We start from the raw sequence: 72,089 nt of genomic DNA on the forward strand, positions 1-72,089 counted from the left end.
AGCAGTTAGGGTGCTCGGCTGCTGACTCGAAAGACACGGGTTCGATCCCAGCCGCTGTGGTCACATTTTGATGGATGCAAAATGCTAGGATGCCATGTAATATGTAATGTAATGTGCAGTTTCAACCCTAGGTGGTTGAAATTACCTGGATCTCTTCCCTATGGCATCCCTTATAGCCTGAGTTGCTGTGCGATGTTAAACACTATAAGCAAACCAACTGTCTTTCCAAAGTGAACAATGGATATTGTGAAACATTTTTCAGATGGAATTGTGCATGATTGCTGAGGAAACCTTGTGATCCAGTAGACTGCAGCACAAGTTGCAGATGCAAGCTAGAGGGTGCAGAGCAAAAAAAAAACTGCAGTATTAAACGTGCATGTGTTTGTGTGGCTGTGCCTTTTCTGCATCATACTCTGTCTTGCTTTTTGTGCTGTAGCCTCACCAGTTTAGCTCTTCAGTTTCCATTGTAGTTCTGTCACCCGTTTGAGCTTCTGTGTCTCATTATTTAATGACTTATTGTTTTCTGTATGCTTCTGCGTACAACTTCTTTATAATGTGAGGTGTGCACAGCAGTAGTAATACCTTTTGGTATGCCTTCAGATGATGTGCGGCAATTTTTATCTCTACTGTTTCATCTGATGTCTATAGAAACTTCTGATGCTTGTGCTTCTGATCCTATTTGCTTTGGGGAATTCTTATCTAGTTTGGTCTATTGTGATTTCCTATTAATGATTCATGTTTATCTTTAGTGCTAAGTTTTATTTTGGTGACACTGCTGACAGAATTGGTTTTGTCCTTGAGGTTTTCAATGTGAGTGCTTCCGTTCTGCATTTATTTCATCGAACTACCAGCCATCACTATGCTAGATTTATTAGAGGAATTTCACCTGCATAATTTTTTTACTTTACTTTAATAGAGAGAAGGAATACGCTCATTGCCAGTGTACTGTGTTTCTAGTGAAAGCTCATGGATATTATTTGTCAAAAACTCTTGGGCAGGCTTGGCAGATCTCCATTAAGGCAGGTATTACACGAGCACTTTGTCTAAGTTGCTACGACTTAAGTTGGCTACAGAGTATGCTTGTTGCTCTGAGTAGTTTGAAAGTTAAAATATTCTCCCTCCAGCTTCATGGAAATTTATAAATACTAGCAAATTTTATTTAAAAACTCTTCTTTTTGTTTTGATGGTCAACCCATCCACCTTGAAAAAAAAACTTAAGTTAAATGTGTAATATTGCCAAATTTGTTATAACACGCATGGTCTCGTATTTCTCTGAAAACACCCTGCCTTTCTAGGTGCAGTCCTGGTCACAGCTGATCCCAAGCTCGGAGTGCTGTCTGGGGAGAACATGAGTCAGCAGCTGCACCAGTCCCCCCACTGCAATCGGAGCTTCACGAAGAAAAACCGCCAAGAGCAGCATCTTCCCAACCATTTGGATGACCGTCCCTCCAAGTGTAACCAATACGGAAGTAGCTTTGCTCAAAAGGTCACCCTGAAAAACCACCCACGTACGAAGACTGGTGGGCATCCATACAAGTGTGGCCACTGTGACAGCAGCTTTGCTCTCAAGAGCACCCTGAGGATCCACCTTCCTACCCACACGGATGAGCGTCGATACAAGTGTGACCACTGCGGGAGCAAATTTGGTCAGAAGCGCCACCTGGGCCAACACCTTCGTACCCACACGGGTGAGCGTTCATACAAATGTGACAACTGTGACAGCAGCTTTTCTCAAAAGTACCACCTGGTGCCTCACCTTCGCACCCACACGGGTGAACGTCCATACAAGTGTGACCACTGTAACAGCAGCTTTGCTCTAAAGGGCAACCTGCAGCAACATCTTCGTACCCACACGGGTGAGCGTCCATACAACTGTGACCACTGTGGGAACAGCTTTGCTGAAAAAGGCACACTGGTGAAACACCTTCGCACCCACACGGGTGAGAGACCATTCCAGTGCCAGCTCTGCCCCATGGCCTTTACACAGAGTACAACCCTTGCTAAGCATGTGCGAGCCCATAAGAGTGAAAGACCTTATCAGTGTCAGTTCTGCACAATGATGTTTAAAGAAAAACAGAGTTTAAAACGCCATGAGAACAACAAACACGCTTCAAAAATCACAGTTCCTCAAACTTTTGATACCTTTTCGCAACATTAGATGTTAAAATCATTTCTAGCTATCTTGTCTTTATTTTTAATTTGCCTTCTTGAGAAAAAAGTTGCAAATTTGCATGCCTTCAAAGTACATCTGCATAGGGCAATCCTTCTGTTGCTTTCACTCCTCCTTAAGAAACCTGAGCATACCAAGCTGGTACTATCATGAATGAGACTGAAATCCTGGCATCTGCAGGTGTGATCGTGTCATAATTTTATTAGTGTCAGCGCATTGAATAATGTGCGTGAATTGTGGTTGCAGTGTTTGGCACTAGCTAGCAAACTGACCTACTTACGTCAGAGCAATTTAGCTTTTTTTTGTGAGTTTGATGCCACCAGAGAAGCATGCTGTTTCATTATTCTTTCCATGCTCATGTTGTGGCTGTAGGGAATTAAGAGCAGAGAAACAAACCTTAGCTGCCTGATGATAAACATTGCTCGCTTTTGTTTTCTGGTTTTCAGAGTTTGCTCTTGGTTTAAGTTTTTAAAAATGAAGGCTTTACTGCACTAGATTATTATTACCATTATTAGAAATACTGTCAACCTTCAGTTGAGGGTCATTACAAATAGGGATGTTACACATAACATTCATACAAACATAAAGAGCCAGATACAAAAAGAAATATGCACATGCACTGCAGTGTCCTATGGATACAACACAGGATACGATATACAGGCTATAAGACACGTATTCAAATGATCAGCCATCTGCCGCACGCACTAAACAGAAAAAAAAACAAAAGAAATGCACTGCGATATCCACAGGGTACAGATGTTAGTAATGGACCTTGATTGCATTTGCAAACAATGCGGTATCAGAACTGCGAACAATTTCTGCAGGCAGCTTGTTCCACAGCTCTATTGCCTCTGGGAAAAACGAACAACCACAGGCATTGGTTTCTGAACAGTTACGGTTGAATCGCTTCACTATGATTTAAGTGGGAGCTCTGTCTGCCTGGAGGTTTTAAGTACAAATTTTTATTATTTTTTAGTTTGCCATGAATTATTCGAAATAACGTTTTAACTCTGCTTCTTGCACCTATCTTCCAATAAATCAAGACCGCAAGAATTTCTGTCCTATATTTCGAACAAATAAAGCGTGCCGCCTGGCGTTGCACCTTCTCTATCTTGGCCCCCAATACCTTTTGATGGGGCGCCCATGCTGCTAATGAATATTTTAGGGAGGGTCGAATAAGAGATCTGTAAGCCAGCAGCTTAACATCTTTTGTTGTCTTTCGCGGTATTGCTCTTAGAAAACCCAGTTTCTTTTGTGCTGCTGAGCATACTCTTTCTACGTGATTGTGCCATTTTAAATCGTGCGACATAGAAACGCCAAGATATTCGAAACAAGAAACGTTAACTAGATTGTTGTCTTGAATATCATGCTGAAAAATTAAAATATTCTTTTTTGCAGTGATATGCATGTGTTGTGATTTGCATATTCATGTGCATTATCTGTTGAATAATCTGCTATCCTTGCATGTGGCATATTTTGACTACAAATTGCATTGTCAGTCTTGACAAACATGCTCTATAGATTTGAAGGCAATCACCTCACTGTCTCTACAGCAGCTGTTGATCTCATTCCATTTTACAGTGGCAGTTTCAGGATATTTCAGATTTCTGTAGCAAGCCCCTGTATATTATGCTCTGCTTACGGAAACTCAAGAGAACTTGCTTTGGTGACTGAATTTTTCAGGGCGCCATTGAGATAAAAATTGTCAATTTGTAAACAGCTAGCGTAGTTGCATTTGTTAAAAACCAGTGATCTTGAAGAAACATCTACTCCATCCTTAGATTTAGATATGTGTTGTGAGCATTAATAGTTTTGAAAACAGGGGCGCCAACCAGAAAAAAGCTCCTAATTGATGCTTCTGCCCCCAGCATTGGGTCCTTCACAGTGAAGATGTAGGCTACTTGTTGGTGGGTCTCTTTGTTTTCAGATGAACCCCCCGTGTAGCCAGTATTCCATTGCGCTCTCAGATTTGCACTTCAGTATTAAATCTGCTTTTTTCATAAAGTTGGTTAGGTCACAAATGGTTTATTTGCTGCTTGGGAGTGTTTTATCAGTTGTAATTGTGTGCTGTAACAGTTTCCAGGATTTGTAATCAAATCAATAAAATTTTTCTCATCCATACAAAGTATAAAGATGTGGTGCCCACAGAAAGCTAAAGATGTCTGCAGCTTTGGTCTCAAGATCACCCTGATGCACCACCTTCGTAACCACATGGCTGAGCGTCCATGCAAGTGTGAGCACTGCAACGAGGTGACTGCCTTTAAACATGGTGGGAGTGCAAGCACATTGTGGACATGACACAGACATACTCCGAATATCAACTGGTCGCTCTATTTATAGTGTTTTTAAATTTATGGGCTGAAAGATATGGCACTAGAAGACAGAGATGAACTAAAAACAAATAAAAATTATGAATTCAGACGTGCTTAGAGTGCAGATGTTGCAAAGAGCGACGGGTCAAAGAACTGAAACAAAACAAAACCAAGCACTGCTACTCTTATTGATGGGATATGATTGCAAGCATTTCCTTCTTTATGGATCCATAACACTTTAGATAATTTGTGTGCGCACATCTGCACGTTCGTCGTCTTCGTCTCGGCAAGGAATATTTAAGTTTGCTGAAACAGAAATGTTGATTGGGCAGGTTGGTTCATCACTATATGGGGTGGCTGCACTGTGTGAACAGCAGAGCTTCTAAACCTGTTTTAATTATATATATATGTATACATTTATGGGGTTTAACATTCCAACGCTACTCAGGCTATGAGAGATGCGGTAGTGGAGGACTCCGGAAATTTCGACCACCTGAGGTTCTGTGTACCAACATCGCACAGTACACAAGCCTTTTGAATTTCGCCTCCATCGAAATTCGACCATTTCGGCCGGAATCGAACCCGCGTCTTTTGGGTCAGCAGAAGAGCCACCGCATTGGCCATATATATATATATATATATATATATATATATATATATATATATATATATATATATATATATATATATATATATATATATATATATATATTTATGAATACCATTATCCCAGCAGTTCTATAAAATTATCGGCATTTGTTTTCGTTCTCTTCTTTCATCTGCTCACAAATGAGACGTGTTGATTGACAATGCTCTTCACTTTCTTTTCCTGAGGAAAGTGAGTCTTTCTACCACAACCTGATGTGACATGCAAGGAAGAAGCAATAAACTAACGGAGAAACTAGTGAAATATGCCTTACACGTTGCATGCAGAAGGTTAAAATCATAAACAACCCTGGGGTGGCAGCATCATTTAGGTGGTGTTGCTATTTAGTTTGGCATCCTCATGTTCTTGATGGTTGAAAAAGAGTATTGAAGTAATTAGAGACACCTGCACATAAAGGGTTTATTTGGTGGAATGGTACTCAGCTGTACATTCAAATCAATCGAGCATTAAATTCCGGTTTTACACTACTAAGCACAAATTTGCATGCCTATTCAATAACCAGTTAGGGGTGGTAGAATATTGTAGAAAATAAATTAAGAAGTGCATAGGATTGGGCATGTTGGTCAGACATGCTAAAGGGAAGAATGGCGCAGCATCAAGTAACGAGGACAGCAGGAGTGGACACGTGTGTGGGGCGTGTTGCCTTGTATAAATTGGGTGTAGTGGCAGCCAAACAATGTTTATAAAGTTGGCGTTTTTGTGTGTGTGTACATTCCCATTGTCCTCATTACTTGACGCTGCATCATTCTTCCCTTTAGCTTTCCAAAAATAGTCATGCAAAATTCATGGAGAGCATGCCATTAAGAAAAGTGAAATGTCAATGAAATGTCGGCCACTGTTGTAGACCACATGGCTTCGCAAATATAGCAGGATAGCTAAATTGTGAAAGCTATAGGTGTGGGATGTAATTGCTATAATGATTGAAGATATTTAAGAAACTTGTGTCACACAACTGCGTAGATATGGGCATGCACTTTTTGCACTGAAGGTTTGTGAGTAAGCTTACTCTTAATTACTACATATAACCTAATTCTGTGTGTCCTTGGACAGTAGTTGAGAGGAGGAAATGCTCCTTTTGCTCTCAAGCGACTTCATGTCCTTTGTGTTAATTTCTGCTCAACATAGAAAAAACAATATTCCAAACAATCATGGTATCGGGCTGGCATATTTCCGAACTGTTGTTGGTACAGCGGATGTAAAGAGCAAAAATGTGAGATCTTTGCCTCCGCCCCTCCCCCCCAAGTCTTCTGGATTTCCCCTTCCCAGCATCTTCCTCCTCGCTCTCTTATGCTGGCCTCGTTAAAGAGAGTGGGGAGCAGGTTTTTCTGCCCACTCAGTGGCTGCAGGCACCAGAATGCCCCTTCACATGTTCACCGTGTCACCAGGAGGTGCAAAAACTTGTTTTGCTTCTTTTTATTTTTACACTGTCGTGATTAGCCTGCATCATGCAGTGTCCGCAGGCACGTGCCCACACTGCGTGTTGTGGTGCTGCTACGTATTTCAATGTTAAAGCGGGCTGGAAAAAGATTAACTTTATTTTGCATTCCTTGAGGGAAACGCGACGAGCTGCTTATAAAACAATGGCCACACAACATAGGAAAGATGGACTTTGTCCCGACGAAAAGGACTGTTTTGTGTGAATTACTGTGTATCTCTTTATGTTCCAGAATGCTTTGCGGAGCATTTGCAAAATTTAGAAACCGCATTATATTTGTCTTCTCAGGGTTATTTTTGTTTGTGTGACCATTTTCAGAAAAGTTGATGTCCACTCTGGGTTAGGCAGTATAGTGAGAATAGTAAACCCAGGTGAACTTGCAAATCAGCGGTAGCAAAGCTGCAAACTTTCACTGTTTATGACTCTAATGTGCATATTAATTCATTGTAATCATTGGGCACATCTCTTTTCTGGCTGCTGAGCTCTTATTTATGGAAGTGGGCTTTCTGCGGTTGAGAACAGGGAATCCAGGTGAACTCGCAATTAGTAGTAGCAAAGCTAAAGACTAATATTATTTGTGAATCTAATGCATATTTTAATTCATTTTAATCATTGGGTGCATCTTTATTTTGGCCTCTGAGCTCTTCTTTACACAAATGGCCGTTCCTCTCAAATTCTTCGTAAATGGCATTCAACATTGCTGGTAATGTCTACATTGTACTAAACTAAAATCTATGAGATGTCTTTTGGACACCAAAATATCCTCACAGTTATATTTACAAAAGCTTTTTTCAGCGACATGTATCATTATCACCAGCAGCAGTAGCAGCAGCCTGATTACGCCCACTGCAGTACAAAGGCCTCTCTCATGTCTCTCTAACCAACCCTGTCCTGTGCCAGCTGCTGCCACCCTATCCCTGCAAATGTCATAATCTCATCCGCGCACGTAACTTTCTGCCGCACCCCACTACGCTTGCCTTCTCTTGGGATCCAGTCTGTTACCCTTAGCGACCATTGGTTATCTTGCCTTCAGTTACATGCCTGCCCAGGCCAGTTTCTTCCACGTGAATAAGGCTATGATGTCGTTAGCCTTCATTTGTTTTCTGACCCACTGCGCCTTCTTTCTGTCTTTTAATGCTACACCTATCGATCTTCTTCGCATAGCTCGCTGCGTTATCCTCAGTTTAAGCTGTAGCCTTTTCGTTACCCCGTTTCTGTACCATACGTAAGTATTGTTAAGAAGATACAGCTGTTATATATGTTTCTCTTTATGGATATTGGTAAACTGTCATTCACTCTGAGAGAACCTGATAAATGTGCCCACCCCATTCTTAATGTTATAGTTACTTCAATCTCGTGATCCAGATCTGCAGTCACTACATGCCCTAAGTAGACATATTCCCTTACTACTTCCAGCACCTTGCTACCAATTGCAAACTTCTATTCCCTTTCGAGACAGTTGAATATGACTTTGGTTTTCTGCATGTTAAATTTAAGACGAACCATTCTGCTCTACCTGTGTAACTCATTGATCATGTTTTCAGTTTATCTCTTATCTCCCGATTTACTTATCAACGCAACATCATCAGCATTTCGCAGATTACTAAGGTATTTTCCATTGACTCTTATCCCCAACTGTTCCCAATCCAGGCCTCTGAATACCTCCTGTAAAGAGGCAGTGAATAGTATTGGTGAGATCGTGTCTCCCTGCCTGAAATCCTTTCTTATAGGAGTTTTATTGCTGACGTTATAGAGGACTGTGATAGCTATGCACCAGTTATGGATGTCTTCCAGAATTTTTATATAATGCTCTTCTACACCCTGTTTCCGCAATGCCTGATTGACTGCTGAATTAGTTTCAACTGTGTCAAAGGCCATTAATCTATAAAGGGGGTGATTATACTCTGCACATTCCTCTGTCACCTGATTGATAGTGTGAATATGGTCTGTTGTCGACTACGTTTTAAGAAAGCCAGCTTGACCATTTCGTTGATTGAAGTTTAAGGTTGTCCTGACTCTATCAGCAATTAACTTAGTAAATACCTCATAAGAAACGGATAGTAAGCTAATGCATCTGTAACATGTTTTCTTTCCGTTAAGAGTTCTAGCACTGTGTTCCAAATATTAACTGTTTTTCTATGCCTTACTTTTGTATTTAGAACTGTTGTATTGGAAGTAAGCTGTATGTATGCGTGACATCTTACGGCCGTTTACAAGGTGACCAGTATTGTGACAATAAAATTAAAGATGCTACTCAGGATTATTTTCTAATCTGTAACAGTGTTTGTCAACACATTTGTTTTGTGTCTGGAACTGTGTGTGTTGTAATTATTTTTTACGTGCCATTTCTTACGGTCTTTAAGGACGACCAGTATAGTGCCAATAAAAAAAGATGCTGTTTCGCACTAGTCACTTTGCTGACCAATAGATTTTTGAGAAGAAATAAAAATGACTTTTTTGTATATGCACTGCCTCTGATTAGTTGTCGTAGAAGCTTACAGATTGCAAGTTGGAAATGAAACCATGTGACACTTGACGATCTTGCTTCATACATTAGCCAAGTGGGATGTCAAAATCAGCCTGTGTATCGTTCAAGCACATAGATTCAGAAGAATTCTGAAGAGGCTGTTGGCTCCATTCAATGTCTTCTGTCTGTTGCCCAAGACTGAGGGTAGCTTAAGTTCCTACTCAGTTTTACTTTCTTTTCCCGATGCCCCAGTGTACCTTAGAATAATACTGAATTGCAAACTTTTCTTGCCATTTAGAGCGTGCCTTCTGGTTTGCTTTTTTGCAGTCATGAGGGAGACGTGCCACTGCAATCTAGAGTAACATTTTAAGGCGATTATAGTACTTGCGCATAGCAGTTATTAAATGAACAGTTTTAAGCGCCAGAACAACACGCCCTGCCATTGACCCTTCGGCGGCGTCTGGTGCATGTAGGCAGGTTTATTGCCGTGCGCAGTGCAGTCGCCGGTGAGAGAGTGTACTTCGAGAACTTAAGAGCGAAGCAGCAGGAAAGCGGTATATGTCACGCGAGAGTTCAGAGGCGAATGGGAGGGACTATACAGAACAGTAACTCCCCTCTCTGCAGTATGTGATGCATCCTTGGACAATATGCACACTGCAGTCAGATACGTGGCTGATAATGACGGGGAACAGTGGGGTGATTGTCTGTGAGCTGGCAGTATGACAACAGAGCGAATGTCTTTAAACGAAGTTGAAGCTAGAGAATGTTTGCGAGCTCTGTTTGCCACGTGTTGGTCGATGAGTTCACTTGGTGTGTTAAGTTGGGCGAACTCCTGTGGCACTGGTATGAGTGTTAAACGGGCCAAATATTTTATGGCACGCATAGCGTCATGACTGATTGCTTAATTCAAGGGATTCCCACTGTCTGTAGGTGAGATGTTGAAATTGTGCCTGATATATTATCAGTGCCTGAAGGATGAGCGCACAGCCTAGTGGGCCGTGTGAGCATGCGCGCCACCAGAGCACATAGCTATGCAACGAATCAGACCTACAGTAGTGTGAGCCGATTTATGGGTGGCTGTTAGCCATGGGGGCCAGTCCCAGAATTATGAAGAAGGCCAAGAATTCGAACAGTTTCTACCTGAGGAATCGGAGAACTATCTTAAAATTTAAGGAAGAAGCTTTCCGTGAGCCGGCTTTATTTCCAATGCAAATGAAACACTTTTTAGTATGTGAGAGGGTCAGACCTAGAGGTGGGAGGCAAGATTTCAATACATCCAGCGCGGGCTGGAGGATGAACTTATGGATAGTCGCATCTGGATGACAGCACCACAAGGTTATATCAACGGCATACGCAAGCGCACTGATTGGAAGGGACAGTGTCTAGGGCTCGAACAAGACGAATAAAAGCTACATTAAATAATGCAGGGGCAAGAAACGAGCCCTGGGGCACTCGTCTATTGAAAGTGAATTAATTTACCAAAAGTCTTTCCATAGACACGCACACTGAACGTTTGATTTGCTAAAAGGCGTGAATGGAGAGGACAAACTGGTGAGGGAGACTGAGTTCGAAAGGAGGCAGGAATGGCAGAGTGAAGGATGTTATATGCCTTTGTTATATCTGACGATCACATACGATTCGAACAAGACTCTGCGGAGAGTGGTGAAGCACGTCAGCAGCTAAAGTAGCAAGACAGTCCTCCATTCCATTTTGTGGGCGGAAACTGATTTGGAAATTCGGGTATCAATCATGGGATTATAGCCACCATGACAATCGTACGGCGAGAATGAGCTTGCAGATGTTAGGCATGAGGGAAATTGGATGAAGGGCCGAGAAAGATACTGGAGGCTGGCCTGACTTGGGTACTGGAACCACTATGGAATGCTTCCATTCTCCTGGCATGACGCCAGAATGGCACACTTTGCTGAAAGTATATATCAAGTAGGGCTTGCCAACCAGTCCTTCCTTTACGGAATCAGAAGTTAAGTATATGCTGCCGTGCCCGGGAGTAGTGGTACCCATGCAACTTATAACTTCTATAAAACATCTTCAAACAACTCCAAACATCTAGTAACATCTAACTCTAGATTGAAACATTTAATAGGCATCTCAGGAATAGAGGTTTATCCACAAACATTTTAAAAATGCACTGACAAAAGAGGTTTATTCACAAATGTTTTAAAAACATGACAAAAGAGGTTTACTCATAAACGTTTTGAAAACTTCTTTAAATACACATTTTCCACTCAATGTTTTAAAATTTCTCTGACGAGTTGTTTACCTGAAAACGTATGCAGATATGAAACTGCAGGTATGAAACTTTTCTGTATAAGAGAAGTTTGGAAGGCGGCCCCTGCAAAACAAGCATCCTGCTGCTTCCAGTTTTAATTGGCAAGCATTTTAGTTTTTTTTATTGCACACTTATATAATAAACTATGTTCAGAGACTGATGAAATGGGTTTTCTTGTCTCATTTGCATAGTGTATTTATGCTGCAAAGGGCAGCTGCCCGCCCTTTGCAGTTCGACCTCTGCTGCACATATCTGAGCAAACAAAATCTGCAGCTCTAAAAAAAGCATGCGCACTAAACCTAATGAAATAGCCCAGAAAAAAAAAGAACAATGGGTCCAGTAGGGCATACCATTCGATTCCTGTTGGAATCAGTTGGACCCAAATGGTCAGCCAGTTGGGTTCATGAACCCAACTGGGTAGCCTATTTGGTTTTCCTAGTTCCAGTTGGGCATTCCAATTGGTTCCGCGTTTCCAACTGGATTACCCAACTGGTTTGTGAGGTTCCAATTTATTTCGGCACTCCCAGTTGTATCACCCAACTGGAACCATTTGAAACCAATTGGGGTTCCTTGTTGTACCCAAGAGAACCAATTGAAGCTGATCTCCCAACTGGAAGTTCCAGTTGGTTTTAACTGGGTGATCCAATTGGAAAGTCTAAGTCAATGATGTCCTTCATTCTGTATATATATTTAGCTGGCTATAAAACACAACACTAGGCTAATTACGTTCTTGTAAAAGAGATATAGTAGCCGCTTAATCTCTTGAATACTTTTCATTACTTCCATCGTCACTGCCGGCGTTCTTAAATAAGATAGCTTTACTTAATGTTCAGCCACCACTGCCTCCAGCTAGACGGTATATATAAATGACTGCAAAAGTGTGCTTTGTGGGTATACATTAAGAACTTGTGTTTGTATACAGTGTTTGACTCCTTGTGTGTAATGCACGTTTGTTGGTGTCTCTTGATTTTCATAACGATGTGTATTTATAATAGTTCTCTTGTAGAAATGTTGGCAGCAGTCTCACAGCAGTCATAGAAGAAAGGCCATTTGGTTACAATGCAATTATATATTTTTTTGCTGACCAGTTCAAACCATTTGAGTCGAATAGGTATGCCAACTTAGTTGGTGGGCCATTTCGTCTGGTTGGGTGGACAATTATTTCTAATTGGAAGCACCAGTTGGGCTCAACTGGTTGAGCCCAATGGGTGCTGAAAACACATTTGGTTTTCGACACATTGGTTTCAAGTGGAACTTTTCCAACTGGACCCATTGTTTATTTTGGCTGGGATCCCAATGGTTGATTTTAGAGAGTTCTAAATATATACATAGTGATCTTTAGTCTAGGCTTCATATAAGGAGCCATTTCCAAAAAATAAAAATGTTTAAATGTGTTCTTAAGGAGTTTTTACGAAGAAGTTTTCTAGATTTTTTTTGGCGGGGCATTGCGGCCGGGCACGGCACGCATCCAAACATAGCCTTAAATGTGCTCATCTTTGCCTGTCTACAGGTTCCGCTACTGAACGGTTCATTTACAATGTCATCCGCTATGTTTACTGAGCTGGATCCATGGAGTACAAGCCGATTGCCGAGCCTTAACTTCAGCCGCCATCAGTGACAGCAAAGTGCGCTGTCTAAAATCTAATCCAGAAGCATTCACCAATCACCGTCGACCACGGTTCCGCCGACTGTCTACATAAGCAAGCATCTGGATCCTACTCAGTTGTGGGCACGGCACGCATCCGAACGTGGCCTCAAATGTGCTCATCTTTGCCTGTCTGCAGGTAAGACAGAGTGCACCTTCGTTTCGAATCAACCATTTGTCTCTTATTGTTGTGCCGTGCCCATGCACACTGCTCTTGATTTTATGTGATTGCTGGTTCGTATTTCTTAAGCTTTTAACAAGTGGAGATGTTGAGTTGAACCCGGGTTCCCCTAACGTTGATTAGAAGCTGGAACAAATTCTCCTAACACTAAAGGAACACATGAGAACGTTTGGTGATATTAAGCGCGAGCAGTGCAAAAGCAAGCAGACAAGCGAGCAGTACAAAAGGACGCTGAGGAAAATGGTACTGCTATAAAAAATCTCGGAAGACCGTCTAAATAAACTTGAATCTGCACTTTCCACTGTAACCGAGACACAAGAAGTAGTCAACGACTTAAGAAAAGACATCACTCAGCTATCCAAAAGGGTTGACGATTTGGAAAATCGCCAGTGGCGTAATAACTTGATCGTATTTGGACTGCCCAAAGAAGAAGATGAAACCCCTGATGATCTGTCAAAAGCTGTAAATGAAAAGCTATTCACTGTGGTTGGCGTCAACCCTACCAGTCTAAAACGAATGCATCGCATAGGAAAAAGAGGGGCATAATGCCGGCCAGTGATTTTCCGATTACACGACTTCAAAGAAAAGATTGCAATTCTGCAAAACTGCAAAAAAATTAAATATACGGGCATTTCTGTCAGTGAAGATTTTGCAAATGGTATGATTTATCGCAGAAAATATCAGGTAAAGTGCCAAAAATGACAAGCTGAATGGAACACGTGTGTGTCCAGTGCACAAGTTATATGTCAATGATAAGGCGTACTACTGGGACAATGATTCTGCGACGCGTGTGGCTTATCAGGCCTCTCATCACAGCTCAAACGATAATACTCCGGAGCACACAGAGTCGTCTTCCTGACTTGTTAACTGTTATAAATTTGAATGTGCAAAGTTTAGAGAATAAGACCTTACATTTCGAAAGCACCCTTTTTGAGCATGAACCAGACATAGTCATTGTAACTGAAACGTGGCTAAACGAGTTTGTGGATAATACAGAACTTCTCCTGCCTAATTACACAGCTTGCCGTAAAGACCGGCGGAACCAGAGGTGGAGGTGTTGCCATTTTTTGCAAATCTAGTATTATTTGCATTGAAATACTGTCACCACCAGACCTAGAGTGCGTCTTGTGCAATATGAAAATCGATAATATTTCTTTCACAGTCACTGCGGCGTATAGAACTCCAGGTAGTACTGAAGATTATACACAGTCACTAAAGGATTTTTTAATACCCCTGTTTGCTAACACAACAAAGAAAATTATAACGGCTGGGGATCTCAATCTGCCCCATATAGACTGGGAAAATTTCAAGGAGAGTACGGTTGATGTGGCACTATCCCATTCCTTTTTAGATCACATATTTTCCCTAAATATGGTTTAGCTTGTCAGCACGCATACAAGAAACGCTGAGTCCGGAAAATCCCTACTTGATCTAGTCTTTCTGAGTCAGTCGGCAACACAATATCATTCACGCTGTGATGTCATGAGTGGTCTTTCCGACCATATGATGGTAATCGTCCAGCTGTCCATCAAGTGGCAGAAACCGCACCCCGCAAATACTGCGCTAGTCTCTGCTTTTTCTAGAGCAGACGATGTAGGAATACGACTGTCTAGAACAAGGCTTCGACGGTTTCAGTAATTTTGTAACTCTTGAATCAACATCTGTAAATCAAGCTTGGGAACAGTTTAAATAAGTATAATTCACAAGAACATAATATCCTTCATTCCTACGTGCATCAAGAAAGTTTGCAAGAGAAACCCGTGGATATCTCTGAGTATTATTCACATGAAGCACCAGTTGAAACGTATGAGAACAAAACGCACAAATCCAACCTCACATGTAACAAAAGAAAGGATTAAAAACCTTTCCCAGGCATTTAAAGCAGAGATTGCAAGAGCAAAATAGCGATTAGGAATGAATCCTTGACTACATTTATTAAAACATCTCCGGGAAAATTCTGGCAGTACCTGTCAAAACAGAAATCCCCCATTCCGTTCTTGAAAACCGCTACTTGTGCAGTTAGTGATAGTAGTGAAATGGCATGCGTTTTTAACGATAATTTCGAGTCAGTATTTACCTGGGATGATGGTACAACACTGCATCTAGAATCACCCGATATACCGTCTTTATCGGATATAAAAATAAGTCAGGACAGAGTTCTTAATCTTCTTCATAATCTCTACACGATAAAATCCGTAGGACCGGTTGAAATTCTATATACCTTCCTAAAATGGTACTCAGAATGGGGTTCTTACTATCTTGTAGAAATAGTTGTCTCTTCTATCTGATGAAGTCCCTGGCGACTGGAAGTATGCCAAAGTAATACCAATAAATAAGCAAAGAGCAATACATGATGTAACAAACTATAGTACCGACCAATATCTTTGACGAGTATGTGTTGCAAAACATTTGAACACATTTTAACTGAACACCTAATGGAATTTGCTCAAGCAAATGGGGTTCTGGGAAGCCACCAGCATGGTTTCCGACGCGGATATTCCACTATTATCATATTAAGTGAAGTTGTACATGACATTGCCAATTAATTGTATTGACGAAAGATGGCAAATAGATATCATCTTTATCGATTTTAGGATATCTCCTTTGGTGGGATATTCTATAATACGCTCGAAATTTCACAACTTATTGAAGAATATTATTGTAATAAAATGGATTGAGGTATACCTAACCCATAGACCAGTTTTTTTTCTCTTGACAACGTTGCCAGTTCAAATAAAAAGGTACGGTGTTCCACAAGGCTCTGTGATAGGTCCTTTGCTTTTTTCTTTGTATGTTAACGATATGAGCACCGGCTTTTCGCCAAAGATAGCGACTAAACATTACGCAGATGATACTATCATTTATTGTAATATAAAATCTTGTGATGATCACAAGAGACTGAATGACCATCTGGATATAATCAATACCTGGTGCCAACAGTGGCAAATGGACATGAACACAGAGAAGACCGTTTGTATGCATATGATGCGTAAAAACACCTCCTTGTATTTTCTTATAAAAATCGTGATGTCATTCTAAAAGATGTCCCTGCGTTAAGGTACTTGGGCTTGTGTCTCAGACATGATCTAAATTGGTCATCGCAAGTAGATCAAGTTTGTGATAAGGCGATCAGAAAGCTTTGGGTGCTACGGAAGAAGCTTACTGACGCCACGCCAGATGTGAAGTTGCTAGCATCATAGACCTACTGAACTAGAGACCTGTGACGAGTCTGGATGCCCGCTCGCCTCCGCTTTCAGTAGGTTTTGGTTTCGGTTTTCACAGTTTTGCGATTTTTTGCTGGCAACATGGGTACCTCCGAAGCCAAATCCTCATCCATCCAAAGTCTAAGTGTTTTCCTCTCTCTTTTGTGTTCATTGCGACCTCCGGCACATCGGGCTCAACGCATCGTTGCGTCGTGTTCTTGTGACCTCGCTCGCAGTGTATTGATACAGTGCACACGATGGCAATGCGTCGTGCTCAGTGTGACGCTCGTTTTAAGAGAAGAGGGATCCTGCTAGCTGAAGAGGTCGGGAATTCTGCGGCAGCTGGAAGACTTGACCTCAACGGGTCAACCATCCGAGGATGGCGCCTGCAGCGGGAGGGGCTCTTTAAATGTGAGCCCGACTGCAAAGGATTTCGTGAGCCTCGCCACGGCCATTACGCCCAGCTGGAGAAAAAGTGGCGGACTTTGTTATCGAGCAGCGCAATTGTCTCATGGGGCTCAATGTCGAGCTGATCCGTTGGAAAGTTAGAGACGTTGCTCGGGAGATGGGAAGTTCAGAGCATCTCGTGGTCGGGTGCAGACGTTCATGGAGAGAGAAATGGATTCTCTCTGCGGCGAACAGCATCGATGCGGCAGAAGTTACCCGGGAGACTTCGATAGCGAAAAGGAGGACTTAGTTTCTGAGAACTCGGCCTGCGAAAGCGAGGAAGGTGAGTAAGCATGTTCGCCACTGTTTTGCGTCCCTATTTATTTTTTTCCCGCTGGGCAGCATGTAAAGTCACCCCTCGCGTTACATTCGAGTAAATACGGTATTTTGAAATGTGAACGTCTGCAGAACATAGCTCAGGTTCACTCATAATGCTTATTCTAGAATGCAGTCAGTTTCAGAACATAGAAAAACGGCTGGACTAACTAGCCACTGTTAAGAAGAAAATGGAACACAACAGGATTGTTTTCTTCAGTCATATTCTGCGTGGCTATTACAAAGTAAACCTCGAAAGGTACATTATAGCAGACAGTTCCACCCATTCAAGGACAAAACACACTAAAGTTATGAAACCACTGACTTGCAGGGCAGACTCTTTTCTTTTTTTTTTCTCGTGAGGACAATAAATGACTGGGAAAAACTGCCGAATGAGGTTATAAATTCTAAGACTACGGGCTTTGAAGCTGCACAACGGGAATATTCTATGAGTGCGTATAAATGTTTTTGTGTGCTAGCCCTGTTACCTGTCATTGCTGTCTGTTTTCTTTTTGTTAACTTCTGACAGTCGGACCTGCCCTTAATTACAATTGTTTGTACTTTGCTATTACGGCCATGCACCTTCTTGTCACATCATACCACTGCGGCTGACGTGTGCACTGTTCAAATATTCGTTTCTGTGTGTACATTTGTTTTTCTTGTTTGTCAACATTTTGTCATATCACGTGCTGTCAGTGACGTGCAAAAATTCCTAGTGTTCAGAGTTCGTAATTTTTTCAGTTTTTGTTGTATTTTGCATGCAACAGTTCTAACAAAATGTGTACTGGTAAAACTGCAACTCCTGCCTTGGCCTGTGCCGGCAGCAGGAATAAATAAATAAATACATATAACACTTCTTTTTGCCTCATTGTTTGCAGAACATCTGAAAACAGATTTCTTCCAGACATAATCGTATACTTTTGCAGACGTTTGTTACACGTTGCGTAGCCCTTCTTGTGCTTCGTGGGGTAGTTTTTAGGCATTCGGTGGAGGCCAGAAGCTCTGCCATGGTTAGGTCAGAAGTAATCCCATCGGAGGGCTCTGTAACGGATAAGTCAGCAGGAGATGTAGACGTGCAGTCGTAGTGTGGAAAAAAACTGACAGGCTGCTTGTTGTGCAAATGTATCCTCATCCACATTCAGCGCGAGGCGATTGCTCTCTGTGTAATCTGGAACCTGAGAATTGGTCGCTCCATGTCTATTGCCCTGCGTACAGGACAAGCGGGCACACCATGCACCCCAGCGTCTCCAGTTGCCTAGCCGCTTTGCAGAGCGCCGTGCACGTGCGGTAGCCCGGTGAAGAGCAGGAAGTGCCGATGGGTCGCCGCGTTGACGAGAAGCATAATGATCTGCCTGGCGATGGAGAGTGCACAGATTCAGGGGGTGTATATCCGGGTTTAGGTAGTCCATTTGCAGTAGTGGTAATATATAGTGGGTCGCAAAAACAGCAGAGTACAGTGCTAAGACGGGTTGAGTGCAAATAAACTATTGTCTGCACGTACAGAGTCCCATGATGTTATGCGTACGCTGCGACATATTTTCCGTGGACTCGAAGTAGTGAGGGAGATAAAAATGAGGTTGTGATCAGAACCCCAAGTATTTGAATCAGCAGCCAAACGAGGATTAGCGGGGACTAACCACCAAGTCATATCAGGTTGTCACATATATTAAGGAGCCTAAATTATATTTTAAAGGAAAAGGGTGTGAAGAAGACGACGCAAATTAACAGAAGAATAAAGAGGAGGAAGGAGAAGCATTCGGTGAAGTGGAGAGAGATGATTGGTGGAGAAGCATTCGGCGAGGTGGAGAAGAGAAGACGACGACGACAAGGCTTACGTGGACTAACGAGGCTATAAAAGGGCGAGTGAGAGTGAGGCATGGGGGGAACAGCAGAGAAGCGGAGGCTCCGGCGGGTCAGGGACACTTTGGCTGGAAGAGAGCGACGCCGGCTACTGCTCCGGTGAGCTCGCGTTCTATGATATCGCATCGTGGACTTCCTGCCGTGCCTGAGCCCGTTCCGGGGAGTCAACAGAGGACGCTACCACCTGCTACGGCCAGGGGTGTCTCCAGCGCTGTTGACATCCATCCGGGTGGTGCCCTAACACCAACAACACCGGCATCACCTCCACGGGCGCTTGGACCGGGAGCTTGTACGATGCAGCCAGCGACGCCAGCCCAAGCACGGCGAACGCCGCCTCGATGCCGCCTGCTGGATCCATACAACGCTGCAGCCACACCGAACCAACCGTGAGCACGAACGCCGACCGCTAATAGTAGAACATAATAGTAGACGCTAGTAGCAGTGTGTCCGGGTCGTGTGTATTTATAGTCTTTGTGTTTTGTGTTAGTTTTGTGTTCTACGGTGTGTGCCACGTAGGGTGTATTAAATGTGCGTTTGTGTGGGTACACCCATCGCCTAGTCCATCCTTTCGGTCTGAGTGTTCTCCGGAGAGATCCGTGACACAGGTGAGGCCACCTCAGAGCGGTATTCGGGCGGTTTAAAAGTTGACAGGAATGATCTGAAAACCTGCCTTAGATGAGTGCACCCCTTGAAGAATCCTATGAGCAACCCCACGCTCCGTAGTCGGCCGGCGTAAGTGCCATGAGAAAAATATTGCCCAGCTTACACACTCTATGATCCAACAATGCTTTAGTTGTCACCCAATCAAGAATTTGCAAACTGGCAGCCAGCTTATAGCTTTCACGAGCCAAATGTTGTTGTTGCCTCAGTACGATGGCCAAATGTGCGAAACAGAAGAAAACAAAACCATAACCATAGCCCCTGGCAAACCACTTGCAAGGTTGACACAGGAAAGAAAGCTGCATCGCTATGAGCATCAACACTTCCAACAAATTCGAGTCGCGAGGTGCGTGATCATAGAATGCAAAAACTCTCACATTTGCGAGTTTATGCTCGGCAATTTTATTGTGTGCTTATACTGCAGGTGTGGCTTCATACGGCTCAATACATCTCAAGCCGCAGCATGTCGCTGAAGAAATTGTGTTTTGCCTTTGTGTGTGCTCTGCGGGTTCCTGACCTGTTCGCACTTTTACCAATTGGGGCAAAGCTCTGGAAATGTCTAGCCACAGATGCAAATAAATTTGCCACGGCCAAAGCTATTCGGGTAACCAGAGTTGAGACAGTTGACTTTGATGCAGGTTGAATTAAGTACTTCCATTCAAACTGGATAATGAGTATCGCGTGCACCAGCGGACAAGTAAACGCAAGAACTGCTAAGGCACTGACTACACTGGTGCCTAGCTGCTAAAAATTGAGTGAATCTCGGTGTTTTTCTCTGACAGTCTTGCTGACACAGTCGTGAGTGAGTGTTTCGTAGCTCTGGCGGTCGTGACTATCGATGCACCATTTACATTGTTCCCTTCGGCCTTTGATCGCACAGCTAGTGCAATGTTGCGATTGCCGCGCTGTTTGCTTTTGCGAGGTGGCCATAAATGTCCTGGTACACATGCGCCGAGCAACTGTCGTAACTGTCATTGGAAGCTCTGCTGTCTGTTCTGGGGCCCAATGGAGGCGATGCATCCGGCGGTACTAGTAGCCAGCTGATCAATTTCAACAAGAGACTGATTTACATAAAGTTACAATTTCGTTATCTATAGTTTGTTGAAGGAAAGAGCCTAACATATCAACATTGATGTTTCAGCAAAGAAACCAGGCACTCTGCTGTAATGGATTCATGCAATGAATTACGATTGTTTAATAGCCGGAGCCAGGCCAGAACAAATCCTTGATACCTTTCCATTGGAGTATTTATTTTCCCTTCTACGTGCCCTCGAAGCATCTATGGTAATATTGTTAAATGCACGAGGCATATAAACATTGCTGATTGGGGCCTTGGAATTTTCATTTGGACTGCTTTGCTCTCTCTCATTTTGCAGGTATCCTAACTGATGTTGAAAACACGAGGACTGCGATTTTGCCAGCATAATCTTAAAGGACTCACTGGTTGATGCTCGTATCCTGTAAAACAGTCTATCCTTTGATCTGAATATGTGTTGAGCATAGTCCAGTGCAGTAGTAGTAGTAATAATAATTTATATGGGCATACTATACAATATATAATGCGCCCTCGAGGTGAGGCTAAAGGAGAAAGATGAAGCATGCCTCCTGACGAGGCTTACACACCAAATGATACATCTAAAACAACGGTGGCCTCATGGACAACAGAAAAACACTTTCACAATAATAAACAAAATTTATCACAATAGAAATAGCAAACAATGATAAACAATGGAAAACATGCTGAACAACAATTAGCAGTAAATGAAAACACTTTCATGATATGACATTCGGGTAGAAAAGTAAACAGCGCATAAAGTATGCAGAGTTAAAATTTATACACGAGGAAAAAGAATCCAGTTTTTTCGTAAACAAAGATACACTACGATTTTCTACAGGAAATTCTACTAGAGCATGATTGTACATAAGGTTACAGTTTGGTTATCTATAGTTTGTTTTCCATAGTTTGTTCCAGGTCTTGCATTGATGGGGCAACCGCACGTAAACCATGCATAACGTCTCTTGAATTGTAAGCATTTTGGAAAGAACTGAAATCGTGCTTAACTTTATAAAAGCCAAACTGAAATGATATTGGGTTGTGTAACACAAAGACTTATTAATATATAAATATTTGTCAACGAAATTTTTTAGCCTAATTACTGTGTGAGATTGCCTTGTTTAATTACAGGTTACTGCCCGCACTATAAAATAAGCTTTAACATGTGTGCCTCCGCCCTTCACTGAAAGTACCCTGCCTTTCTTGGTGCAGGCATGGTTACAGCTGATCCCATCGTCACAGTACTTCCTGGGGAAAATACGAAAAAGCAGCTGCACCAGTCCGCCCACTGCAGTCGGAGCTTCATTAAGAAAGACCCCATAGAGCCGCACCTTCTCACCCAAACGGGTGACTATCACATCCAGTGTGACCACTGTGGAAAGAGCTTTGCACGAAAATATGACTTCATGAGACACATGCGTACCCACACTGGCAAGCGTCCGTACAAGTGCCAGGTTTGCCCCATGGCATTGGCACCGAATGCAACCCTTGCAAGGCTTATGTGAGCCCGCAAGAAAGAAAAGCCATATCAACGCCAGTTCTCTACCAAGGCATTAAAAGAAAATCACCTTTTAGAACGCCGTGAACTCAATACACACTCTGGAAAAACGTTAGCACTGTAAAGGTTTGTTGCCTTTTACTGAAATTGGATATGAGAGCCATTGCTAGCTAACAATATATTAGCCTCATTGGCTAAAAGTATGCTAATTTGCATGGCTTCAAAGTAAACTGGCACTGGGCAATTTTTCATGTCCTTTCTCTTATCCATAAGAAGTGTGATTATACTGAGCTGCTACTGTAATTGACTGAAACTGGCATGGTATGTGCATGTGAAATCTTTCATTGGAACATGGTATTTTCCTACAAGATTAAAGTTTTGCTGTATAATTTAGTAACAGCTCGTTAATTAAAACTTCAATGGACCAGTAAAAATGTTTGAATTATTCAACCACTTCGAAAAAGACTGACGCACACCGCTTGTATAATAGCAAGTTTACTTGGTAAAAGATTGGGCAATAGTCACCATGCTGTAGCATGCCTGATATATCGTTTATCTCGCCTTTATTTATAATGTCATGCTTTGGTTTCGATTGTAAATCAACTTACAATCGTGTAAATACGGTAGTCCTCTCTTGAATGTGGTGGCAATTCTTGTTAGACATTGTATCCCCAGCAAAGTCAGTCTTGTCAAATGTTATTTAAATTAGGCGAAAGGGTTTTGCGTTGCTGTCACAAGAGCACTTCTTGTCTTATTCCATTTGACCTTAGTGGCTTTAACATTTCAGCATTTTTGCTGTCAGCCCTAACATGTTGGGCTTATCGAAACTCGGTGAACTTGCTTTGGTGATTAGATTTGGCGGGTGACTATTGACATAAAAATTATCGTAATTTAGAGCAGCTTGTGAAAGTAAATGTTTCAGAAATAGAATTTGAACAAAACATTTTCTCCTGTGCATTTAGATATTCAGCAATGTGCTGTGGGCTCTAATACTTCAGCTGCTTTTTTCATGTTGCGGTTTAACCAGTGTTTAACTGCATTGTAGTTGGGAATTTTTTATTAGTTGTAACTGTATGTTGTAATTTATGAGATTTGTGTATAAATCAATAAAATATTCTGTTCATCCTTGCAGAGTACAAGAATGGATTAGCCCTAAGGAGCTGAAGCTATTGATAGCTTTGTCAGGCAACTGCCTGTACACGATGACAGTGGAAACACGTTATAGACATATAAACTTGTGTCATGTGGCATTGAAGGTAAATTAGATGCCGATGTATTTAGTATTGAGGAGTGCATATTATTTCTTTATTTGCAATGAAGGAGTGGTTTAAAAATGTTGATTTTGCAGTGGCTTCTCTCTAGGCAGCTTGTGGCAGGAGTCGACGCTCATTCGCTCCCATTTTCAGTTACAAGTTCCCTCACATCATGAACACTGCTAGATTCAAAAAGCTTAACGCTTTTATTCAAGTTTCCACATCGATAGAAGCCTGTGAGTCCATTGACCCCCAAAACCCCGCTGCCTTTACAAACACTCGAGTGGGCGGTGGAGGCGGCCAGTGGTTTCGTCTGCTCCTTCATCTGCTACGGTACCCGGTTTGCTTTCGTTCGCTTATCATGCCGTTTGAGAACCTTTCATGTAGAGCTGTCTAGGCTGTCCAGTTTGAACGACTGCATCAGTGAGCAACTATAGCACTCGTGGCAGCATGCGGGATACCACTAGAAGATCGGGGTTTGTCCTGCTGCACAACAAGATTGCAGTGTTTTAAAAATATGTTGCCTTCGGATTAGCATTGCACACTTTGTCAGTCGTTTTCAAAGCACTCGCCAACTGTTAACGAATGGCGGCCACCGTGAGTAGACTGCGAAACAAAAAATTGTTTGGAAGTTACCCAGCGCATTCTTTCCCAGCGCTCCCAGCCGAAGGTAACACACGCCCCCATATTGCGATGCTTTAAATATTTAAATATGCATATGTATATATATATATATAAGGTGTACTCGGCTTTTCTTTACGAAGAGACGATATCTTAAGTGCACTGTGAAATCATAAAACTGCTTTGAAAACTTTTTTTGGCATGTATTCCTATAGGGTGCTGTCACGGTCCGAATGCACTCCTGCCTAAGTGAATTAAGGCGCGGACTCCCTCGACCAGGGTGACCACAGCGGCGGCAGCGACAGAGGCAGCGTCAAGTGGCCTGTCCGCCCTCAGGTCACCGAACAAAGTGATGCTTGTGAAAGGTTGTGCTTAGGATGTTAATTGAAAGACGGCTGCGACCTCGACAGAGGTCCCGTGTTTCAGACAACACGCTGGGGAGTACAAGGACATTCATTCACCTGCTGGGAATCAGGGTGCCATTCCTTTCCCACGCAGGCACTGACCGGATTGCATTCATCACGTCGACACGACAGTGTTTGAGGACTGCCCTTTCCATAGACCGAGCTGTGAGAGTCAGTGCTGCTCCTTGCCGGGGGTGTTACCACATTGGGCGTCTTCAATTATCTACCTTGGGCTGCTGACTGGCTGACTGTGGGTTGCAAGATCACGGAGCCAGGTGCTCAATTTTCTCGGGCTACCTCAGGTACTTCCAGTGGCTGCCCAGAACGCGTTCATTTTTCTTTTTTTGTTTTTGTGGCAGTGCACCTACTACCTGGCTGAATAGTTTCGGGCTGCCATCAGGCAGCCAGACTCGTGAGGACAATTTTGTGCTGGCAGTGCTCGAGCAACTAGCAGACACGGAGAGGTTGTATGCTAGCACAAAGTGATTGTGGCCATTTTTATCTGGACTAGAAGGACCGCTGTTCTTCGTGCAATGTTTCGCACGATGCGGGCACTAGTGTCGACAAGACCACGGTGCTTATCGTCTGTGTCGCCAGCAGTGGCTCCTTTTGAGGTAGTTCTCGCTGTTCATATATTTGCTTTGCGTACGTGTGTGTGATCCAAGTTCAATCGTCTGACCACCTCGGAAGCACAAATTTTGGCTTCATATTGCGATCGCATAGATATGCACAAAATATTTCTGCTGTTAATTTCATGCACCCAGATGATATTGCGATAGTGCTCGATGCCTTTCACTAGAGAGGCTGCAGATTCCTGTGCCCAGTATGCACGCATATATGCATGTGCTGAACGTATTCACTGAGTTGTAGCATTGATATGGCAGCGTGTGGTATACGCTGCGTTCTGCACAGTGGAAAGGCAGATATGCTCTAAGACATACTTGATTGATGGAAACATGTCCTTTATTACAAGCTCTCACGAGCACATTGCTTGAGGCATCTATGCGGGCATATATGGGGCCACGCAGTTTTCACATTGCGGCTTACGAGGCGTGCTGATTCTGTCATCGTCGACTGTCGTATAGCTTGAGGCTCGGGCCTTCTGCCAGAAATGCTTAAAATATCTGATAAGTACTGTACGCATGCATCTCCTCGCGTATTTCTAAAAGAGTAAAGAGTATAAAGAGAAAAGAGATGAGAATTTTTCATCGCGGATCATCATGCAAGCAGAAGCGCCGCCGACAAGCAAGGCCGAATTGTAGCGCCTTTCATTCAAGTGCTAGCATCTGCGGTAAGGCTGTATTATATACAGATATGATACGCAGCTAAATTTGTCCATTACACCGGCTTGCTCTAGATGAGCGTTCAACCATCTGCTATGCGCTTTTGTTGAGATTATTTGTGCTTTCCTTGCCGGCAGCAAAAGATTTCGGCTGATAGACTACATTTGAATAGAACTTACCCCGATTCTTTCTGTTTTACAGCCTGGGAAATAAGATTTCGACAATTTTATGTTTTGTTCACTTTAAGCTGAGGCTTGTGTTTTTGCAGAGATCAGCGGCACAAGGTGTGATCCACGATGGATAAGTTCAAGGCAGAGGACCTCCTTGAAATTTTGGAAGGAGTGGGCATTTCAGTAGAGCCCACTAAAACAAGAGAATCCATTTTGGGGCGTTACGCGGGCAGAATAGGTGACAGTCGAGGAGTGAGACGAGGCTTGGGAAATGATTCTGGAGTGAAGGCTCCAGGAGGAGAAAGAACAGGAAAGGCAAAAACTTCGCGAGGAACAAGAAAGAGAATAGCAAGGCTAATGCCGTGAGAGATGGGCTGAGCTAGTGAACCTGCACGAAAAAGAGCTGCAGGAGCTCACACCTGAAGTTCAGTTGCTGCAAATGGGAAAAAGCGAGAGCTTTTTTGAGAAGTTTTCGAAGACGAGAAAGTTTTACAACTTTCCTCACAAATTTTCAAGCAAATTTGCGCTGAGGAGGAGCTAGACCAAGGCTGCTGGTTAAAGACGTTGCTGACCACACTGCCAGATGATATCAGCGGTGTATTAGTGCACCTGACCGACGAGGAGGTCAGCAACTATGAGACGGTGATAAGAGCTCTTTACGGGTATTTTGCCATTCGTGTAGAGGCACAGTCTAAAGTACGAAGTGATGGAAGCGGGCAGCGCTCCCACCTGAGTGTCATGCGACCAGCCTAGGAACCCTGCTTGGTTAGCTAGTGACACAGCCGTTGGGCAGGAGAGTAATGACAGCGCAGGTTTAAGCCCAGAAAGGACCTTTGGCAGCTGCAGGGGCAGCATTTGCCGATTTAGAGGCAGAGAAAAAGAGTTGCAGCTACCCCATCAAAAACAAAGCCGAGCGACCTGCTCCGTTAGCGAGCACTGATAACGCGAACAAAGGCAAGGCGCCTGTCTCTAGCCCTTAAGCAGAGGCTGCTTTGACAAGTGAAGCTGAAGCTTTCAAGAGGAGTGTAGTGAGTTTGCAGGCCAGTGCAGTAAAGGATACAAAGGAGAACCTCCTTCAATGCGACTGGTGAATAGTAGCTAAGTATAAGAGACAGCGCTTTGCTGTAGAAAGAGTGACAGCGAGTTACTTGAATGCACTGCTGAAACCTCGGGCCAGAACGCAACGTTGGTGAAACAGCGTGGTTGAAATCAATTTGCGGGACAGGGAGTTAGGATCATGATGTCGGATAGGAAGCCTCTGGAGATCAAGTTGTTAGGCTAAGCAGAAAGTAAAGTGCGGTCGAGGCAATTTGTTAGTACGACATGCAGTGACTCATCAAAAGTGTGAGCCAATCGTTAGCAAAAAGCAGATGTGAAGGGCAGTGCGATAAATGGAGGCACGCAGAACAGAACAACCTGGGTAGTGTCCGGAAGACGGGCTTGCACAAGGAGAGCCAAGTCATGCAGTAGTCTCTAGAGAAAGGACAAAGTACGGGCTCAAAACATTGTAAGACTGAGGGCTGGTCAACGTTGTAATCGTCTTAAAGTGTCAAAGCGGCTCTCCACATGCGATAGGCACTACACTAAGGCCAAACTGACTACACGGGTTCAGAAAAAACTAAAACCACCAGCCCCATTGTGGCGACACTGCTGAAGTTCTTGCATGGCGTGTGAAACTTGCAGCGAGCCACAGAGTAGCACGCCCTGCTCCTGCACGAATGAACGCAGCAGAATGCGTGCCAGTCAAAATTCTGGTATCGAGAGAGGAATACATACAGGCATTTCTTTCATGCTGCCCAGGTGTTGGGAACGTGCGGCCGGGGTGCGGTACAAATCATTGTTGCATGGCGTCTTGAGCTCGCAGGTGTAAACGCGCACTTAAGACCTTCGGTATTCGTCTTGTCGCGGCTGCTGAAGATAGTCTGTGACCGTGCAGGGTGCGGATAACGAACAGACTATCTCCCAAGAACTGCTGCGCTGGAGCCTCACTTTGCAGTATGCACTTGTACATAGGTTTAGCTGCATATTGTGACAGTGTCCGCTTACGACCGGAAGTACAGGGGAGTAACTAATGGGCCAATGTGGCATAGTTTCTTGCGTGGGCACTACGAGGCACAGGGTGTCTATAAGTGAATGGCAGGTCGTTGATCTGCTGTAGAAGCATTAAAGACGACAACACGGCACCCTGTGTAGCAACGGATGGGATTGTGGAAAGAGGTTAATTAGGATTGATATGGCTGGATACCTCAGACTGCTTTTCACATCTAACATGTCTTGGTCCAAGCACATCAATCTAACTTGCAGTACAGCACTTCAGAGACTTGGGTATCTACGGTGCACATTACGTGCTGCACATCGTCATACAAAGCTTTCAGCCTGCAAAACTGTAATCCGACCGCTTATCAAATACAGCTCTGTTGTTTGGAATCCGTATCAACAATTGTACTGCGAGAAAATTGAATCATTTCAACGCAATTCGTTTTATCTAATGTTGCTTCGACAGTGAATTTTCACCCCTGTCTAATCTCACTATCACTCACTATCTCTAACATCACTGTCAAGGCGTAGTAGGTACTCCGAGTGCCCCAGTCATATATACATATTCATTAGCTGTCTGCACCTCATGGCAATGAGCACCCATGTTAATTCTTCTACTCCATTATCAACTAGGTGCCATCATAGTTTAAATACTTTTCCACTTTACACATGCACTGATACATGTAAATAGAGCTTCTTCCCACATACCATCAAAAGCGGGAAATGCCTGCCGTGCGAAATTCATTCACTTGAACTTCAATATTTTTTTACTGCCATTGAATGTCATTAACACCTATGCTTTGTTCATTTTATATTGTATCTTGTACGTACTCCTATGTATGTACGCGTGCATGAATCAACATATATATGCAACTGCCTACCATGTATCTTATGTCTCTACTTCTGCAATATCCCCTTAGGGGCTGCAGTATGTATAAATAAATAAATACGAATAAGTCCACAATGCAACTCTGCCTACGTTCATGACTGCTGCACAGAATTTCTCAATCACAAGGAAGTAGTGTCGTTTAAGTGTTTCTTCTTACGAAAGCTAATCACGCCTTAAAGATGAGAGCACGGCACCCAGTGTAACTGGCTGGATGCTCGAAAGAGGTGAATTATGATTAGTATGGTCGTATACGACAAAGTCTGAAGCGAATCTCTTCCCACATTCATAACCACTGCACAGAATTTTTTCTTTTAAGAAAAAGCAATCTGTCAAAGCATTATTTACTTGAAAAACTTAATCACAGAGTAAAAAAACAGTGCGGCACCCTGTGTAACAATGGACGGGATGCTTGGAAGAGATGATTTATGACTGGTATGTTTGGAAAACACTAAGTCAGCAGTGCAACTGGTCAGATTAATGATTGCTGGACTAAATTTCTGTGTGATGAAACAGTCTGTTGTTAAAGTGTTTACTTAAGAAAGCTGATCAGACAACTTTATTAACAGTTCAAAAGCTTTTCCGCCTCTTAATTGTTCAACACAGTATAAGTTTGGATAGCTAAATTTGTTTATTGTTTGGAGTGGTTACTTCGTTCAAAAATTGCTATTGCTTTTTTCTCGCTTGAGAGTCATGTGAGGCACGAAAGGACTGCGATAAAATCGCTGCTTCCTCGTTTTAATTCACTACAATACTAAACCCAGCCTTCCTCAAGTGACGGAACAACAACAAATGCAGAAGCAGCGATTATATTGCAGTTCTGTCATGTTGCACGTGGCCTATATACTCACGCTGACGTCACAGTCATCGTTCGGCTGTTGGAACTGAAGAAGCAGGATTGAACAATTCGACTATAAATTATTTGCCAGTCATAGCCAAATATCACGTGGTGATTCAAGCATATTAGTGTCTTCTGCATCATTGTAGAGAAGAAAACCTGCCATCAATATTAGGTGTTTGTACTTTTTTGCTGTCTAACTTGTCTCACTTTGTTATTCGCCTTGCAGTTCTTATTCTAATCATCTTTATTGCTGTGTTTCATGTTGCAGGCATCAAAATGAATATTGGCGACCAATGATTACACAAGCTGCCCGAAGGACCATCTTCCAAAACCAATTCCTTCAGCATATGCAGGCTGAACTGCTTGATGTTCATGATGTAAAATAGCATAGCCAGTGATCTCAGACTGTGGTATCGTTGCACAAAATAAGACGTATCAGACCCTGCCTTGGTAACGCCTAGAACACTACCTCATCGTTGCAGCAACCAGCCATGGTGTCTCAGTAGTTAGGGTGCTCGGCTGCTGACTCGAAAGACACGGGTTCAACCCCAGCCGCTGTGGTCGCATGTTGATGGAGCCAAATTACTAGGAGGCCATGTAATGTGTGATGTCAGTACATGTTGAAGAACCCCAGGTGGTCGAAATTACCTGGAGCTCTCCACTATGGCATCCCTCATAGCCTGAGTTGCTTTGGGTTGTTAGACCGTATAAACCAATGATCATCGCAACTTGAACTATGGATATCATGAAACATTCTACAGGTGAAATTGTGCATGATTGCTGAAGAAACTTTGGGATCCAGTAGACAGCAGCACAAGTTGCAGATGCAAGCTAGAGTGTACAGAGAAAAAAAAATGCAGTAAAAAAAGTGCATGTGTTTTTGTGGATGTGCCTTTTCTGCATAATACTCTTGCCTTTTGTGCTGTAGTCTCACCAGTTTAGCTCTTCAGTTTCCGTTGTAGTTCTGTCACCCTTTTGAGCTTCCGTGTCTCATTATTTAATGGCTTATTGTTTTCTGTATGCTTCTGCGCACAACTTCTTTATAATGTGAGGTGTGCACAGCAGTAGTAATACCTTTTGGTGTGCCTTCAGATGATGTGCGGCGATTTTAATCACTACTGTTTCATCTGATGTCTATAGGAACTTCTGATGCTTGTCCTTCTGATCCTATTTGCTGTGGGGAATACTTATCTAGTTTGGTCTATTGTGATTTGCTATTAATGATTCATGTTTATCTTTAGTGCTGTCTTTTATTTTGGTGACGCTGCTGACAAAAATGGTTTTGTCCTTGTGGTTTTCCATGTGACCGTTTCTGTTCTCCATTTATTTTGTCAGACCAGCAGACCTCATTATGCTAGATTTATTAGAGGAGTTTCGCCTAATATTTTTTGCTCTGCTTTTGTAGACAGAAGGAATACACTCATTGCCGGTGTACTGTGTCACTAATGAAAGCTCATAGACATGTTATTTGTGCAAAACTCTTGGGCAGGCTTTTAAGATTCCATGAACCCAGGCATTATATGAGCACCTTGTCTAAGTTGCCGAGACTCATAAGCTGCCTACAGAGTAAGCTTGTTGCTCTGAGTAATTGTTTGAAAGTTAAAATATTCACCCTCCAGCTCTATGGAAATTTATAATTACTAGGAAATTTTGTTTTAAAAACTCGTCTTTCTGTTTTGAGGGTGAACCCATTTACACTGAAGTAGACTTAAGTTAAATATTGTGTAATATTGCCACCACCAAACACGCATGGTCTCGTATTTCCCTAAAAACACCCCGCCTTTCTTGGTGCAGGCCTGGTCACAGCTGATCCCAAGCTCGGAGTGCTGTCTGGGGAGAACATGAGTCAGCAGCTGCACCAGTCCCCCCACTGCAGTCAGAGCTTCACGAAGAAAAACTGCCAAGACCAGCACCTTCTCACCCTAACGGATGACCGTCCCTACAAGTGTAATCATTGTGGGAGGAGCTTTGCTGAAAAGATCAGCCTGATCTGCCACATCCGTATCCACACGGGTGAGCGTCCATACAAGTGTAACCACTGTGACAGCAGCTTTTCTCGAAAAGGCCACCTGGACCGACACCTTCGCACCCACACGGGTGAGCGTCCATACAAGTGTAACCACTGTGACAGCAGCTTTACTCAAAGTTGGAACCTGGCGCATCACCTTCGCACCCATACGGGTGAGCGTCCGTACAAGTGTGACCACTGTGGAAATAGCTTTGCTAAAAAGGACACACTGGTGGCACACCTTCGCACCCATACGGGTGAGCGTCCATACAGTTGTGACCACTGTGACAGCAGCTTTGCGCACAGCTCCTGCCTGGTGCAACACCGTCGTACCCACACGGGTGAGCGTCCATACAACTGTGACCACTGTGGGAACAGCTTTGCTGAGAAAGGCACGCTGGTGAGTCACCTTCGCACCCACACGGGTGAGAGACCATTCCAGTGCCAGCTCTGCCCCATGGTCTTTACACAGCGTACAGTCCTTGCTCAGCATGTGCGAGCCCATAAGAGTGAAAGACCTTATCAGTGTCAGTTCTGCACAATGACGTTTAAAGAAAAAGGGCATTTGAAACGCCATGAAAATAACAAACACACTTCAAAAAGCACAGTTCCTCAAAGTTTTGATAGCTTTTCCCAGCATTAGATGTTAAAACCATTTCTAGCGAACTTGTCTCACTTTTTAATTTGCCTTCTTGAGAAAAAATGGCAAGTTTACATGCCTTCAAAGTACATCCACACAGGGCAAACCTTAGGTTGCGTTCACTCCTCCATAAGAAACCTCAACATACCAAGCTGTTACTGTCATGAGACTGAAATCGTGCCATGTGCGGATATGATCATGTCGTCATTTTATTAGTTTCAGCGCATTGAATGATGTGCATGTATTGTGGCTGCAGTGTTTGGCACTAGCTAGCAAATTGACTTACTTACGTCAAAGCAGTTCTGCATCCTATAGCGAGTTTAATGCCACCAGAGAAGCATGCTGTTTCATTATTCTTTTCATGCTTTTGTTGGGGCTGTATTGTACTCAAGAGCAGAGAAACAAGCCTAGCCGCCTGATGATAAACATTGCTCGCTTTTGTTCTTAGAGTTTTCTCTTGGTTTAGGTATTTAAAAATGAAGGCTTTATTGCACTACATTCCTGTGGATTATCTGTTGTCGAATAATCTGTGATCGTTGCATGTGGCGTATTTTCATTACAAATTGCATTGTCAGTCTTGACAAACATGCTTTATAGATTTGGAGGCAAACAATCATCTCACTGTCTCAACAAAAGTTGTTCTCATCATGGTGGGTGGAACAGCGCGAACAGATGAGAGACGAGAAGAGGAAGACACAGACAAGCGCTGACTTGCAATTAATGTTTTTATTGAGAACATACATTTTATACCACAAAAACATGTGGCATGTCAGTAACATAGCACTTGAGCTGGCACTTTCAAAGGTTACATCGCTACACGCTTATCAGCCACAAGGTACGCTCTCATCAACGCGCCTCCCCCATCTTACTTTCACTTCGTGAAATATCTAAAACCGAAACCTCCTTATCAACCTGAAACAAGGAAGGCTCGCTAACACACAATGCTTGTCTTTTTCGAATGAAATACGCCTCCATTATTTCCCTGATTGTTTTATTTGTGTGGCGAAACAAAATCCTTGTTTTGGTGACCAAGGGGCGGCATTTTTTCTTTTTCCTGTTTTCTGCACTCACGGCAGTTTTCTTTCAGATGGGAATGACTTGAATCCGAGAGTGAGTTCAAGTGTTCCCACAAACGAATACTAAATGCAACGGCCGGTTTGGCCTATGTAAACTTTCTTACAAGAGAGTGGAAGGTCAGAAACAACTGAGCTGGCGCAATCGACCAACCGTGACCTGTGTGCCACTTGGCATTGGATGGGCTAACACTTTTTATTTGTTCATGTTAATTGCTAATGGCTCGGCATAGCCCACTCAACTTTTTCGTTGCCGAAAAAAACGACGTCGACTTCGAAACGTCCAGCCACATTTTTCAAATTGTGTGCTATCTTGTGTACATACGGAATAACAGCCAGTTTGTTATGCAACTTTTCGCTGTTTGGTTTCACACATTCCGCCCTTACCAGTCGCAAAAGCTTTTCGCAAGTTGATGAAATAACATTGTGTGGAAAACCTGCGCTTTTTAGCCTGCGGACTTGTGACAGCACACTATCTGGAATGCAATGATGACACGAGCTCTGAAGGCCACACCGAATGCAAGACATAGCAATTTCGTTTTTTACAATTTTCGAGTTCCCGTATAAATGGCTTAAAACTGGTTTCTGGGACCTTGCTGAATGCTCCCAACGCACTTGGACATTTTTGAAAAACAATTTGAGGCTTAAAAGCTGGAGAGCATCGTTTGATGGAACCTCATACATGAATGACAGTCCCTTTGCACTCTCGCGAAAGAGCTTCAAGATTTCCGCTATCCTCCTGCTCAAGTTTTCTTTCTCAACCAGCACCAGAAAATCGTCTACAAATCTGAAAATTCGTATTGCCAGTGCATTGATGTGTTAATAGTTCTGTCCAGTTGACCTCGAAAAATATTGCTAAATGTGGGCGCCATCTTTGATCCAATACATATGCCCTTTTTTTGCACATACACTTCACCTCGCCACCCAACATATGTGGACTTTAAATAAAACGACAAGATTTCAAGAAAGGTCTTGACAGATCCTGCAGTGACCCATAAAACGCTTCGTCATTTTCTTCAGCGATGCACTTTTTGACTGCTTCCAACATGCCTTTGTGAGGCAGAGAATAATATAGGTCTTCAATGTCGACACCGAAGCCTGAACACAACCCCAGATTACTAAGCTTTAGGAACTAGGCCAACCTATCTGTTTTGTCAACCACAAATGGATCGTCCACAACTGACTTTGAAAGATCCTTTTGCAGCTAACTGAATACCGAGTATTGCCAAGTGCCTGCTTCCGAAACGATGGCTCTGAAAGGAATGTTGCTTTTATGAGTTTTTGCAGAGAAAAACAAATCTAACTTATCACCTTCCACTTTTGGTGTCGCCGTCGCCAAGGACCCAAAATTACACTCGTTTAGCAGTGAAACATTGTTTAGAAGAACTTTTTGTTGGGCTAGATGGTGCATTTTGAAACAAAAGAGCTGTAGCGCAACCCAGACAAACACAAGAAGGAGGTACACAGGACTAGCGCAAAACTTCATCTAACTTTATTCACTGGCAGCGCAGCAAATATAAGGAAAACCAGATCATGTGCAGATACCAGTTCACACACACCATTATCAACAGAACCGTCTCCGATTTCTGCCGCTTCAGGGCACTCAAAACACTAGCGCAGTGCTGAGGAAGATGCGCACCACTTAGGTCTTTCAGTGAGCGCGCTCACGTTTGAGGCTCCATCAAATGATGCTGTCCAGCTTTTAAGCTTCAAATTGTTTTTCAAAAATGACCACGTGTGTTGGGAGTATTCACCAAGGTCCCAGAAACCTGTTTTAAACTATTCATCCGGGCACTCAAAAATTGTAAAAAACGAAATTGCTATGTCTTGACATTCGGTCTGGCCTTCAGAACACGTGTCATCATTGCATTGCAGATAGTGTGCTGTCACAAGTCATTCGGCTAAAAAGCGCAGGTTTTCCAGACAGTGTTATTTCATCAACTTGTGAAAAGCTTTTGCAATTGGTAAGGGCGGAATTTGTGAAACCAAAAAGTAAAAAGTTACATCAGAAACTGGCTGTTATTCCGTATGTACACAAGATAGCACACAATTTGAAAATGTGGCTGGACGTTTCGAAGTCGACGTCCTTTTTTCCGGCGCCGTAAATGTTGAGTGGCTATGCCGAGCCATTAGCAATAGCCATGAACAAGTAAAAGTGTTAGCCTGTTCCAATGCCAAGTAGCACGCGGGTCACGGTTGGTTGATTGCGCCTCCTCAGTTGTTTCTGAGTTTCCATTCTTTTGGAAGAAAGTTTACATAGGCCAAACCGCCCGTTGCGTTAATATTCATTTGCGGGAACACTTGAATTCACTCTCGAATTTGAGTTATTCCCATCTGAGAGATCATTGCCGCGAGTGCAGAAAACAGGAAAAGAAAAAGAAAAAAAGCTGCCCCTTGGTCACCAAAACAAAGATTTTGTTTTGCCACAGAGATAAGACAACCAGGGAAATAATGGAGGCATATCTCTTTCGAAAAAGACAAGCAGAGTGTGTTAGCCAGCCTTCCTTGCTTCTGGTTGATTATGAGGTTTCATTTTTAGATAATTCATGAACTGAAAATAAGGGGGGTGAGGGGAGGCTCGTTGTTGATGAGAGTGTACCTTGCGGCTGATAAGTGTGTAGCGATGTAACTTTTGAAATTGCCAGCGCAATTGCTATGGTACTGATATGTCACGTGTTTTTTGGGTATAAATTGTATGTTCTGCTCAATAAAAACATTAGTTGTGAGTCAGCGCTTGTCTGTGTCTTCCTCTTCACGTCTCTCGTCTGTTTGCATTGTTCCACCCACCATGAACTGTTACCAACTCGCCCAACTTTCCATCCTTCTTCAGTGTAGTTCTCATTCCATTTTACAGTGCCAGTTTCAGGGTATTTAAGGATTTATATAGCAAGCCACTGTATAATATGCTTTGCTTACGGAAACTCAAGTGAACGTGCTTTGGTTACTGCATTTCTCAAAGCGCCAGTGACATAAAAAATTATTTCATTTTATAAACAGCTTTTAGAGTTGCATTTGTTAAAAAGCAGTCAGCTTCAAGAAACTTCTACTCCATCCTTAGATTTAGGTATGTGTTGTGAGCATTATTAGTTTTCAAAACAGAGGCGTCAACCAGAAAAAAGGTCTTAATTGACATTTCTGTTCCCAGCACGAGGTCCTTGTTCACAGCGAAGTTGCATTCTACTGGTTGACGTCTCTTTGTTTTCAGGTGAACCCTCTGGCTAGACGGTATGCCATTGCACTCTCAAATTTGCACTTCAGTATTATATTCTTTTTTTTCATGAAGTTGATTAGGTCACAAATAGTTAACTTGCTGCTTGGGAGTGTATTATCAGTTGTAATTGTGTTCTGTAACAGGTTTCCAGGATTTTTAATCAAATCAATAAAAAATTTTTCATCCATGCAAAGTATAAGGATGTAGTGCCCACAGAAAGCTGAAGCTGTCGGCAGCTTTGTTCTCAAGAGCACCCTGACGCACCACCTTCGTACCCACATGGCTGAGCGTCCATACAAGTGTGAGCACTGCAGCGAAGCGACTGCCTTTACACATGATGGCAGCACAAGCACATTGTGGACATGACACAGACATACACCGAATAACAACTGGTCGCTCTGTATATAGTGTTTTTAAATTTATGGGCTGAAAGATATGGCACTAGAATACAGAGATGATTTAAAGACAAATACAAATCATTATTTCAGCCATTCTAAGATGGAGTGCTCATGTTGCAGAGATAAATGGGTCAAAGAACTAAAAGAAAACAAAACCAAGCACTGCTACTCTTATTGATGTGATATGAGTGCAAGCATTTTCTTCTTTATGGATCCAGAACACTTCAGAAAATTTGTGTGTGCACTTATGCAACTTCGTCGCCTTTGTCTTAACAAGGAATATTTCAGTTTGCTGAAACAGAAATATAGATTCGGCAGATTGGTTCATCACTATTTGGGATGACAACACTGTGTGAACAGCACTTTTAAACCTGTTTTAATTACCCTTATATATATATTCATACTATTATCCCAACAGATCTTTAAAATTAACGGGCCCTTGTTTTCATTTTCTTTCATCATCTCAAAAATGCGACGTGTTGATTGACAATGCTCTTCACTCCCTTTTCTTGTGGAAAGTAATTGTTTTTACCACAACCTCCAGTTAATGCAACGAAAAAGCACTAAACTACCGGAGAATTCCCACGAAATATCCAGAACATTTTTCATGCAGAAGGTTAAAATGATACACTTCCATGGGGTGGCAGCATTATTAATGTGGTGTTGCTAATTTAGTTTGGCATCCACATGTTCTTGATGGTTGAAAAACAGTAATATAGTGATTACAGACACCTGCACAGAGGATGTTATTTGGTGGAATGGTACTCATTTGTACGTTCAGTGTTAAACAGGCTGGAAAAAGGATTAACTTTATTTGCACTCCTCGAGGGAAATGCGACGAGCTGCTAATAAAACAATGGCTGATCAACATAGCAAAGACGAGTTTGTCCAGACGAAAAAAACTGTTTTGTGTGAAGTACTGTGCTTCTCTTTATGTTCCAGCATGCTTTGCGGAGCATTTGTGAAATTTAAGAAACCACATTATTTTTCTCTTCCCACAGTTGGTTTTGTTTGTGTGACCATTTTCAGAAAAGTAGTTGTCTGCGCGGGATTGTCCACGGTGGTTTGAGAACAGTGAACCCAGGTGAACTCGCAATCAGCTTTAGCGAAGATACAAATTTTTACTGTTTATGGTTCTAATGTGCATCTATATTGATTTTAATACAATATTCTGCATAATCAAAACACAATACACATAACAGGCCTGCCGAGGCCTCGGAAGACTTCATTGGCAGAACCATTAGGTGCATCTCTTTTCTGGCTGCTGAGCTCTTCTTTATGGAAGCCGGCTTTCTGCTGTTGAGAACAGTGAACTCAGGTGAACTCGCAATCCACGGTAGCAAAGCTGCAAACTTCTATTATTCGTGGATCTAATGCATGTCTAAAATAAATTTAATCATTGGGCGCATCTTAATTTTGGCATCAAGGCCCTTCTTTACGGAAGTGGCTTTTCCTTTCAGCATCTTCGTAAATGACATTCAACATTGTTGATAATATCTACATGGCACAAACTCTATGAGATGTCTTTTGGCCTTTAAAAAACCTTTACAGATGCTTTTAAGAGCTATTTTCAGCAACATGTACCATCATCAACAGCAGCAGCAGCCTGATTATGCCCACTGCAGTACAAAGGCCTCTCTCGTAGCTCTGCAACTAACCCTGTCCTGTGCCAGATGCAGCTGCCCTATCCCTGCAAACTTCTTAATCTCATCCGCCCACATAACTCTAACATCTTTTCCTTCCCTTAAGAGTTTTTCGCATTGTCTTCCAAATATGTAACTGTTTTTCTGTGCATTGGTTTTGTATTTTGAACTGTGTGTTCTGAAAGTAATCTGTATACACCACATCTTACGGCCGTTCACAAGGCGGCCAGTATTGTGACAATAAAATTTAACTTGCTGCTCGAGATTGTTTTGCAAATCTGTAACATTGTTTATCGGCACATTTGTTTTGTATCTGAAACTGTGTGTGATGTAATTATTTTGTACGCGCCATGTCTTACGGTCCTTCAGGGCGACCAGTATTGTGCCAATAAATTAAGATGCTGGTTCGCCCGAGTCACTTTGCTGACCAATAGATTTTTGAGAAGAAATAAAAATGACTTATTTGTGTATGCACTGCCTTTGATTAGCAGTCGTAGGAGCTTACAGATTGCAAGCTGGAAACGAAACCATGCGACACCCGACACTTTTGCTTCGTACATTAGCCAAATGGGATGCGAAAATCAGCCTGTGTATCGTTCATGCACATAGATTCATTTTTTTTTTGTTGGACATAGATTCAGATTTCTTAAGTGGCTGTTGGCCCCATTGAATGTCATCTGTCTGTTGCCCAAGACAATGGCAGCTTAATTTCCTGCTCAGTTTTACTTTCCGTTCCCGACGCCTCAGTGTACCTGAGAATGACGCTGAAGTGCAAAATTTTTCTTGCCATTTAGAGCATGCCTTCTGGTTCACTTCTTTATTGTCATGAGGGATACGTGCCACTACAACCTAACGTAACATTTACAAGGCGATTATAATACTTGTGCACAGCAGTTTTTAAATGAATGCTTTCAAAAGCCGGAACAGCAAGCCCTTCCAGTGACCCTCCGGTGGCGTCTGGTCTCGTGTGCGTAGACGGGTTCAGATTGCGTGCGCAGCGTGCCCGCTGGTGGGAGAGTGTAATTCGAGGAGGAAAGCAGCCGAAGGGAGGAGAGTGTTGCTACTTTCACAAAGATAGAAAGAACAAACCCAACTATGTCACCTTGTGAAATAAAGACTATTTCTGAGAACAGATAAGTGCAGCGTTACCAATGGGTCCTGAAAATTGGAAAATTGGTTTTTGAGGAAAGGAAATGAGGCAGTAATGGTTTTTGAGGAAAGGAAATGACGCAGTAACTTGCTAACTTATCTTGGTGGACATCCTGGAACCCCCACCATAAGAAAAGGAAAGAAAGTGGGAATGAAAGGAGAAAGAGGTGCCGCAAAAAATGCCTGAATAATTTCGAACACCTGGGGATATTTAGCGTGCACTGTCGTGGCACAGCAGACAGGTGCCTTTTGCGTTTTTCCACCATCGAAACACAGCTGCCGCGGTCGGGTTCGAACCCTGGTACTCTGGGTCAGTAGCCGAGTGCCCTAACCACTGAGCCAGCACAGCGGCCTGCCAGTTCCTGTTTAGTGCAGCAGGAAGAGGTAAGAGAGACCTACTGCAACATGACAGCGACATGTGGTTGACCGTGAGGAACTAAGAACGCCGCAGCACGTACCCATAGCAATTTATGCTTTTAGCAGTATGAATCCTTTGCACTTTGCCGTAGTTTTTTGTTTTTATTCGAGGAGCGCGCCATGATGCATGAGTTGAGAAAAGGGGAAGGAATGCAGGAGATATAAACATAAAAGGAGTGAAGACCCGTTTTGCTGAGTTAGCCAGAGAGGTTGCTGATGATGACAAAAGAAATTTCATGGTCCACTTCATATAGTCACGTTCACAGTTCTGCTGCAGGCCCTCCTCCCAGAGGAGCCGTTTTCTAATAGCAGCCGTCACTGGGCATGTCCACAAGTGCCGCACCACAGTCGGGGCACCTGTCAGTTGCAGGCAGATCTTTTGCACGCCACCAATGACAGACAGACGATGTCAAAGCCGCCCCTGTCGGAATTTGGTGCACAGATACCTCCGCCTGCCGAGTAAGACTAGGGGGAGAGGGTGCGAACATGAAGCAATGAGAGCGCGTGTTCGTTGGCAGAGAACTTGGGAATCGGCAACATGGGACAGGAACGGATCTGGGGGAAGAGGGCAAGGTGTGCGGTCGTCTTAAATGTGTCAAGGTGAGTTATAGAATGTTATATGGATCCTGAGCATCGCCGTGAATCAAGAGTATGCGCACAGGACATAGGTACTTTGTGCAGAGCGCATTAATTGATTGTGTAACTGGAATGTACATTGAAAAACATTAAGCTGTTTAAGGGCGGCAAGGGAGTCTGTAAATATGAACTGTATTGAATGTGAGAACATGCGAAAGAGAAGCAATGGCACTGTAAATGGCCTGCAGTTCCAATGTCTGGGCCAGACAGACAGAAAAACTTTATTGTTGCAAGTGAGTTTTAGACCGTTTGGGGAGTGCACTATCGGTAGTATATATGTCGCGCGAGAGTTGAGATATGGATTGGAGGGATAACACAGAGCACTGACTCCCCTTTCTGCTGTATGTGATGCATCCATGTACGATATGCACCATTCAGGCTGATACCCATGGGGAAACAGTGCGGCGATTGTATGTGAGGTCACAGTATGGCCACGGAACAAATGCCTTTAAACGAAGTTGGAGAGACTGTTTGCGAGCTCTGTTTACCACCCGTTGGTCGATGAGTTCACTGAATGGATTAAGTTGGGTGAATTCTTGAAGCATGGGTATGGGTGTTAAACGGGGCAGATATGTTATGGTGTGCATAGCCTCATGATTGATAGCTTCAAGGGAGTCCTACTTTATGTGGGTGAAACGTTGAAATTGTGCCTAATATATTATCCGTGGCTGAAGGATAGAGTGCACAAGATTTAAATGGAGAATGCCTATCATATGAACAGTTTCTGCTTGACGAATTGGAGAGCTATCTGCCATAAAATTTAAAGGGGGAGCTTTTCGTAAGCTGGCTTTATTTCCAATGATAATGAAACGTGATTTAGTTGGTGAGAGGGTTAGACCCAGACGTGGGAGCCAAGATGTCAATACATCCAGCTCGTGCGGGAGGACCGACTGATCCCAACGGGCACTGAAACTCCCTTGGGCGTCCTGGGGATGTTAGAGATGTCCTGCAAACGTGCAGTTGAGTTTCAGTGCCCATTGGGATCGATAGACTCATCTGGATGACAGCACTCCAAGGTTATATCATCAGCATATGCAAGCACACGGATTGAAGCGATGGTCTCTAGGGCTTGAACAAGAGGAACAAAATCGATGTTAAGTAATGCAGGGGAGAGAACACAGCCCTGAGGCAGTACTCCTCTAATGGAAGTGAATAAATTACCAAAAGGCTTTCTTTCCGTGGACACGCACACTAAAGGTTCATTTTGCTAAAAAGGCATAAATGGAGAGGATAAACCGTTGAGGGGGACGAAGAGTTTGAAGGGAGGCAAGAATGGCAGAGTGAAAGATGTTATTATATGCGTTTGTTACGTACATCTGTAGCGGGCTCGAACAAGGTGACTCTGCGGAGAGTGGTGAAGCACGTCAGGAGCCAAAGTGGCAAGACCGTTGTCCGTTCCAATTTGTGGGAAGAAATTGATCTGGGATTCCAGGTAACAATCAAGGGATTCCAGCCACCACAACAAGCGTACGGCGAGAATGTGCTCATAAGCTTGCAGATGGTAGGCGTGACGGAAATTGGACGAAGGGCCAAGAGAGATACTGGAAGCTGACCTGACGTGGGTATTGGAATCACAATAGAATGCTCTACCGGCATGACGGCAGATTGCCACAGTTCGCTGAAAGTATCAAGTAGGGCTATCCAAGCAGTCCATCCCAAGTTATGGAATAAGGAGATAGGTATGGCGTCGTGCCCAGGAGTGGTGGTTGCTAGTTTTTAGGCGTTCAATCAGAGGAGGCCAGCAGCTAGTAGCTGCCGTGGCTAGGTTGGAAGTAATCCCATCAGAGGGTCGGAGAGCTCTGTGGCCGATACGACTATAGATGCAGTCGTATAGTATGGAGAAAAACTTACACCATGCACACCATGCAGCCCAGCGTTGCCAGCTGCCTAGCCGCTTTGCATAGCGCCGTGCACGTGCGGTAGCCTGGTGAAGAGCCGAAGCGTTCTCGGGTTGAGAAGCATAATGATTCGCCTGGCGACGAAGCATAATGATTCGACTGGCGACGAAGAGCGCACAGATTGAGGGTGTATGTCCGGGTTTGTGCTGAAGGCAATTTGAGTGTAAATAAGATTGTCTGCGCGTACAGAGTCCCATGATGCTATGCGTACGCTGCGGCATATTTTCTGTAGATGCGAAGGAGTGAGCGAGATAAAAATATGGTTGTGATCACTACCCCAAGTATCTGAGTCAGCAGCCCAACTAGGGTTAGTGGGGCCTAACCACACTGTCAAATCAGGTGAGGCTACCCCAGAGCTGTATTTGGGTGGTGTAAAAGTTGAAAGGAATGATCTCAAAACCTGCCTTGGATGTGTGCACCCCCTGAAACATTTTATGGGTCTAGCCGCAGATGCCAATCATTTTGCCGCTGTCAAAGCTATCTGGGTAACCAGAGTTAATGTAGTTGAACGCGTTGCAGATGGAAGTACTTCCATTCAAAGTGGATAATTCATATTGCGTGCACCAGGGGACAAGTAAACACAACAATTGCTAAGGCACATGTTGCACTGACGCCTAGCTGCTAAAAATTGGATGCCTCTTTGTGTTTTTTGTGATAGTCTTGCTGACACAGTCGTGAGTGAGCTTTTCGTAGCTTTAGTGGTCGTGACTATTGATGCACCATTTACTTTGTTTATGCGGTCCCTTCTGCCTTTCATCGCACAGCTAGTGCAATGCTCAGACTGTCACGCTGTTTGCTTTTGCATGGTGGCCATTAAAAGCGTGGTACACATTCGCCGAGTAATTGTAACTGTCATTGAAAGCACTGCTGTCTGTTCCAAGGCCCGATGAAGGCGATGTATCCGGCGGTGCTATTAGCCAGCTGGTCGCGCCGAAAAGTTGTAAGAAAGAGCATTGCATATTAACATCGCTGTTTGGCAAAGAGACCACTGCACTCTGCAGGCTCTAATGGATTCATGCAATGATTAACGATTAGGTGTTTAATAGCTGGAGACAGGCCAGAACAAATCCTTGATAGCTTTCCTTTGGAGTATTTATTTTCCCATTTTCCCTTCTACGTGACCTCGAAGCATCTATGGTAATATTGTCAAATGCACGAGGCATATAAACATGGCTGATTGGGGCCTTGGAATTTTATTTTGATTTGGACTCCTTGCTCTCTTTCATTTTGCAAGTATCCTAAGTAATGTAGAAAAGACGAGGACTGCAAATTGTGAGCTTAATCTTAACAGACTCCCTGGTTGATGCTCGTATCCTGTAAAACAGTGTATCCTTTGATTTGACTATGTGTTCAGCATAGTCCAGTGTACTAGTAGTAGTAGTAGTAGTAATTAATAGTATTTTATTTGGCCATATAATGTCTGAATGAGCGCTTAAGGGAACACCAGCGTTCCATGAAATCAGGGACAGGGTCGAATTTACCCCTGCATTGTGGCGCATGCCCGGATGCTACGTGCAATAACCCTTGCCTGCCTTTGCTGACAGATACAAAAGTTTTGAGGAGGAGCCATAACCAGATGGTGCGTGAGTTAGCGGAGGCGTTTTGTATCAAACAGAAGGATAAAGATTGCGTAAGTGACCCTTCTATCAAACTGTATCAGAATGAAGACAAGTTTTTGGTTTCCACATGTGTGTGATGTGACAGTTTGAAACTATTAAAAGAGTGTCGTGTTGTCAATAAAGTTAGTCGCGAGTCTACGCCTGTTGTGTTATCTTCTTGTCCTTGTCTCTTTGTGTGCAGTACCACCCCCCTTGTATTTACCAATACAATATGCTCTCGAGTATAGGCTACAGGAGGAAGACGAAGCATGCCTCCTGACGAGGCCTACATCCCGAATGATACAGCTGGAACAACGGTGTCCTCATGACTACAAAAAACACTTTCACAACAATAAACAAAATTTATCGGAATTGAAACAGTGAACAATGCAAAACATGCTGAACAACAATTAGCAGTAAACGAAAACACTTTCATGATATGCACATTCGGGTAGAAAAGTAAACAATGCACAAAAACTAAGTATACAGAGTTAGTTGTAATTTATACAGGAGGAAAAAGAAGCCAGTTTTTTCTTAAACATGGATACACTACGATTTTCTGCAGCAATTTCTACAAGAGACCGATAGTACATAAGTTTACAATTTGTTTATCTATAATTTGTTTTCCATAGTTTGTTCTACGTCTTGCAGTGGACGGCGCAACTGCTCGTAAACCATACATAATGTTTCTTGAATTATAAGCATTCTGGAAAAAACAAATGATGCTTAACATTAAAAAAATGTGGACAGCCAAACTCAAATTGCCGAAATAAAAGAAACTGTGAACATGAAATGTTTTGAAAAGATTTGCTTTTACCTGAAAGCTTGAAAATAATGAACGTAGAGCCCTTTTCTGAAGTGTAAACAATTTATACGAACTGGTTTTGTCGCAGGTTTCCCACACCAGGTTGCAGTACACAAGGGAATGAACAAGTGCAAATTGTTTTTTAACCTGTAGTGGGAGCAGATACCTTATATGATAGATAACACAAACAGACTTGGCCATTTTTAGTCTTGAGCAGTTTACATGATATGTCCACCCCATATCACTGTATAAATACACACCTAGAAACTGGCAAGTATGCACTTGCTCGATGTTCAAGTCATTAAAAGCAAATTTGATTTGATGATCTAATGGTTTTTTTCTGTATGGAAGAGCATAAATTTGTTTTCTTGAAGTTTTATTGAAATCGGTTGACAGAGAGCCAAACCGCTAACTCGTTAAGCCAGATATTAGATTGCTGTTCAAATACTTGAAGACTGGAGCCAGAAAAAAGGCATTAGTATCGCCGACATACGACATAATATTAGGAGTTAATGGAAGGTTGACAATGTTAATGATGTATAAAAGATATAAAAGGGGCCCCAAAATTGAAGCCTGAGGGACACTGAAATTTGCTTTACCAAAACTGGATTTTACACCGTCATTATGAGTATACTGGATCAGGTGTCCAATTCTCCAAAAGGGAATTTGCAACTCTGCAGATCCCATAAGTTTCGAATTTCTGAAGTAGTGTTGAATTCTTCACAGATTCAAAGGCTTTACACAAATCAAAGAAAAATTCTAAAAGAAAAAAAGACTTCAAAATTATTAATTTTAGCATTTTTAATATCAACCAGTGCTGATTGGGTTGATTTACCAGCCTGAATGGCATACTGTTGGAGGCATTAGAAGTTCAGCTTGTAATAATTTATTATTTGGCCTGAAAAGTACTGGTTCAGCTAATTTTGAAAACGGAGGCAATACCGCAATGGGACGATAATTGTATGGGTCATTTTTGTTGCCTCCATTAAAGAACTTAAATGTTGCACGCCAACACTCAAAACTTTTAATTTTCTGGGGAATACATCAAAGAATAGCATTCTATTACAATTATGAGTGAGTGCAGTGATAATATTAACAGCACATTTGATAGAAAAAACAGCAACTTCATCATCTCCAGGTGAGCACGTATTTCAAAATGCGATAGCTATAGAAACGGCATATGCTTAAATAGGGGACGAAGATATCGAATCAGTATTGCAGGAGGGCAAGCACGGCTCTACAGTTCAGGTTAAGTGACAGCTAATAGAGGATTGGTATGCTCTGGCAGCCAAAAAGTGTTTGCTGAGTATGTTAGCAAATGAGTCTCCGGCATAATTCACCGCATTGATTTTTAGCTCACAAGGAAGATCATTTTCCCTGTTCCCTATGATGGTGTTAATACCATGACAAATTAACATTGGGTTGTGTAACACAAACAAAGACTTATTAATATATAAATTTTTACCGGGAATTTTTAAATTCATGCGTGCGCCCTCTTCATGTATTCTTATGCTGGATGAAAACCAGAAAACCATGGTCAGTGAAATTTATTAGCCTAATTACTGTGTGAGATTGCCTTGTGTATTTACAGGTTGCTGCGCACAACAAAAAATGAGCTGCAATATGTGTGGTGATGCATTTCACTGAAAGTACCCTGCCTTTCTTGATGCACGCGTGGTTACAGCTGATCCCAAGGTCACAGTGCTTCCTGGGGAAAACATGAGCAGGCAGCTGCACCAGTCCCCCACTGCAGTTGGAAGCCTCATAGAGCCGCACCTTCTCACCCAAACGGGTGACCTTCACTTCCAGTGTGACTACTGTGGAAAGAGCTTGGCACGAAAATATGACTTCATGAGGCACATTCATACCCACACTGGTGAGCGTCAACACAAGTGTAACCATTGCAGGAGCGAGCAGCTTTCCTCAAAAGCAAATCCTGGTGGCACACCTTCACCGCCACACTGGTGAGCGTCCGTACAAGTGCCAGCATTGCCCCATGGCTTTTGCACGGAATGCAGCCCTTGCAAGGCATGTGCGAGCCCGCAAGAAAGAAGAACCATATCAATGCCAGTTCTATACAAAGGCGATCAAAGAAGAGCACCTTTTAGAACACCATGAACTCAATACACACTCTGGAAGAACCACACTTCTGTAAAGGTTTGTTGCCTTTTACTGAAATTGGATATGAGAGGCATTGCTAGCTAACAATATAATAGCCTGATTGGCTAAAATTATGCAAATTTGCATGGCCTCAAAGTAAACAGGCACTAGGCAATTTTTCACTTCCTTTTTCTTATCCCTAAGAAGTGTGATGTTATTGAGCTGTTTCTGTAATTGACTGGGACTGGCATGGTATATGAAAGTGAAATCTTTCATTGGAACATGGTACATTGCAAAAAGATTTGGGTGTATAATTTAGTTGCAGCTCGCTAACTCATACTTCAAGGGACCAGTATAAATGTTTGAATTATTGAACCGCCTCGAAAAAGACTGACGCGCACCGCTTGTATCACGGCAAGTTTACTTGGTAAAAGATTGGGCAATAGTCGCCAGCTTTTGAGATGAAAACAGTGTAACAATGATTATTTTTAACGCTTCCATCAACCCCTTTTTGCGCATGCTTTGTTGGGGGCATCAAAGCACAATGTCTTCAAAATGGGAGGGCCCCCCTGACGGGCCTCCCTGAGAGAGGTGTGCGGGCAACTCCACCGGATGCAGCCAGGTTTAATTAGGGCTTTTGTGTCAACTGTTTGCCATGCCGGTCATTCGTAGATGCAGCCTTCTTTCGGGGGCCCATTCGAACTAACCAATTCCAGATTCATAGTGTCCGAATCAGTGAACATCTGATGCCACAGACTTGCATTGGGATTGGTTCGGACCATGCCAGCAATTCAAAGTATTCGGAGTTACAAATTAATGAGGGTTTAATTAGTGAGCTCTTACTTTGTGCATTACTGACATTATTTCTTGGCCTTCCACCAGCAAAAACATAAGCAGGGGAAAGAAACGTGTTTTTCAGTGTGTTGTGATTTTTTTCGTGTTTTATACTACCATGAGTACATAATGCTTGCTGAAGACAAAGCCCAACCTCCAAATGATATATGTTTCTTGCTTTTACTCGTAGGTTTTGAGTGTGTTCTTTTTGTTTAAATATTAGAAAAAAGAAAGAAAACTCCACCACATCAGTCTTGTGCATTATCACTTGTCAAGTACCATATTTACATGGTTGTAAGTTCACCCTCATATCACATTTCAGAAAAATAAAAACTTGGAGGTTGATTAAGCTTGGCCTTTGATAATAGAACGTGATAACATTGTCCTGCGGCCAGCACTTATCGCCAGCCGCTATCTGCTACCATGTGCAGGCATGCCCGTGGCAACATTCCTAAATTAAAATGTATTATACTCCGTTTCATACATCAGGTGCAATGCTGTGGAAGGTACGGTAGTAGTCCGGACAGGAAAATAAAGGGAGGCGTGTTACTTTGCGCTTGTTTTGTGCCCGAGTGGCCTAAGGCACGCGAAAGGTACAGCGTGACATCAGCAGTAAGTCTATTTGATCAAGTTCATGACAAATGTGTCATGTAGTAAGCATGCATACAAAGGATTCACCATGTTTCGCTCACCACAAGGAATACACTACTTTTTGGTTGTGGATGCAGGGAGCGCAAACAAGTGCGCTAGCTTTGACAGCATTGCACCTGATGTATGAAATGGAGCATAGTCACCAGACTGCTCCTCCACACTTGGGCCATCGTCTAACTAGCGCTGCTGTCGTTATCATTGTTTAGAGAAATCTTGCACTTCGCAAACAGCCACATCATGACAATACATGGAACAGCAGAAAATTTTGCCTCGCTGCAGCTGCCACGCCTATATCGCCCGTTGCAAACGTCGAGCTTGTGCCCCGGTGCAATTGTTCGTTTCTTTGGCATAAAGAATGACAGAATCTTGAATGTATCCGAGAACAAAGCACCGGTCGCTTACCGGACCCAGAGCACAAATGACGACTGAAGAAGCACTACATTAAAAACTTGTAAAACGCGACAATTAGTAACCAAATGTGTAAGAACCAAAGAGAAACTATGCATGAGCGGCGGCAGATTTTCCATAGGCTACCGACTCTCCCAAGCGCCGCTGCCATTCCGAGTAGCGGTGCCGCCGCGATTGGAACAGTGGCCCTTCCATCAACTAACGACGGTCCCTTAAGCACTGAGTGCGCAGTAAAAAGTAAAAAGATGCCTTTTAAGAGTAGAACGCAAATGAGTTATTGGGACGCCGCCGCTCATCAGCAGCCGCGATCTGCAACCACACGTGGGAAGTGGAGGGGAAGGGGGGGATGCCAGTTTCCTGCTTACCGACAGCCGTCTTAGGCTGCCGCGCGCGGTGCGGGGATGCCGGTTCTGCGCGTTGACATAGCAGCTGCTCAAGGCCAGCACCAAGAGCAATGCAACGAAGCCGTGCAGCAAAAATGCAACCATGCTGTAGCATGTGAGATACATTGTTTATTTCGCCTTTTTTTATGGTGTCATGCTTTCTTTTCGATTCTAAGTCGATGCCCCAACCTTGGATTTTGAAATTTTTAAAAATAGGTCGACTTAAAATTGCATAATAACGATATAGACTTCTCTTGAATGTGGTGGCAATTTTGCAACGTTGCTGAAAATCAAAAAAATTAATGCCTTTATTCAAGTTTCCACATCGAAAGAAGCCTGTAAGTCCATTGACCCCCAAAACCCCGCTGCCTTTACAAACACTGTAGCGGGCAGTGGAGGCGGTCAAAGGTTTCGTCCACACCATCGTCTGCTACGGTACCCGGTTTTCTTTCTTTTGTTTATCATGCCGTTTGAGAACTTTTCATGTAGAGCTACCTAGGTTGTCCAGTTTGAACCACTGCATCAGTGAGAAAATATAGCGCTTGCTATATTTGCCTTTGGAATGACATTGCACACTTGTCAGTTGTCTTCAAAGTACTTGCCAACTGTAAACGAATGGCTGCCACCACGAGTAAACTGCGAAACGGAAGAAATTGTTCTGAAGTTTTGTTACGCGTGTGTCGCACTCCCCCCAGCGCTCCCAGCCGAAGGTGACACGCGCTCCCCCGAATCATGGTGCTTTAAATATACATCGCCTTTGAAATGGCATTTCAGACTTTCACAATCTGTTCTAAGGTGCACTAGCTTGGCTTTTCTTTACAAAGGGACGGCATGTTCAGTGCACTGTGAAATCATGAAACTGGTTAGAAAATTTTTTTTTGGCATGTATTCCTATAGGGCACTGTTATGATCCGGATGCACTCCAGCTTAAGCGGATTAAGGCGCGAACTCCCTCGACCGGGGTGACCACGGCAGCGGCGGCGACAGAGGCAGCATCAAGTGGCCAGTCTGGCCTCGGGTATCCGAACAGAGCAATGCTGTTGAAAGGTCGTGCTGGGATGGTAATTGAAAGACTGTTGCGACCTCGACAGAGGTCCCATGTATTGGACAACAGGGGGGAGTACAAGGACGTTTTTTCACCTGTTGGGTTTGTTCACCTGTTTTCACCTGTTGCGTGGCATTCCTCTCCCACAGAGGCATCGACTGGGCCGGATTGGTGACATCGACCCGACAGTGTTCGAGGATTCTCCTTTCCATCGACCAAGCTGTAAGAGAGTATCAGCACCGCCTCCTGCTGTGGGCATTACCACATTGGGCCTCTTCGATTATTCGCCTGTGGCTGCCTGCTGGCTGACTTTGGGTTGCAAGAACGCGGAGCCAGGTGCTCGATTTCCTCGGACTGCCCCACGCACTTCGAGTGGCTGCCCAGAACATGTTACTTTTTTTTTTATTGTGGCAGTGTACCTAGAGTCTTTAGTGACTCTAAAGTGTACCTACTGGCTGGATGAGCGGTTTCAGGCTGCCACCGGGCAGCCGGACTTGCCAGGATTATTCTTTGCTGGCAGTGCTCGGGCAACTAGCAGACATCAGACAATTGGTATGGCAGTGGGAAGTGGTTGTGGCCATTTTTATATTGACTAGAAGGACCGCAATTCTTTATGAGAAGATTCACGCGACTCAGGCGCTTGCTTCAACTAGACCATGGTGCATACCAGCTGTGTCGCCAGCAGTGGCACCTTTTGTGGTAGTTCTCGCTGTTCATCTATTTGTTTAGCATACGTATGTGTGATCAAAGTTCAAACATCTGACCACCTTGGAAGAACAAGTTTTCGCTTCATATTACGATCGCATAGATGTGCACAAAATATTTCTGCTGTTAATTTCGTGTGCCAAGCAGATTCCCGCTGTTAAAACATGGGCATATATGCATGTGCTGAATGTGTTCAGCGAGTTCTAGCATTGATACGGCAGCGTATAGTATTCGCGGTGTACTGCGCAGTGGAAAGCCAGATAAGCTTTGAGAAATGCTTGATTGATTGAAACATGTCCTTTATTAAAAGCCCTCACCAGCACATTGCTCGAGGCATCTGTACGGGCATATATGTGGCCTCACAGTTTTCACATTACGGCAGCTGAGGTGCGCTGACTCTGTCGTCGTTCACTGTCGTAAAGCTTGATGCTCTGGCCTTCTGCCACAAATGCTGAAGAGGGGAAGAGGGCCTCATATTTCTCTGAAAACACCCTGCCTTTCTTGGTGCAGGCCTGGTCACAGCTGATCCCAAGCTCGGAGTTCTGTGTGGGGAGAACATGAGTCAGCAGCTGCACCAGTCCCCCCTCTGCAATCAGAGCTTCACGAAGAAAAACTGCCTTGAGCAGCACCTTCTCACCCAATCGGATGACCACAACTACAAGTGTAACGATTGCGGGAACATTTTTTCTCAAACGGTCACCCTGACAGACCACCCACGTACGAACAGTGGTGGGCGTCCATACAAGTGTGACTACTGTGACAGCAGCTTTTCTCAAAAGGGCCAGCTGAACTGACACCCTCTTACCCACACGGGTGAGCGTCCATACAGGTGTGACCACTGTGGAAATAGCTTTGCTCAAAAGGAGACACTGGTGGCACACCTTCGCACCCACATGTGTGAAAGACCATACAAGTTCCAGCTCTGCCCCATGGCCTTTAAACAGAGTACAGCCCTTGTTAAGCATGTGTGAGCCCATAGGAGTGAAAGACCTTATCAGTGTCAGTTCTGCACAATGAAGTTTAAAGAGAAACACAGTTTAAAACACCATGAGAACAACAAATACTGCTGTAGAAGACCACATGGCTTCAAAAATGTAGCAGGAAAGCAAAATATGAGATTTATAGGCGAGGGATGCAATTGCCATAATGATTCAAGATAATATTTAGGAAACTTGTATCACACAACTTCATCGACCAGGACACACAATTTTTGTACGGAAGATTTGTAAGCTTATTCCCAAACACTACATATAACCTAATACTGTGTCTCCCTGGACAGTAGTCGAGAGCAATAAATGCTTATTTTCCTTTAAAGCGACATCATATCCATTGTGTGAATTTCCGCTCAACGTAGGAAGAGCACAATATTCCAACTGGTCATGGTATAGGGCTTGGTTGTTTCCAAGCTGTTGTTGGTGCAGTGCATCTAAAGAAAGTAGCAAAAATGTGAGATCTTTGCCCCCCTCCCTTGGATTTCCCTCGCCCAGCGGCTTCCTCCTCGCTCTCTTACGGTGACCTCCTCGAAGAGAATGCGCAGGTTTTCTGCGCACTCGTTGGCTTCCGGGTGCCATAATGCCCCTTGACATGGTCACCGCATCACCATGAGGTGCAAAAACTTTTTTTGCTTGTTTTTTAGTTTTATGCTGTCGCGATTTGCCTGCATCATGCAGTGTCCGCTGGCAAGCGTCCACACTGCGTGATGTGGTGCTGCTGCGTTTTTCAATGTTAAAGCAGGCTGGAAAAAGGATTAACTTTATTTTGCATTCCTCAAGGGAAATGCGACGAGCTGCTTATAAAACAATGGCTGCACAACATAGGCAAGACGGACTTTGTCCAGACGAAAAGGACTCTTTTGTGTGAAATACTATGGATCTCTTGATGCTCCAGCATGCTTTGCAGAGCATTTGCAAAATTTAAGAAATCACGTTAGTTTTGTCTTCTCAGAGTTGCTTTTGTTTGTGTGACCATTTTCAGAAAAGTTTATGTCCGCGCTGGATTAGGTGGTAGGTTGAGAACAGTGAACCCAGGTGAACTCGCAATCAGCCTTACTAAAGCTACAAACTTTTATCGTATATGACTTTAATGTGCATCTAAACTCATTTTAATCATTGGGCACATCTCTTTTCTGGCTGCTGAGCTCTTCTTGATGGAAGTGGCCTTTCTGCTGTTGAGAACACTGAATCTAGGTGAACTCGCAATCAGTGGAAGCAAAGCTATATACAAACTTCTATCATTCATGACTCTAATGCGCATCGAAGTTAATTTTAATCATTGGGCATCTTTTTTTCTTTTCCCCCTGACCTCTTTACAAAACATGCCTTTCCTCTCAACTTCTTCATAAATGGCATATAACATTGTTGTTAATGTCTACATTTTACTAAACTAAACTCTATGAGATGTCTTTTGCACACCAAAATACCCTTAGTTACACTTAAAAGCTATTTTCAGCAATCTGATCATCATCAGCAGCAGCCTGATTGCACCCACTGCAGTATATACAAAGACCTCTCTCCTATATTTCCAACTGACCCATTCTTGTGCCAGCTGCAGCCACCCTATCCCTGCAAACCTCTTAATCTCATCAGCCTACATAACTTTCTGCCGCACCCTACTACGCTTGCCTTCCCTTGGGATCCAGTCAGTTACCCTTAGCGACCATCGGTTATCTTGCCTTCATTACATGCCTAAAGTGGAAAATTTTCTTGCCATTTAGAGCAAACCTTCTGGTTTGCTTCTTTGTTGTCATGAGGGATATGTGCCACTACAACCTAACGTAACATTTAAAAGGTTATTATAATACTTGTGCACAGCAGTTTTTAAATGAACATTTTCAGGAGCCGGAACAACAAGCCCCCCTATTGACCCTTCCGAGGCGTCTTGTCTCTCTCTCGCGCATAATAATAATAATAATAATAATAATAATAATAATAATAATTGGTTTTTGGGGAAAGGAAATGGCGCAGTATCTGTCTCATATATCGTTGAACACCTGAACCGCGCCGTAAGGGAAGGGATAAGGAAGGGAGTGAAAGAAGAAAGGAAGAAGGAGGTGCCGTAGTGGAGGTCTCCGGAATAATTTCGACCACCTGGAGATCTTTAACGTGCACTGACATCGCACAGCACACGGGTGCCTTGGCGTTTTTCCTCCATAAAAACGCAGCCGCCGCGGTCGGGTTCGAATAATAATAATAATAATAATAATAATAATAATAATAATAATAATAATAATAATAATAATTGGTTTTGGGGGAAAGGAAATGGCGCAGTATCTGTCTCATATATCGTTGGACACCTGAACCGCGCCGTAAGGGAAGGGATAAAAATTGATTTTCGAGGAAAGGAAATGACGCAGTAACTATCTCACATCATCTCACTGGACACCCGAACCCCCCCCCCCCCCCCCCCATAAGGGAAGGGAGGAAGGTGGGAATGAAAGAAGAAAGGAACAATGCGCTGCGAGTTGGGGTAGTCGAGGTTTCTGGAATTATTTCAACCACCTGGATATATTTAACGTGCACTGATATCGCACAGCACACGGGCACCTTTTGCATTTTGCCTCTATCGAAACGCGGGTGCCACGGTCGGGTTCGAACCCGGGTACTCCGGGTCAATACCCCAGTGCCCTAAACACTGAGCCAGCACTGCGGCCTGCCAGCTCCATTATAGTGGAGGTAAGACAGAGCTGCCGCAACGTGACAGCGACACATTGTTGATCGCGAGGAACTAAAAACGCCGCAGCCTGTTCCGTTAAGGCGCGCTCACACTGGCGGGAAGCTTCCCGCGCCGGCACAGCGTCAACGTCGACGCTGCCTCGCAGCTCCTCGGAATGACGCTCACACTACGCGCGTTTTCTCGCTGCGGTTGTCTTGGAATGTGGAGAGAGGAGGCGCTGAGGGAGGACCCGAACGAGCAGAAAGAGAAGGGGATAGTCACGTGACACTAGAGAAGACTGGAAAGCGCACCCTGCTAGCTCCCCTCCCGTCGCCCTGGCAAAGCAGCCGCCGAGTGCCCCGGCCGGCCGGGGCCGGCCGGCCGGACGCGCGCAGCCTCCGCCACCTCCGCCGCCGCCGAAGGGGTCACTGAGCTGGGACCGACGTCACGGTTCACGGTCGGCGCCCATTGGCTGTCCTTAATCACCGGCACGGGAAAAATAGGTACCGAACCCATCGCTCCGCGGGACGGGAGAGCAGGCTGTCCGCGGGAGAAAAACCGGCTTGGGCGGGAAGCGGCACGCGGGAAACGCCCGGCGTTGCGCGTTTTCTCGCTAATGTGAGCGCCCCTTTACACGCACAGCAAATTTGTGCTTTTTGCAATATCAATCCTTTGCACTTCGTGCCGTAGATTATTTTTTTTATTCAATAAGTGTACCGTGGGGCATAAGTTGAGAAAAGGGGAAGGAATGGAGGAGATAAAAAGTTAGAGAGTAAAGACCCATTTTGCTGAGGTAGCCGCAGAGGTTGCAGATGAAATTATTGTTCATGGTCCACTTCACGTAGTCACGCTCACAGTTCCACCGCAGGCCCACCTCCGAGAGGAGCCGTTTTCTAATAGCAGCCGTCGCTGGGCATGTCCACAACAAGTGAGGCAAATCACAAATGTCCGCTGCAGCGCCACAGTGAGGGCACCTGTCAGTTGCTGGCAGATCTTTTGCACGCCACCGATGACGGACAGATATGGTGTCAGAGCCGCCCCTGCCCGAATCTGGCGCACGGTTACCTTCCCCTGCCGAGTAAGATTACGTGTAGAGGGTGCGAACACTGAGGAACTGTAGCGTATTCGCTGGCGCAGAGCTTGGGAATTGTAAACATGAGACAGGAACGAATCTGGTGGAAGAGGGAAAGTTGGCGGGTCGTATGGTGTGTCAAGGTGCATGAGTCGTAGCATCCACTTGAATGTTATGTGGATCCTGAGCATGGCCACGAATCCAGTGTATGCACATAGGACATGTCTACTGTGCCCAGGGCACATATGACTTGATTGTGCAATCTGGAATGTCCATCGAACAGCCTCTAAAGCCTTAAGCTGTTTAATTAGGAGCCGCGAGGGAGTCGGTGTAAATGTGAACTGTATTGAATGTGGGAACGAGCCAAAGGGAAGCAGTGGCATTGTAAATGGGTTGAAGTTCCAATGCCCGGGGAGTGCACATATATCCGCGGTATATGTCACGCGAGAGTTGAGATGCGGATGCGAGGGACTATATATACAGAGCAGTAACTCCCCTCGCTCTGGAGTATGTGATGCATCCATGTACAATATGCACTGTTCAGTCAGATACGCGGATATACCGACGGGGAAACAGTGGGATGATTGTTTAAGAGCTGGCAGTATGACAACAGAGCGAATGTCGTTAAACGATGAAGTTGGAGAGAATGTTTGCAAACTCTGTTTGCCACCCGTTGGTCGATGAGTTCACTGAGTGTATTAAGTTGGGAGAAGTCCTGAGGCATGGGTGTTAAATGGGACAGATATGTTATGGCACGCATAGCATCACGACTGATTGCTTAATTCAGATTACCACTGCCTTCTTTTCATGGCCCACACTACTATATGTCTTCGGGTGGGACTAATATTGCCCAATGTCTTCTTTTTATGGCCCACACTACTATATGTCTTTGAGTGAGACGTTGAAATTGTGCCTGATATATTATAAGCGCCTGAAGGATGAGCGCACAACCTGGTGGGTCGTATGAGCATGTGCGCCACCAGACGCATTGCTATGCAACGAATTAGATCTAGAGTAGCGTGAGCCGATCTACGAGTGGTTGTGAGCGGCGGGGCGGCAGTCGCAGATTTATGAAGGCGAAGGCCAAGGATACGAACAGTTTCTACCTGAGGAATCAAAGAACTGTCATAAAATTTAAAGAGGGAGCTTTCTGTGAGCCAGCTTTACTTTCAATGCCAATGAAACACTTTTTAGTAAGTGAGAGGGTTAGACCCAGAGGTGGGAGGCAAGATTTCAATCTGGATGGCATTTGGATGACAGCACCACAAGGTTATATGATCGGCATACGCAGGCACGCGGACAGAAGGGATGGTCTCTAAGGCTCGAATAAAAGGAATGAAAGCTACATTAAATAATCTTGGAGCGAGAACGGAGACCTGGGGCACTCCTCTATTGGAAGTGAAGTTACCAAAGGGATTTCCATGGACACACACTCAGAAGATTCGATTTCATAAAAAAGTGTGAATGGAAAGGAGAAACCAGTGAGGGAGACTAAGAGTTTGAAGGGAGTCAAGAATGGCAGAGTGAAGGATGTTATCCTATGGCTTTGCTCCGTCTGTAGCGATCACGGCTCGAAAAAGGTGACTCTGCGGAGAGTGGTGAAGCACCAGCAAAGTAGCAAGACCATCCCCCGTTCCAATTTGTTGGCAGAAACTGAGTTGGGAATCCGGGTAACAGTCATGGGATTCCAGCCACCAGGCGAATACGGCGAGAATGAGATTGACAGATGGTAGGCGTGAGGGAAATTGGATGAAGGGCCTAGAGAGATACTGGAAGCTGACCAGCTGACTTGGATATTAATTGGAACCACAATGGAATGCTTCCACATCTCCTGGCATGAGGCCAGAATGCCACAGTTCACTGAAAGAATCAAGTAAGGCTTGCAAAACAGCCTCTCTCACTTTACGAAATAAGAAGTTAGGTATATGCTGTCGTGCCCGGTAGTAGTAGTAGTTTTTAGGCATTCAGTGGAGGCCAGCAGCTCTGGCATGATTAGGACAGAAGTAATCCCATCGGAGGGCTCTGTAACGGATAAGCCAGCAGGAGATGTAGAGGTGGAGTCATGTTGTAGAAAAAACTGACGGGCTGATTACAGTGCAAATGTATCTTCATCCACATTTAGCTCGAGGCGAATGCTCCCTGTGTAATCTGCAACCTGAGAATTGGGCGCTCCCATGGCGTGAAACACTCTCCAAAGATGTCGACTGCCTTGCGTACATGACAAGCGGGCACACCATGCCGCCCAGCGTCGCCAGCTGCCTAGCCGCTTTGCAGAGCACCGTGCACGTGCGGTAGCCCGGTGAAGAGCGGGAAAGAGATAAACCTGGATTAGACTTTCCCTGTTTGGATCTGCACCAAACCTTGGCCAATCCCCCACCGTGGGTATGTGCCATCATATTTCAGGCAGCAGCAACAACAACAGTGGGAAGCGCCGGTGGGTCGTCGGGTTGACGACGATGGAGGGTGCACAGATTCAGGGGGGTGTATGTCCGGGTTTGGGTAGTCCATTTACAGTATAGTGGTAATAGTGTGCGTCGCGAAAACAGCAGACAGAGTAGATACAGTGCTGAAGACGGGTTGAGTGTAAACAAACGATTGTCTGTGCGTTCTAAGTCCCATGATGTTATGCGTACGCTGCAGTATATTTTTTGTAGACGCGAAGGAGCGAGGGAGATAAAGATAGGGTTCTGATCACTACTCCAAGTATCTGAATCAGCAGCCTAACGACCTTAGTGGGGCCTAACCACCAAGTCAAATCAGGTGAGACCACCTCGGAGTGGTATTCGGGTGGTTTAAAAGTTGAAAGGAATGATCTGAATGCCTGCCTTGGGTGTGTGGACCCCTTGAAGAATCCTATGGGTAACCCCACGCGCCGTAGTAGTCTGCCGGCGTAAGCAACGTTAATTGAACCAACTTAGTTCCATTAACGTTGGGCGTAAGTGCCATGGAAAAAATATTGCTCATCTTACACGCTGTATGATCCAACAGCGCTTTATTTTGTGACCCAACCAGTAAACTGCATGGCAGCCAGCTTGCAGATTTCACAAGCCAAATGTGCGAAACAGAGGAAAAAGAAACGCTAACCACTGGCACTGGTTGACACAGAAAATAAAGCTGCATCGCTATGAGCATCAGTGATTGCAACAAATTCGAGTGGCGAGGTGCGTGATCATAGCATGCAAAAACTGTCGCATTTGCCTGTTTCTGCGCGACAACTTTTTTTGTTCTTGTACTGCAGATCTGGCTGCATGCGGCTCAATGCATGTCAAGCCGCAGCATGTCGCTAATGAAATTGGGCTTTGCCTTTGCGCGTGCTTTGCGGGTTCCTGACGCGTTCGCACTTTTACCAATCGGAGCAAAGCTCTGCAAATGTGTAGACAGATTCAGATCATTTTGCCGCGGTCAAAGCTGTCCGGGTAGCCAGGGTTAACACAGTTGACTTTGATGCAGGTTGAATTAAGTACTTTCATTCAAAGTGGATAAATCATATCGCGTGCACCAGCGGACAAGTAAACGCAACAAGTGCTAAGGCACTGATTGCACTGGCGCTTGGCCTCTGAATGCGTCTCTGTGTTTTTCTGTGCGAGTCTTGCTCACACAGTCGTGAGAGAGATTATTGTAGCTTTGGCGGTCGTGACTATCGATACACCATTAACTTTGTTCATGCGGTCCCTTCTGCTTTTCATCGCACAGCTAGCGCATTGCTCCGATTGTCGCGCTGTTTGATTTTGCGCGGTGGTCATAAAAAGCGTGGTACATATGCGCCGAGCAACTGTCATAACTGTCATTGAAAGCACTGCTGTCTGTTCCGGGGCCCGATGGAGGCGATGCATCCGGCGGTACTAGTAGCCACTTGGTCGCGCCGAAAAGTTGAAAGAAAGAGCATAGATTATTAACATTGCTGCTTCAGCAAAGAAACCACCGCACTCTGCTGTAGCAATGAGTAACGATTAAGTGTTTTAATAGCCGGAGTCATGCCAGAATAAATCCTTGATACCTTTCTATTGGAGTATTTATTTTTCCTTCTACGTGCCCTCGAAGCATCTATGGTAATATTGTTAAATGCACGAGGCATATGGACGTTGCTGATTGGGGCCTTGGAGTTTTATTTTGATTTGGACTGCACTGCTTTGTTTCATTTTGCAGGTATCCTAACTGATGTTGAAAAGACGAGCACTGCAAATTGCTAGCATAATCTTAAGGGACTCATTGGTTAATGCTTGTGTCCTCTAATACAGTGTATCCTTTGATCTGACTATGTGTTGAGCATAGTTCAGTGTAGTAGTAGTAGTAGTAGTAATAGTAATTTATTGGCGATATTATTTAATATACAATATGCCCTCAAGGTGAGGCTATAGGAGGAAGACGAAGTATGCCTCCTGACGAGGTCTACACACCGAATAATACATCCTGAACAACGGTGGCAGCATTGACAACAAAAGAACACTTTCACAACAATAAACAAAATTTGTCACAATTAAAACAGTGAACAATGATAAACAATGCAAAACATGCTGAACAACAATTAGCAGTAAATGCAAACACTTTCATGACATGCACATTTGGGTAGAAAAGTAAACAATGCACAAAAACTAAGTATACAGACTTAGTTTAAATTTATACACGAGGAAAAAGAATCCAGTTTCTTCTTAAATGCACATACACTATGATTTTTTACAGGAATTTATGCAAGAGACTGATAGTACATAAGAATACAATATGGTTATCTATAGCTTGTTTTCCATAGTTCGTTCCAAGTTTTGCAGTGGATGGGGCGACCGCACGTAAACCATATGTAACGTTTCTTGAATTATAAGCATTCCGGAAAGAACTGAAATTATGCTTAACTTTTAAAAAATGTGAACAGCCAAACTCAAATTGCAGGAATAAAAGAAACAGTGAACATGAAATGTTTGCAAAAGATTTGCTTTGACATCTGGGCATGAAAATAATGAACGCAGAGCCCTTTTCTGAACTGTAAAATTTATATGAATCAGTTTTGTTGCAGGTACCCCAACCAGGTTGCAGTACACAAGGTGGGAGTGAACAAGGGCACATTGTTTTTTACCTGTAGTGGGAGCAGATGCCTTATATGATAGATAACACAAATAGACCTGGCCATTTTCAGTCTCATGCAGTTTACGTGATCTGTCCACCCCATATCACTGTAAAAATATACACCTAGAAATTGGCAAGTGTGGACTTGCTCGATGTTCAAGTCATTAAAAGCTAATTTGATGTGATAATCTAATAGTTTGTTTTTTGGATGGAAGAGCATAAAATTTGTATTGTTGATGTTTTATTGCAGTCGGTTAACAGAGAGCCAAACCGCGAACTCAGTTTAAGCCAGGCATCAGATTGCTGTTCAAACACTTGAAGACGAGCCAGAAGAAAGGCATTAGTATCGTTGGCATACAGCATAATATTAGGAGTTAATGGAATGTTGACAATGTCAATTATGTATAAAGTAAATAAAAGTGGCCCCAAAATTGAACACTGAGAGAGACCGAAATTTACCGAACCAAAACTAGATTCGATTTTACATCGTCAGCTTGAGCATACTGGATCCGTACAGTTAGATAACTCTCCAAAAGTGCATTTGCAACCGACTCCATAAGTGTCTCCTCTATAATATAGTATGGAATGCTTCACGGAATCGAAGGCGTTGCTCAAATCAAAGCAAAATTCTAACAAAAGAAGCCTATTTTGAAAATTATTAATTATAGCATTTTTAATATCAAACAGTGCTGATTGGGTTCATTTACCTGCCTGAAAGCCATACTGTTGGGGCGGATTAGATGCTTAGCTTGTAATAAGTTATTTACTGGCCTGAAAAGTACGCGCTCAGCTAATTTTGAAAACAGAGGCAATACCGAAACAGGACGATAATTGTACGGGTAATTTTTGTTGCCTCCTTTGAACAACACAGCAACATATGGAACTTTTATTTGCTGGGGAATACACCAGAGAGCAGCATTCTATTACAAATATGAGTAAGGAGTGCAGTGATAGCATTAACAGCACATTTTATGGAAAAAACAGCAACTTCATCAACTCCAGATGAGCACGTGTTTCCAAAAGCTTTAATGATGGAAAAACATCTACTAAAATAGGGGACAAAAATATAAAATCAGTATTGCAGGAGGGCAAGTAAGAATCTGCAGTCTGAGCTAAGCGGCAGCTAAGAGAAGATTGGTATGCTCTGGCAGTTAAAAACTGTTTGTTGAGTATATTAGCAAGTGGGTCTTTGGTGTAATTCATCCCATTGATTGATTTTTAGCTCAGAAGGATGATCATTTTCCCTGTTCTCTTTGATAGCCTTAATAGCTTGAGAAAGTAATATAGGGTTGTATAACAGAAATAAAGACTTTTTAAATCCATGCATGCGCCCCCTTTCAAGTATTCTTATGCTGGAAACCATGGTCAGCAAATTTTGTTAGCCTAATTACTGCACGAGATTGCCTTGTTTATTTATAGATTACTGGCCACACTACAAAATGAGCTTTAGCACGTGTGGCCCCACTTTTCACTGAAAATACCCTGCCTTTCCTGCTGCAGGTGTGGTTACAGCTGATCCCAAGGTCGCAATGCTTCGTGGGGAAAAGATGAGCAAGCAGCTGCACCAGTCCGCCCACTTCAGTTGGAATCCTCATAGAGCCACACCTTCTCACCCATACGGGTGACCATCACTTCCAGTGTGACCACTGTGGAAAGAGCTTGGCACGAAAATATGACTTCATGAGGCACATTCATACCCACACTGGTGAGCGTCAACACAAGTGTAACCATTGCAGGAGCAGCTTTCCTCAAAAGCAAATCCTGGTGGCACACCTTCACCCCCACACTGGTGAGCGTCCGTACAAGTGCCAGCTTTGCCCCATGGCTTTTGCACGGAATGCAACCCTTGCAAGGCATGTGCGAGCCCGCAAGAAAGAAAAACCATATCAATGCCAGTTCTGTACAAAGGTGTTCAATGAAAAGCACCTTTTAGAACGCCATGAGCTCAATACACACTCTGGAAAAACTGCACTTCTGTAAAGGTTTGTTGCCTTTTACTGAAATTGGATATGGGAGGCATTGCCAGCTAACAGCATAATAGCCTGATTGGGTAAAAGTATGCAAATTTCCATGGCCTCAAAGTAAACTGGCACCGGCCAATTTTTCAGGTCCTTTCTCTTATCCATAAGAAGTGTGATCATACTGAGCTGTTTCTGTAATTGACTGGGACTGGCATGGTATGTGCAAGGGAAATCTTTCATTGGAACATGGTATTTTGCACCAAGAGTAAAGTTTGGGTGTATAATTTAGTTACACCTTGCTAATTAAAACTTCATGGGACCAGTAGAAATGTTTGAATTATTGAACCCCTTCGAAAAAGACTAACGCGCACAGCTTGTATCACAGCAAGTTTACTTGATGAAAGATTGGGAAATAGTCGCCTGGTTTTGAGATGAAAACAGTGCAACAATGATTATTTTTAGCATTTCCATCAAGTCCTTTTTGCACGTGCTTTGTCGGGAGCATCAAAGCACAATGTCTTCAAAATGGGAAGGGCCCCCCTGAAGGGCCTCCCCGAGAGAGGTGTGCCGGCCTCTCCACAGGATGCAGTTCACGTTTAAAAAGGGCTTTTTTGTGAACTGTTTCCATGCCGGTCATTCCTAGATGCAACCTCCTTTTGGGAGCCCATTCGAACTAACCAATGCGAGATTCGTAGCGTCCGAATTAGTGGGCATTTGATGCCACAGCCTTGTATAGAGATTGGTTCGGACCATGCCAGCAATTCAAATTATGTTCGTAATTCCAAATTAATGAGGGTTTAATTAACGAACTCTTACTCTGTGCATTACTGACATTATTTCTTGTCCTTCCACCAGAAAAAGCATAGGCAGGTGAAAGAAAAGTGTTTTACAGTGTGCTGTGTTCTTTTTGTGTTTTACACTACCATGAGTACATAATGCTTGCTGTCTTATTGGGAGACAAGGACAAGGAGACAAAGCCCAACCTCCAAATGATATACGTTTCTTGCTTTTACTGGTAAGTTCTGAGGCTGTTCTTATTGTGTAAATTTTAGAAAAAAGAAAGAAAACTCTGCCACACCAGTCTTGTGCGTTATCGTTTGTTAAATACCGTATTTACACGATTGTAAGTCGACTCGTATGTAAGTAGGCCCCCCATATCACATTTCAGAAAAAATAAAAACTTAGAGTTGTTTAAGCTTGGCCTTTGAAAATAGAACGCAATAGCATTATCCTGCGGCCACCACTTATCATCAGCCGCTATCCGTTGCCGCGTGCGGGCATGCCTTCGGGCACATTCAAAAATGAAGATTTATTAGTCACTGGACTACTCCACACTTGTGCCATCGTCCAACTAGCGCTGCTGTTGTGATTGTTGTTTAGAGAAATCCCGCACTTCGCAAACAGCAACATCACGACATTGCGTGGAACAGCTGAAATTTGTACCTCGCTTCAGCTGCCACACCTGTATCACGTGTTGCAAACGTCGAACTTCCACCCTGGCATGCAGTTTGTTTTTTTGGCGTAAAGAACGACAGGAATCTTGAGTTTAGTCGTGAACGAGCACCGGTCGCTTACTGGACCCAAAGCACAAATGACGACTGACGAAGCACTACATTAAAAACTTGTGAAACGCGGCCGGCAGCAGTGAAATGCGTCAGAGCCAAAGAGAAACTACGCATGAGCAGCGTCGGGTCTTCCATAGGCTACCGACACTCCCAGGCGCCGCTATCATTCCAAGTGGTGGTGTCGCCGCGATTGGAACAGCAGCCCTTCCATCAAATATTGACGCTCCCTTGAGCGCTGAGGGTGCAGTTAAAAGCAAAAAAAAACTTCGAGGATGGTTATTAAGAGTAGAACACGAATGAGTTTTTGGGCCGCCGCTCATCAGCAGCCGCGATCTGCAACCACACGTGGGAAGTGGAGAGGAGAAGGTGGGTGCCGGTTTCCTGCTTACCAACAGCCGCCTTAGGCCGTCGCGCGGGGGGGATCCCGGTTCTGCGCGTTGACATAGCAGCTTCTCAAGGCCAGCACCAGGAATGATGCGACAGAGCCGTGCAGCAAAAATGTAACCACGCTGTAGCATCCCTGATATATTGTTTATTTCACCTTTATTTATGATTTCATGCTTTGGTTTCGATCGTAAATCGACCTCCTCACTTTGGATTTTCAAATTTTGAAAAATAGTTAGGCTTACAATAGAGTAAATACGTTTAATGTAGTTTAAATTTTTTAGGCATTGTATATTCAGGAAAGCGAGTCTTGTCAAATATTATTTCAGTTAGGTGACAGAGTTGTGTGTTGCTGTCACAACAGCACTTCTTGTCTTATTCCATTTGACCTTAGTGGCTTTAACATTTCAGTATTTTTGCTGTCAGCCCTCACAGTTGGGCTTATCGAAACTCGGTGAACTTGCTTTGGTGATTGGATTTGACAGGCGACCATTGACATAAAAATTATCGTAGTTTAAAGCAGCTTGCGGAAGTAAAGGTTTCAGACAGAATTTGAGCAAAAGATTTTCTCCTGTGCATTTAGAATTTCAGCAGTGTGGTGTGGGCTCCAATACTTCAGCTGCTTTTTTCATGTTGTGGGTTAACCAGTGTTTAACTGCATTGTAGTTGAGAATTTTTATCAGTTGTAACTGTATGATGTAATTTATGAGATTTGTGTATAAATCAATAAAATTTTCTGTTCATCTTCTCAGAGCACAAGAATGGATTAACCCTAAGGAGCTGAAGCTATTGATAGCTTTGTCAGGCAACTGCCTGTACACGATGACAGTGGAGATACGTTATATACATATAAACTTGTGTCATGTGGCATAAAAAGTCAATTAGATGCCGATGGGCTTAGTGTTGAGGAGTGCATATAATTTCTTTATTTGCAATGAAGGAGTGGTTTGAAAATGCTTATTTTGCAATGGCATCTTTCTAGGCAGCCTGTGGCAGGAGGCGACGCTCATTCGCTCCCATTTTCAGTAACAAGTTCCCTCACATCGTGAACACTGCTGGATTCAAAAAGCTTAACGCTTTTATTCGAGTTTCCACATCAATAGAAGCCTGTGAGTTCATTGACCCCCAAAACCCTGCTGCCTTTACAAACACTCAAGCGGGCAGTGGAGGCGGCCAGTGGTTTTGTCTGCTACGGTACTCGATTTGCTTTCGTTCGCTTATCATGCCGTTTGAAAACTTTTTATGTAGAGCTGTCTAGGCTGTCCAGTTTTAACGACTGCATCAGTGAGCAAATATAGCGCTCGCTATATTTGGCTTTGGAATGACATTGCACACTTTGTCATGTCATCTTCAAAGCACTTGCCAACTGTAAGCGAATGGCTGCCACCACGAGTAGACTGTGAAACAGTTCCAGACTTTCATTATCTGTTCTAAGGTGCACTTGGCTTTTCTTTACAAAGGGACGACATAATCTGTTTACTGCGAAATCATAAAACTGGTTAGAAAATTTTCTTGGCATGTATTCCTATAGGGCGCGGTTATGATCCGGATGCATTCCAGCTTAAGTGGATTGAGGCGCAAACTCCCTCGATTGGGGTGACCACGGCGGCGGCGGCGGCGACAGAAGCAGCATCAAGGTTGTGTTGGGGATGTTAATTGAAAGACAGCTGCGACCTCGACGGAGGTCCCATGTTTCAGACAACAGGCCGGAGGGTACAAGGATGTTCATTCACACTCTGGGAATCGGCGTGGCTCTCCTTTCCTACGGAGGCATCGACCGGATCGGGACCGTATTGGTGACGTCGATGCAACAGTGTTCGAGGATTCCCCTGTCCATTGACCGAGCTGTGAGAGAGTATCAACACCGCCTCCTGCCGTGGGCATTACCACATTGGGCCTCTTCGATTATCCACCTCTTTCTGCCTGCTGGCTGACTTTGGGTTGCAAGAGCGCGGAGCGAGGCGCTCGATTTTCTCCAACTGCCCTGCGCACTTCCGGTGGCTGCCCAGAACGTGTTCACTTTTTTTTTTATTTTGACAGTGTACCTACTGGCTGGGTCAGCGGTTTCGGGCTACCACTGGCCAGCCAGACTTGCCAGGACGATTTTGTGGTATGGTAGCGAAAAATGGTTGTGGCCATTTTTATATAGACTAGAAGGACCACGGTTCTTTGTGCGATGTTTTGCGCGATGCAAGCGCTTGTCTCGACTAGACCATGGTGCATATCGTCTCTGTCGCCAGCAGTGGCCGCCTTTTGTGGTAGTTTTCGCTGTTCATTTATTTGGTTTGCATACGTGTGTGTGATCCAAGTTCGATCATCTCACCACCTCGAAAGCACAAATTTTCGCTTCATATTACGATCGCATGGATATGCACAAAATATTTCTGCTGTTAATTTCGTGCGCCCAGCTCATATTGCAATGGTGTTCGAGGCCTCTTTTGAGAGCGGCCGCGGATTCCTGCTCCCAGTCTGTGCGCATAATTCATGTGCTGAACGTGTTCATCGAGTTGTAGCATTGACACAGCATCGTATAGTATTTGCTGCATTCTGCGCAAAGGAAAGGCAGATATGCTTTGAGAAATGCTTGATTGATTGAAACATGTCCCTTGTTAAAAGCCCTCACCAGCACATTGCTCGAGGCATCTATGCGAGCATATATGTGGAAACACAGTTTTCACATTACGGCAGCCTAGGTGCGCTGATTCTGTCATCGTCAACTGTCGTAGAGCTTGATGCTCGGGCCTTCTGCCACAAATGGTTAAAACATCTAAGAAGTACCATACGCATGCATCTGCTCGTGTTTGGCTAATTAAAAACCTAAAGAGAATTCTCCAGCGCGGATCATAATGCAAGCAAATGCACCGCCGACACGCAAAGCAGGATTGTAGTCCCTTTCAGTCAAGTGCTAGCCACTATGGTAGAGCTGTGTTACATACAGATACGATACGCAGCTAAATTTGTACAGTAAACCTGCTTGCTCTAGATGCATTCAGCCAGCTGATAAGCTCTTTGGTCGAGATTATGCGTGCATTCCTTGCCGGCAGCAAAAGATAGCGGCTGACAGACTACATTTGAACGGAACGTATCATTATTTCAGATTGCTGGTTGGGAAATGAGATTTCGGCAATTTTGTATTTTGTTCGCATCAAGATGGGGCTTGTGTTCAGGAGGCATCACCGGCACAAGGTGTCATCCGCGATGGATAACTTCAAGGTAGAGGACCTCCTTGAAATTTTGGGAAGACTGGGCATTACAGTAGACCCCACTAAAAAAAGAGAAGCGACTTTGGGCATTCTGCGGGCGGAGGATGTGACAGTCAAGGAGGCAGACAAAACTTCGGAAACGATTCCCGAGCGGAGGCTCCTAGACAAGAAAGAACAGGAAAGGCAAAAACTTTGCGAGGAATGAGAAAGGGAATGGCAAGCCAAGTGTCGTGAGAGACAGGTTGAGCTAGAGAAACTGCACGCACAAGAGCTGCAGGAGCTCACACCTAAACTTCAGTTGCTGAAATGGGAAAAGGAAGAACTTGTTTGAGAAGTTTTCGAAGAGGAGAAATTTTTGCAACTTTCCTTGCAAATGTTCAAGTAAACTTGCGCTGAGGAGGAGCTAGACCAGGACTGCTGGTTAAAGACGCTGCTGACCATCCTCCCAGGTGATGTCAGCGGTGTATTAGTGCACCTGACCGACGAGGAAGTCAGCAACTATGAGACGGCGATAAGAGCTCTTTAGGGGTATTTTGCCATTCGTGTAGAGGCCCACTCTAAAGTACGAAGTGAAGGAAGCTGGCAGCGCTCCCATCTGAGTGTCATGCGACCTGCCCAGGAACCCCGCTTGGTCAGCTAGTGACACAGCTTGTGACACAATATTAGGTCAGCTAGTGACACAATATTAGCCAAGTAATGGAGACAACGCTTTGCTGTAAAAGAGTGACAGTGAGTCACTTGAATGCACCGCTGAAACCTCGGGCCAGAACGCAACGTTGGTGAGAGCGTGGTTGAGATCAAGTTGCGGGACAGGGAGTTAGGATCATTAGGTCGGATAGCAAGCCTTAAGAGAGAAAGTCGTTAGGCCCAGCAGAAAGTAAAATGCAGTCGAGACAATTTGGGGGTAAGACGTGCAGTGACTCATCGAAAGCGTGAGCCAATAGTTAGAATTCAAGTGGGATATGCAGCTCGGTACTGCATCAAAAAGCAGATGTGAAGGGTGAGGGCACTGCTAGAAAGGAAGGCACGCAGGACTGAACAACCAGGGTAGTGTCCAGAAGGCAGCTGTGCGCACAGAGAGCCAATCCATGCAATAGTTTCCAGAGGAAGGACAAAGTATGGGCACAAAACATTGTAGCACTGAGGACTGGTCAACATTGTAAATGCCTTAAACTGTCACCGCGGCTTTCCAGATGCGATAAGCACCGCTCTAAGGCCAAACTGACCAGACGAGTTCAGAAAAAGCAAAAGCCACTGGCCCCATTGTGGCGACACTGCAGAAGTCCTTTCACGGCAAGTGAAACTTGGGGCAAGCGACAGAGTAGCTCGCACTGTCCGCCAGTCAAAACTCTAGAATCAAGAGGAATACATACAAGGATTTCTTTCATCCTGCCCAGGCGTTGGGGAGGTGTGGCCGGGGTACGGAACATATAATTGTCGCATGGCGTCTGGAGCTCGCAGATGTCAACATGCACTTAAGACCTTTGGTATTTGTCTCGTCGCAGCTACTTAAGCCACTCTGCGACCGCGCAAGGTGCGACTCACGAACAGGCTAGCTCTTCGAAGAACTCCTGCGCTGGAGCCTCACTTTGCAGCATGCACTTGTACATAGGTTTAGCTGCGCATTGTGACAGTGTCCGCTGACAAGTGGAAGTACAGGGAAATAACTAATGGGCCAATGTGACGTAGATTCCTTCGAGCTTTAAGTTTGTCACCTTTGTTATGTGACTTTGCAAGTAAGGTTTCCTGCAGTATTTGTTAGTTGCTAGTGTCTACTGACATGGAAGCACAACCGAAGCCTCCCTTGGACATTGTATCTAAGCTAGCTCGTGACAGCTCCTAGAGATTTGCAGTATGTTGCTGCTTCGGCACTGTCTACATCTGCTCACTTGATTGGACATCTTAGCATTCTCATTTGGTCTTGCATTGTATAATATATAAATAGTGGTGTAGAGTTTTCCTTGCCTTTCCATTGCCGATCTCCCTTGTTCCTTTTGCAGCCCGACAACACCATCGGAATTTCAACAGCACTGTTCTTGTCGGGATGCAAAATTGGAAAACTGGCCACTGGTGGCACTAAACTCACATCGCAGATGGTGGAGGCACCTGGCAGGCGCAGGATGCCTATAAGCGAGTGGCAGGTCGTTTATCTGCTGTAGGAGCAATAAAAAGGATAGCACGCACCGTGTGTAGCAACGGACGGGACACTGGAAACAGGTTAATTAGGATTGATATGGCTGGATACCTCAGACTGATTTTCATGTGCAACATGTCTTGGTCCAATCACATCAGTTTAACTTGCAGTAAAGAACTTCAGAGACTCAGGTATCTACGGCGCACATTACACACAGCACCAAGTCATACAAAAACTTTCAGCCTGCAAAACTAATCCGACCGCTTATAGAATACATCTCTGCTGTTTGGAACCCATATCCACAATAAGTACTGCGAAAAAATTGAATCTGTCTAAAAGAAGGCAATTCGCTTTATCTACCGTTGCTACGACAGAGAATTTTCACCCCTGTCTAGTCTCGACACACTATGTCCAACCCCACTTTCATGGCGAAGGTGCTCCGAGTGCCTCAGGCATATATATATGTTCATTAGCTCTGTGCACCTCATGGCAGCGAGCACCTTGTTAGTTTTTCTACTCCATTATCAATTATGCGCAATCATAGTTCAAATATTTCTCCACTTTACGCATGCACTGATACATGTAAATACAGCTTCTTCCCACATACCATCATAAGCTGGAGCTGCCTGCTGGGCGAAATTCATTCACTTACACTTCCATATTTTTTGGCTGCCATTGAATGTCATTAACACCTATGCTTTGTTCGTTTTATATTGTATCTATTATGTACCTTTATGTATGTACGCATGCATGAATCAACATATATACGCAACTGCTTACCATCTATCTTACATCCCTACTCCTGCAATAGGCCCTGTGGGGCTGCAGTAAGTATAAATAAATAAATCAATAAATAAATATGAATAAGCCGCTTGTGAAACTCTGCCTACATTCATGACTGCCGCACAGAATTTCTCAATGACAAAAAAGAAGTGTGTCGTTTAAGTGTTTCTTCTTAAGAAAGCTAATCATGTCCTAAAGAATTCTGCACGGCACTCAGTGTAATTGGCTAGATGCTCGAAAAAGGTGAATTATGATTTGTATGGTCCTATACTACTAAGTCTGAAGTGAATCTCTGCCGACATTCATAACCACTGCACAGAATTTCTTTGTTAAGAAAAAGCAATTTGTCAAAGCGTTTCCTGTTACTTGAGAAAGCTAATCACACACTAAAAGAACAAAGCGGCATGCTGTGTAACATTGGATGGGACGCTTGGAAGAGATGAATTATGACTGGTATGTTTGGATAACACTAAGTCCGGAGGGAAACTGCTCAGATTAATGATTGCTGGACAAAATTTCTGTGTGATGAATAAACAGTCTGTTGTTAAAGTGTTTACGTAAAAAAGCTGATCACACGACTTTATTATCAGCTCAAAAGTTTTTATGCCTTTTAATTGTTCAACTCACTAGAACTTTAGGTAGCTAATTTTGTTTACTGTTGGGATCGATCAGTGGAGTAATGTGGCACCTTATAGATAACATTTTTTAAGTTGTACCCTACTACTGCGAACATAAATTGCACAGGCCTTTTCAAGAAGTGTTTAATCCCTATTGATAATTTTTGTATTGCTTTAGGGCCGGAAAACTGTAATAAGTGATTGTGGAATTGCGTTCATTTGAACATGTCTTCTGTGTTGTGTAGTCCATGCTGTTGAGTAGCTGTCTAAAACAACTGTTGAGGATAAAAATTAATTGCCTCAAAGTGTGCCATAAGGCTCCATGTTATACGTTCAAGCAGCTTTGAGGGGATGCTTGTC

At 43.8% G+C, this 72,089-nt stretch overlaps 3 protein-coding genes across 4 annotated transcripts; all 3 read left to right on the forward strand.

Moving 5' to 3' along the window:
• The first annotated feature begins 1,278 nt into the window (after positions 1-1,278).
• Positions 1,279-39,142, forward strand: LOC144110807 (uncharacterized). Its single transcript, XM_077643899.1, has 4 exons — positions 1,279-2,122; positions 4,319-4,420; positions 24,655-24,784; positions 31,494-39,142. Exons 1-4 carry the CDS (start codon positions 1,349-1,351, stop codon positions 32,348-32,350), a joined length of 1,863 nt encoding a protein of 620 aa, XP_077500025.1. The 5' UTR covers positions 1,279-1,348; the 3' UTR covers positions 32,351-39,142.
• Positions 16,542-28,941, forward strand: LOC144110637 (uncharacterized). Of its 2 annotated transcripts, XM_077643678.1 has the most exons (3): positions 16,542-17,100; positions 21,919-22,053; positions 24,294-28,941. In XM_077643678.1, exons 1-3 carry the CDS (start codon positions 16,977-16,979, stop codon positions 24,329-24,331), a joined length of 297 nt encoding a protein of 98 aa, XP_077499804.1. In that variant the 5' UTR covers positions 16,542-16,976; the 3' UTR covers positions 24,332-28,941. The 2 variants fall into 2 exon arrangements, with proteins under 2 accessions (XP_077499804.1, XP_077499803.1); XM_077643677.1 differs by having other exon boundaries at positions 21,919-28,941.
• Positions 39,143-50,546: 11,404 nt separating the features above from the next.
• Positions 50,547-52,338, forward strand: LOC144110636 (uncharacterized). Its single transcript, XM_077643676.1, has 2 exons — positions 50,547-50,932; positions 51,812-52,338. Exons 1-2 carry the CDS (start codon positions 50,650-50,652, stop codon positions 52,093-52,095), a joined length of 567 nt encoding a protein of 188 aa, XP_077499802.1. The 5' UTR covers positions 50,547-50,649; the 3' UTR covers positions 52,096-52,338.
• Positions 52,339-72,089: the final 19,751 nt, after the last annotated feature.

The sequence above is a fragment of the Amblyomma americanum genome, chromosome 11, assembly GCF_052857255.1.
Source record: "Amblyomma americanum isolate KBUSLIRL-KWMA chromosome 11, ASM5285725v1, whole genome shotgun sequence".
In the NCBI taxonomy this organism is placed as follows: Eukaryota; Metazoa; Arthropoda; class Arachnida; order Ixodida; family Ixodidae; genus Amblyomma; species Amblyomma americanum.

Bases quoted from the DNA above. Each gene is read 5' to 3' on its own strand.
- LOC144110807 (XM_077643899.1), top strand. From the start codon at position 1,349: ATGAGTCAGCAGCTGCACCAGTCCCCCCACTGCAATCGGAGCTTCACG. The intron at 2,123-4,318 runs GTTCCTCAAACT...TGGTGCCCACAG, and splicing joins AACACGCTTCAAAAATCACA to AAAGCTAAAGATGTCTGCAG. The intron at 4,421-24,654 runs GTGACTGCCTTT...GAGCTGTGAGAG, and splicing joins AGTGTGAGCACTGCAACGAG to TCAGTGCTGCTCCTTGCCGG.
- LOC144110637 (XM_077643677.1), top strand. From the start codon at position 16,977: ATGGAGAGAGAAATGGATTCTCTCTGCGGCGAACAGCATCGATGCGGC. The intron at 17,101-21,918 runs GTGAGTAAGCAT...TTCTTGGTGCAG, and splicing joins GGCCTGCGAAAGCGAGGAAG to GCATGGTTACAGCTGATCCC.
- LOC144110636 (XM_077643676.1), top strand. From the start codon at position 50,650: ATGTATTGGACAACAGGGGGGAGTACAAGGACGTTTTTTCACCTGTTG. The intron at 50,933-51,811 runs GTGCTCGATTTC...TTCTTGGTGCAG, and splicing joins TTGCAAGAACGCGGAGCCAG to GCCTGGTCACAGCTGATCCC.